General features: G+C 42.7%; 1 protein-coding gene and 1 pseudogene across 1 annotated transcript; both read left to right on the top strand.

Annotated features, from left to right (window-relative positions):
* The first annotated feature begins 28,334 nt into the window (after positions 1–28,334).
* On the top strand, positions 28,335–54,313 carry LOC144279309 (butyrophilin subfamily 3 member A2-like). The gene is made up of 9 exons (XM_077840783.1): positions 28,335–28,404; positions 41,839–42,189; positions 45,978–46,262; positions 47,842–47,940; positions 48,289–48,315; positions 49,787–49,813; positions 52,541–52,567; positions 53,107–53,133; positions 54,294–54,313. Exons 1-9 carry the CDS (start codon positions 28,335–28,337, stop codon positions 54,311–54,313), a joined length of 933 nt encoding a protein of 310 aa, XP_077696909.1.
* A 12,688-nt stretch (positions 54,314–67,001) lies between these two features.
* The window catches only part of LOC144279308 (butyrophilin subfamily 3 member A2-like), a 14,898-nt pseudogene continuing 9,810 nt past the window's right edge, over positions 67,002–72,089 (top strand).

The raw sequence follows: 72,089 nt of genomic DNA, 5'->3' as shown, positions 1-72,089 counted from the left end.
TGGCGGGGTGGGAGGTTGAGGCAAATTGCCTGGCTGCTGGTTACGCGCAGCCAGACACCAGGGCGGTTAGAAGAGCACAGGAGGGCGCGGTACGCATCAGAGAAGCTTTGAAAACCAGTTTCATGACTGGCCAGGCTACGGTGTGAAAGTTCTGTTTGTTTCTCCTTGATGAAACCCCCCGCCCCTTGGTTCACTCTACTTCCCTGTAAGCTAACCACCCGCCCCTCCTCCCTTCAATCACCGCTTGCAGAGGCAATAAAGTCATTGTTGCTTCACATTCATGCATTCTTTACTCATTCATCACACAAATAGGGGGATGACTACCAAGGTAGCCCAGGAGGGGTGGTGGAGGAGGGAAGGAAAATGCCACACAGCACTTTAAGCACAGCATTTTAAAAGTTTACAACTTTAAAATTTATTGAATGCCAGCCTTCTTTTTTTTGGGCAATCCTCTGTGGCGGAGTGGCTGGTTAGCCGGTGGCCCCCCCACCGTGTTCTTGAGCGTCTGGGTGCGGAGGCTATGGAACTTGGGGAGGAGGGTGGTTGGTTACACAGGGGCTGTAGTGTCAGTCTGTGCTCCAGCTGCCTTTGCTGCAGCTCAACCATACACTGGAGCATACTGGTTTGATCCTCCAGCAGCCTCAGCATTGAATCCTGCCTCCTCTCATCACGCTGCCGCCACATTTGAGCTTCAGCCCTGTCTTCAGCCCGCCACTTACTCTCTTCAGCCCGCCACCTCTCCTCCTGGTCATTTTGTGCTTTCCTGCACTCTGACATTATTTGCCTCCACGCATTCATCTGTGCTCTGTCAGTGTGGGAGGACAGCATGAGCTTGGAGAACATTTCATTGCGAGTGCGTTTTTTTTTCTTTCTAAGCTTCACTAGCCTCTGGGAAGGAGAAGATCCTGTGATCATTGAAACACATGCAGCTGGTGGAGAAAAAAAAAGGGACAGCGGTATTTAAAAAGACACATTTTATAAAACAGTGGCTACACTCTTTCAGGGTAAACCTTGCTGTTAACATTACATACATAGCACATGTGCTTTCATTACAAGGTCGCATTTTGCCTTCCCCCACCGCGTGGCTACCACCTCAACCTTCCCCCCTCCCTGTGGCTAACAGCGGGGAACATTTCTGTTTAGCCACAGGCAAACAGCCCAGCAGGAATGGGCTCCTCTGAGTGTCCCCTGAAGAAAAGCACTCTATTTCAACCAGGTGACCATGAATTATATCTCACTCTCCTGAGGATAACACAGAGAGATAAAGAACGGATGTTGTTTGAATACCAGCAAACATACACTGCAATGCTTTGTTGTACAATGATTCCTGAGTATGTGTTACTGGCCTGGAGTGGTAAAGTGTCCTACCATGAAGGATGCAATAAGGCTGCCCTCCCCAGAAACCTTTTGCAAAGGCTTTGGGAGTACATCTAGGAGAACCGCGAATGCCAGGGCAAAGTAATCCTTTCACATGCTTGCTTTTAAACCATGTATAGTATTTTAAAAGGTACACTCACCAGAGGTCCCTTCTCCGCCTGCTGGGTCCAGGAGGCAGCCTTGGGTGGGTTCGGGGGGTACTGGCTCCAGGTCCAGGATGAGAAACAGTTCCTGGCTGTCGGGAAAACCGGTTTCTCCGCTTGCTTGCTGTGAGCTATCTACAACCTCATCATCATCATCATCATCTTCTTTGTCCCCGAAACCTGCTTCCGTATTGCCTCCATCTCCACTGAAGGAGTCAAACAACACGGCTGGGGTAGTGGTGGCTGAACCCCCTAAAATGGCATGCAGCTCATCATCGAAGCGGCATGTTTGGGGCTCTGTCCCGGAGCAGCCGTTCGCCTCTCTGGTTTTCTGGTAGGCTTGCCTCAGCTCCTTCAGTTTCACTCGGCACTGCTTCGGGTCCCTGTTATGGCCTTCATGCCCTGGGAGATTTTGACAAAGGTTTTGGCATTTCGAAAACTGGAACGGAGTTCTGATAGCACGGATTCCTCTCCCCAATCAGCGATCAGATCCCGTACCTCCCGTTCGGTCCATGCTGGAGCTCTTTTGCGATTCTGGGACTCCATCATGGTCACCTCTGCTGATGAGCTCTGCACAGTCACTTGCAGCTTGCCACGCTGGCCAAACAGGAAATTGAAATTAAAAAGTTAGTGGGCTTTTCCTGTCTACCTGGCCAGTGCATCTGAGTTGAGAGTGCTGTCCAGAGCGGTCACAATGGAGCACTCTGGGATAGCTCCCGGAGGCCAATACCGTCGAATTGTGTCCACAGTACCCCAAATTTGAGCCGGCAAGGCCGATTTAAGCACTAATCCACTTGTCAGGGGTGGAGTAAGGAAATCGATTTTAAGAGCCCTTTAAGTCAAAATAAAGGGCTTCATCATGTGGACGGGTGCAGGTTTACATCAATTTAATGCTGCTAAATTCGACCTAAAGTCCTAGTGTAGACCAGGGCTAAGGTGCCACAAGTACTCCTTTTCTTTTTGCGAATACAGACTAACACGGCTGCTACTCTGAAACATGTCCTTTTAATGCATAGAATGTTTATAGATAATGTAAATACTTTTTGTATATAATTTCCTATGCTTTAATTAAAAGAAAACATAGAAACAAATGCTGCTATGTACAACTGTAACAAGCACCTATCCTGAATAGGATTTAAACCTTTCACCTCCAAAACTTAGCTAGCTGACTAACTACATTAGTAAATGAGGAGAGGTGGGTTAGGTCATATCTTCTAGTGGACCAACTTGCGTTGATGAGAGAGACAAGGTTTTGAGCTACATGGAGCTCTTCCTCAGATCAGACTCTTACACAGAGCTCTGTGTAAACTTGAAAGCTTGTCTCTCTCACCAACAGAAGCTGATGCAATAACAGATATTAACTCACCCACCTGGTCTCTCTAATATGCTGGGACTAACACAGCTGCAACAATGCAGCAAACATTAATATGTGGCAGAAAAGGGCTGTTCTGGGAGATGGGCTCAGCTGCTGGGGTCATGTGCAGGAGGGTAACTGAGGAAGCCTATGTTAGCTCTTTGTTCCTCCCACACAGCAGCAAGCAGACATTGTCAGTGCTGCATTATTGCTGCTGTTTTGGCTGGGGTGGGCGCAGGTTTTTAGGATATTTCTGTTCAGTTACAACATTGGCAGGCTGCCAACATTGTCCTGAGTAACTCAAGTGAAATGGTGATTTTCAAAAGTCAGCCAAACCTGAACAGAATTTCTTGAGACACATAAAAGTCATTTCTCTACCTCCAGGGCTCCCCCTACTGAATTTCTAAGGTCTGCTGTAAACAGTGGAGGTGTGAATGCTTCTAAAAAAAATGTTGCAAACGTATTTTATAAAATTAGGTAACCCAAACATCGGATTCCCTAATAGCTCCCCATAAAATTAGGAATAAAGAATTGTGAAACTGAGGTTATATATAGAAAGATTTACATTAAAGAGATGAACCCCACAACATCTTCAGGGGCCTGAAAGAATTATTATTTTTATTAGAATCATAGAATCATAGAATATCAGGGTTGGAAGGGACCTCAGGAGGTCATCTAGTCCGACCCCCTGCTCAAAGCAGGACCCGATCCCCAATTAAATCATCCCAGCCAGGGCTTTGTCAAGCCTGACCTTAAAAACCTCAAAGGAAGGAGATTCCACCACCTCCCTAGGTAACGCATTCCAGTGCTTCACCACCCTCCTAGTGAAAAAGTTTTTCCTAATATCCAACCTAAACCTCCCCCACTGCAACTTGAGACCATTACTCCTTGTTCTGTCATCAGCTACCACTGAGAAGGGTCTAGATCCATCCTCTTTGGAACCCCCTTTCAGATAGTTGAAAGCAGCTATCAAATCCCCCCTCATTCTTCTCTTCCGTAGTTCTCTTCTTCATCCCCAGTTCCCTCAGCCTCTCCTCATATGTCATGTGTTCCAGTCCCCTAATCATTTTTGTTGCCCTCCGCTGGACTCTTTCCAATTTTTCCACATCCTTCTTGTAGTGTGGGGCCCAAAACTGGACACAGTACTCCAGATGAGGCCTCACCAGTGTCGAATAGAGGGGGACGATCACGTCCCTCGATCTGCTGGCAATGCCACTACTTATACATCCCAAAATGCCATTGGCCTTCTTGGCAACAAGGGCACACTGTTGACTCATATCCAGCTTCTCATCCACTGTCACCCCTAGGTCCTTTTCTGCAGAACTGCTGCCTAGCCATTCGGTCCCTAGTCTGTAGCGGTGCATTGGATTCTTCCGTCCTAAGTGCAGGACTCTGTACTTGTCCTTGTTGAACCTCATCAGATTTCTTTTGGCCCAATCCTCCAATTTGTCTAGGTCCCTCTGTATCCTATCCCTACCCTCCAGCGTATCTACCTCTCCTCCCAGTTTTTTGTACGTGGTTTTGTGTACACGTATGACAAAACACTGACATGATGTAAAACAGGACTTCTTCATTTAGGGTGGAGAAGGAGGGCCATGTTTACCATAATGCTAACTGGCTGTTGTGGATATCTCCCTTGACCCACTGATAAACTTGACTGTCATTGGCCACATTAAGGACAAATTGTTTAATTGCATCCCAGCTAAAATTACTTATATTTTCTGACATGATGATTTCCCCTCTAGTCTTCTAGACTAACCCATTAAGAACTTTGCAGTGTGCCCCTTTTGTAAATATTTTTTTGCCTGGTTAGCTTTGAGCAGCTGCTTGTCTTGTGTCTAAAGGGAGCTGATAGTTATAACATTATTTTCTTTCAGATTGCAGCTAATTTCCTGTTTGTCTCTGTGTGCTTTGCCATGCTTCCAGGGTGATGAATCGCTTCCGTCGGGCTGCCCGCCTGGCTTTATTTGATTCCTGCTCTGGTCTCTTATGTTTTGACTCTATGGAATCTATGGAATCTGGTCTCTTATGTTTTGACTCTATGGAATTAGTGCACAGCAAGCTGGTGTGTGCTACAGTGTGTTAGCCTGCTGTGCATTAACTGGCTTTGTGGACCCCCACTAAATGCACTAAAATATCTCTAGTGCACTTAATCTACTGCTGCGTTGCTGCTTCCACAGCAGTGCTGGACTCACTCGTGTGAGTCACAAGGACTTGTGGGGCAAGTCCCAGGGTTCTTAGTGCTGCCCCAAACTGTGCCACTCTATGAATTTGTTCACAGTGTATTGTGGGGATGTGCATTGAGCCCACCAACTGAGAAAAGAAAATTGATTCCTGGATGCGGCCTCCGTTGCAACTGGTGGACAGGCAGGGTTCCTACTCTGGATGACCTGTTCCAGCTGTTGGCCTTGATAAAACAACATTTTGGCAACACCAGGCAGTTATAGGTTTGAGATACTACAAATGGCATTTTTCCAGTGGCTTGTTGCCCAGAGAAGGTGGCTGCATGCCCTGGTAAGGAAATGGTGCAGACTGAATACAGACATGGAACAGTGGAGATAGCTGATGCAGGGGTTAATAGCTGTGGATTCTGTTTGTGCTAACCAGTAGCTCTGGTACAGGGCCACAAGCTGAGAGCGGTGGGATCACATTTTCATGCATGATGCAGATCTTGGATGCTCAGCAGTGAGTCCAAGACTTCCGCATGAGGAAGGACACTTCCATTCAGCTGTGTGAGGAGCTCCCCCTACCCTCCAGCACTGGGACATGCAGGTCAAGGAGGTCATACCAGTGCAGAGGCGGGTTGCTGTTGCCATCTGGAAGCTGGCTGCCCCAAACTGCTACAGGTCTGTGGCTAATCAGTTTGGTGAAGATTGCTAATGTCCCCCAAATAATAGTTGGCTTTGAGCAAATGGGCTTCCTGAATTATACTAGGCTCATCAAACATTGTCTCCCCTGCCCATCTCCCCCCACCCCCACCTGCCCAAGGTGAACATGAATATGTAAACCAGAAAGGTCCCTGATGGCTCCATTTGTAGGGCTTGGCTGACCATAGAGACAGAGGTTCATGGCCACCAGTGTGGGATGCACTGGCAGAGTACATAATGCCTGGATACTCTAGAGATCCATTGTTTTCCAGATTGAACAAAATGGGGTTTTATTCCCAATCAAAGATATGGATGCTGTGATGTTGCACTTTATATGATTTTATGAAAATTTGCTAATGAGTGTGAATATAATGTAACTGGAATACGCTTCATGCAAAAGATCTCTTGTAAGGTATCATTACAAAGCTTATAATCTACTGAGTGTGGTCATTCAATTTTTATAAATATATCATTCTTGTATCTGAAACTAGAAATATGAAATATAACTCAAAGGTCCTATTGTAATTATGCAAAGTGTGGGCCATTAATGGTAGCTTGGAATCTTGATGGCTCCCATTAACCAGGACAATTGGTTGTAAATGGCTCTGTTTACTTGTAAGCCTTCCTGTATACATGTGTGCTGGCAAGTGGGTAATGAAGTCTTACAGTGACATGTGATCATGTCACCAGAACAGGAATCCATCTTTAACCTGCTGCTTTTCCATTTAGAAGGAGGAGTGGGAACCCAGAGAGGGACAAACGATTCCTGCCTTATGCACAAGATATATAAGGGGGTGGAACAGAACAAAGGATCTTAAACATAAAAAAGAAGCTTACAAGAAGTGGAAGGTTGGACATATGACCAGGAAAGAATATAAAAATATTGCTCGGGCATGTAGGAATGAAATCAGGAGGGCCAAATCGCACCTGGAGTTGCAGCTAGCGAGAGATGTCAAGAGTAACAAGAAGGGTTTTTCAGGTATGTTGGCAACAAGAAGAAAGCCAAGGAAAGTGTGGGCCCCTTAATGAATGAGGTAGGCAACCTAGTGACAGAGGATGTGGAAAAAGCTAATGTACTCAATGCTTTTTTTGCCTCTGTCTTCACTAACAAGGTCAGCTCCCAGACTGCTGTGCTGGGCATCACAACATGGGGAATAGATGGCCAACCCTCTGTGGAGAAAGAGGTGGTTAGGGACTATTTAGAAAAGCTGGACGTGCACAAGTCCATGGGGCCGGACGTGTTGCATCCGAGAGTGCTAAAGGAATTGGCGGCTGTGATTGCAGAGCCATTGGCCATTATCTTTGAAAACCCGTGGCGAACGGGGGAAGTCCCAGATGACTGGAAAAAGGCTAATGTAGTGCCAATCTTTAAAAAAAGGGAAGGAGGAGGATACTGGGAACTACAGTCCAGTCAGCCTCACCTCAGTCCCTGGAAAAATCATGGAGCAGGTCCTCAAAGAATCAATCCTGAAGCACTTACATGAGAGGAAAGTGATCAGGAACAGTCAGCATGGATTCACCAAGGGAAGGTCATGCATGACTAATCTAATCGCCTTCTATGATGAGATTACTGGTTCTGTGGATGAAGGGAAAGCAGTGGATGTATTGTTTCTTGACTTTAGCAAAGCTTTTGACACGGTCTCCCACAGTATTCTTGTCAGCAAGTTAAGGAAGTATGGGCTGGATGAATGGACTATAAGGTGGGTAGAAAGTTGGCTAGATTGTCAGGCTCAACGGGTAGTGATCAATGGCTCCATGTCTAGTTGGCAGCCGGTGTCAAGTGGAGTGCCCCCGGGGTCGGTCCTGGGGCCGGTTTTGTTCAATATCTTCATAAATGATCTGGAGGATGGTGTGGATTGCACTCTCAGCAAATTTGCGGATGATACTAAACTGGGAGGAGTGGTAGATACGCTGGAGGGGAGGGATAGGATACAGAGGAACCTAGACAAATTGGAGGATTGGGCCAAAAGAAATCTGATGAGGTTCAGTAAGGATAAGTGCAGGGTCCTGCACTTAGGACGGAAGAACCCAATGCACAGCTACAGACTAGGGACAGAATGGCTGGGCAGCAGTTCTGCGGAAAAGGACCTAGGGGTGACAGTGGACGAGAAGCTGGATATGAGTCAGCAGTCTGCCCTTGATGCCAAGAAGGCCAATGGCATTTTGGGATGTATAAGTAGGGGCATAGCGAGCAGATCGAGGGACGTGATTGTCCCCCTCTATTCGACATTGGTGAGGCCTCATCTGGAGTACTGTGTCCAGTTTTGGGCCCCACACTACAAGAAGGATGTGGATAAATTGGTCAGAGTCCAGTGAAGTGCAACAAAAATGATTAGGGGTCTGGAACACATGACTTATGAGGAGAGGCTGAGGGAACTGGGATTGTTTAGTCTGCAGAAGAGAAGAATGAGAGGGGATTTGATAGCTGCTTTCAACTACCTGAGGGGTGGTTCCAGAGAGGATGTTTCTAGACTATTCTCAGTGGTAGAAGAGGACAGGACAAGGAGTAATGGTCTCAAGTTGCAGTGGGGGAGGTTTAGGTTGGATATTAGGAAAAACTTTTTCACTAGGAGGGTGGTGAAACACTGGAATGCATTACCTAGGGAGGTGGTAGAATCTCCTTCCTTAGAAGTTTTTAAGGTCAGGCTTGACAAAGCCCTGGCTGGGATGATTTAATTGGGGATTGGTCCTACTTTGAGCAGGGGGTTGGACTAGATGACCTCCTGAGGTCCCTTTCAACCCTGATATTCTATGATTCTATGATTCTATGAAAGCAGGCTGCAGTCATGAGAAATCCCCTAGCTACCATCTGAGCTGGAACAAAGACTGTACTAGGGGAAAGGATTGGGTCCAGACTAGGAAGGCAGCCAGTCTGTGAAAGAAGCTTACTGAAAAATCTCTGAGGGTGAGATTTTATCTGTATTCAGATTTCTACTGTATTAGGCTTCGACTTGTATGTTTTATTTTATTTTGTTGGTAATTCACTTTGTTTTCTGTTATTACTTGGAACCACTTAAATCCTACTTTTTGGATTTAATAAAATCACTTTTTACTTATTAATTATCCCAGAGTATGTATTAATACCTGGGAGGGGTGGGCGGGAGAACAGCTGTGCATATCTCTCTATCAGTGTTATAGAGGGCAAAGAATTTATGAGTTTACGATGTATAAGCTTTATACAGGGTAAAACGGATTTATTTGGGGTTTTGACCCCATTGGGCGCTGGGTATCTGAGTGCTGGAGACGGGAGCATGTCTTAAGCTGTTTTCAGTTAAGCCTGCAGCTTTTGGGGGATGTGGTTCAGACCTGGTTCTGTGTTTGTAGCAGCCTAGCGTGTCTGGCACAACCAGGCAGGGCACTGAAGTCCCAAGCTGGTAGGGAAAATGGGCTCAAAGGTAGTCTCAGGACATCACGTGACAGCTTCCAAGGGGGTTTCTGTGATCCAACCCATCACAGATGCCAAAGGAGATGACTGAGTCATTGTTACTTAGGGTAACTCAGCCTATCCTCTACTACCCTGGCTCACAAAGCCTATCTTGACTAAATTCACAGCTTCTCTATCACTCTGATAGTATTTACATTCTACTAAGGTGAGAGATCTGGAAGCAAATGCAATAGGTCTTCCATTGCGATCTTCCAACACATTTGAAATCTCTGCTCCTATCTATATGGGGAAGCATTGTAAGCATCAAAGAGGCACTATAGTGTGTAAGGATCTTTTAGGAGGATACAGCTTCTTGGTCCCATCCCACATAGTGTGTGGGCCAGCACCTTTCCTGTCCAACATTTCATGTGGAGGATGTAACTCTGTGTTAGGCAAGAACCTGTGGTAATTGTGGCAGGCTGAAAATTTCCTGTAATATCCAGAATGAACTTTATCAAATTAACATCAACATTACTGAAGGAAATTTTATATCTCTGCAGTTCATTGCAGTAACAATACAAATATTTATACAGTATTCTGGGATTGTGTGGAACTTCAAAGGACGTTCTGGAACCGTGCATGTGAAGTGGATTTCCTAGGAAATCCCTTGAGGTGCTGGAAGTACATTTTCCCCACTGAGGCCAGCCGTTGAAGCAACCCCACTGGAGAGGTGTGCATATACTAGTTCAAACTGGATGTCCAGGGACCAACAGACAAAGAAAAGATTTTTGGATAAATAACCTGTTTAGACTGGGTACTTTTCCCCGGATCCTGCACATGGACAGGACCTCTAGCCCACTGACTGCCTCAATCCTTAAGAAAGGATTGAAAGTACTTGGCCTAGTGCAGCCACATAAGACTGAGGGGCTGAAGCTGTGATGAATTTGTGACCACGAAGGAATCCACTTGGGTTAGGGTTTGAAGGATAGATCCTGCCAGAATCCATGATGGAGTTGGGGTTGAACACTGATAAGCTTATTACCATGTGTGTAAGTTATTTTATTGTTTTTAATGTGTTTTCTCTGTAACGCTTTTTACCTTAATGATAAAGGACGCTTGCTGTCATAAATATAAAGGGAAGGGTAAACCCCTTTAAAATCCCTCCTGGCCAGAGGAAAAATCCTCTCACCTGTAAAGGGTTAAGAAGCTAAAGGTAACCTCGCTGGAACCTGACCAAAATGACCAATGAGGAGACAAGATACTTTCAAAAGCTGGGAGGAGGGAGAAAAACAAAGGGTCTGTGTCTGTCTGTGTGATGCTTTTGCCAGAGACAGAACAGGAATGGAGTCTTAAAACTTAGTAAGTAATCTAGCTAGGTATAGCTGTGCTGAATAGAATGAATATTCCTGTCTGTGTGTCTTTTTTGTAACTTAAGGTTTTGCCTAGAGGGATTTGCTATGTTTTGAATCTAATTACCCTGTAAGGTATCTATCATCCTGATTTTACAAAGGTGGTTCCTTTTTATTTCTATTAATAGTCTTCTTGTAAGAAAACTGAATGCTTTCTCATTGTTCTAAGATCCAAGGGTTTGGGTCTGTGGTCACCTATGCAAATTGGTGAGGATTTTTACCAAACCTGCATCCGAGAGTGCATCCGAGAGTGCTAAAGGAGTTGGCGGATGTGATTGCAGAGCCATTGGCCATTATCTTTGAAAACTCATGGCGATCGGGGGAGGCCCTCGATGACTGGAAAAAGGCTAATGTAGTGCCCATCTTTAAAAAAGGGAAGGAGGAGGATCCGGAGAACTAAAGGCCAGTCAGCCTCACCTCAGTCCCTGGAAAAATCATGAAGCAGGTCCTCAAGGAATCAATTCTGAAGCACTTGGAGGAGAGGAAAGTGATCAGGAACAGTCAGCAAGAATTCACCAAGGGCAAGTCATGCCGGACAAACCTAACTGCCTTCTATGATGAGATAACTGGCTCTGTGGATGGGGGGAAATTAGTGGACGTGTTATTCCTTGACTTTAGCAAAGCTTTCGATATGGTCTCCCACAGTATTCTTGCCAGCAAGTTAAAGAAGTATGGGCTGGATGAATGGACTATAAGGTGGACAGAAAGCCGGCTAAATAGTCGGGCTCAACAGGTAGTGATCAATGGCGCCATGTCTAGCTGGCAGCCGGTATCAAGCAGAGTGCCCCAAGGGTTGGTCCTGGGGCTGGTTTTGTTCAATATCTTCATTAATGATCTGGAGTATGGCGTGGATTGTACTCTCAGCAAGTTTGCAGATGACACTAAACAGGGAGGAGAGGTAGAGGGAGGGTAGGGATAGGATACAGAGGAACATAAACAAATTAGAGGATTGGGCCAAAAGAAATCTGATGAGGTTCAACAAGGACAAGTGCAGAGTCCTGCACTTTGGATGGAAGAATCCCATGCACTGCTACAGACTAGGGACTGAATGACTAGGCAGCAGTTCTGCAGAAAAGGACCTAGGGGTTACAGTGGAGAAGAAGCTGGATATGAGTCAACAGGGTGCCCTTGTTGCCAAGAAAGCTAACGGCATTTTGGGATGTATAAGTAGGGGCATTGCCAGCAGATCGAGGGATGTGATCGTTCCCCTCTATTCGACACTGGTGAGGCCTCATCTGGAGTACTGTGTCCAGTTTTGGGCCCCACAGTACAAGAAGGATGTGGAAAAATTGGAAAGAGTCCAGCAGAGGGCAAAAAAATGATTAGGGGGCTGGAGCACATGACTTATAAGGAGGGGCTGAGGGAACTGGGATTATTTAGTCTGCAGAAGAGAAGAGTGAGGGGGGGATTTGATAGCAGCCTTCAACTACCTGAAAGGGGGTTGGACCAGATGACTTCCTGAGGTCCCTTCCAACCCTGATAGTCTATGATTCTATGTATAGGGGCCCGGAAGCCTGAGATTGGTTGCCTTGGCTGCGCTGCTGAGGGGAAATACAGGTGCAGTTGTCCTGACCTGTGACAATTATAACTGACTATCGCTACAAAGGGCCACAACTGTGACACTTGTGCTTGAGGTGCCACAAAGACATCTTCAGTTGTGTACTGTGATTAATACGAACCACCTCAATCAATGGTGTGCCTGCAGTATGCAACTGAATCTATAAATATCATATTTCTCCCTGTTTGCTCTAAGCCCACAGTCAGACAGCCTCATGGGTACCTTGGGAAGTGTCCATAGTGTTCTTAATCACCAGCTCCCATGATCAACTATTGTCCAACTAACACTGGTGCCAGGAGTACCCTTTAATATCTAGTATCAGAAGGGTAGCCGTTTTAGTCTGGATCTGTGAAAGCAGCACAGAGTCCTGTGGCACCTTATAGACTAACGGACGTATTGGAGCATAAGTTTTCGTGGGTGAATACCCATGCATCCGACGAAGTGGGTATTCACCCACGAAAGCTTATTCTCCAATACGTCCGTTAGTCTATAAGGTGCCACAGGACTCTTTGCCGCTTTAATATCGAGTCATTTATTGTCTTCTAAACTAAAGAGTCATAGAGATGTTATAACATTCTCAGTGGGCACCATGTTGTCACCTGCACGCTAATGCATCCAAAATCCTGTGGGTAGGGCTCTTGTGTTGTAATTATTGTGCATTGTTCACGGACCTCCATATTACTGTGTGAGCCTCAGTTTTTTGTGGTTTCTACAGGTTTTCTCCTTAAACCAACAGTTAGTTGCACTGTGAGACGGTTTTCCAAATGAAAACACCCAGTCTGTGTGTTAGCACTGTCCATGTTGTGCTTCCACTTGACTGCCAGTTTGTTTATTGCACAGATCACATGATGTGGTTGCAGCTCCATGATGTCTTCAGTAGCAGTTTCCATTGATACAGCAGGTTCTAGCACATGTTGTAGGGTCCAATCAGCCTCAGTCAATAGTTTGTTTTGGATTCCATCATTTTGCTTATTACACAATTACATCATTTAAATTCTCCCGAAACTGGCCATATTCTGTTAATATCCTTGAATCGGCCACAGATTCAGGGATTGTTTCATTTTCTTTTTATTTCATTTATAAAATCAGAAATGCTCTGCAATTGCCAGTGGCTTTGGCGAGAGGTGATTTTGGAGAATTTCCACAATCTCAGCAAATGCTCTGTCTGCTGGTTCAACGGGAGCTGTCAGGCTACACAGCATGTTGTAGGCTTTAGACCTCATTACACTCAGTAAAATTGACACCTTTTGCTCAACACTGATACCATTAGCTATTATACTATGTTCCAGTCTCTCATCACAGCTCAATGGAGGGCTGACCCACTTATCAAACAAATCAATTTTCCCCAAACAGCGGGATTCTTATAAACTTTTTTTTTTTTTGGAATGATCAGTTTTCTCACGGTCCAAGTGGCTGCAGTTTCCTTTTAGAAAAAAGAAAAGGAGTACTTGTGGCACCTTAGAGACTAACCAATTTATTTTAGCATGAGCTTTCGTGAGCTACAGCTCACTTCATCAGATACATACCGTGGAAACTGCAGCAGACTTTATATATACACAGAGAATATGAAACAATACCTCCTCCCACCCCACTGTCCTGCTGGTAATAGCTTATCTAAAGTAATCGTCAGGTTAGGCCATTTCCAGCACAAATCCAGGTTTTCTCACCCTCCACCCCCCCACACAAATTCACTCTCCTGCTGGTGATAGCCCATCCAAAGTGACAACTCTTTACACAATGTGCATGATAATGAAGTTAGGCCATTTCCTGCACAAATCCAGGTTCTCTCACTCCCTCACCCCCCTCCAAAAACCCACCCCCATACACACACAGACTCACTCTCCTGCTGGTAATAGCTCGTCCAAACTGACCACTCTCCAAGTTTAAATCCAAGTTAAACCAGAACATCTGGGGGGGGGGGGGAGGAAAAAACAAGAGGAAATAGGCTACCTTGCATAATGACTTAGCCACTCCCAGTCTCTATTTAAGCCTAAATTAATAGTATCCAATTTGCAAATGAATTCCAATTCAGCAGTTTCTCGCTGGAGTCTGGATTTGAAGTTTTTTTGTTTTAAGATAGCGACCTTCATGTCTGTGATTGCGTGACCAGAGAGATTGAAGTGTTCTCCGACTGGTTTATGAATGTTATAATTCTTGACATCTGATTTGTGTCCATTTATTCTTTTACGTAGAGACTGTCCAGTTTGACCAATGTACATGGCAGAGGGGCATTGCTGGCACATGATGGCATAAATCACATTAGTGGATGTGCAGGTGAACGAGCCTCTGATAGTGTGGCTGATGTTATTAGGCCCTGTGATGGTGTCCCCTGAATAGATATGTGGGCACAATTGGCAACGGGCTTTGTTGCAAGGATAAGTTCCTGGGTTAGTGGTTCTGTTGTGTGGTATGTGGTTGTTGGTGAGTATTTGCTTCAGGTTGCGGGGCTGTCTGTAGGCAAGGACTGGCCTGTCTCCCAAGATTTGTGAGAGTGTTGGGTCATCCTTTAGGATAGGTTGTAGATCCTTAATAATGCGTTGGAGGGGTTTTAGTTGGGGGCTGAAGGTGACGGCTAGTGGCGTTCTGTTATTTTCTTTGTTAGGCCTGTCCTGCAGTAGGTAACTTCTGGGAACTCTTCTGGCTCTATCAATATGTTTCTTTACTTCCGCAGGTGGGTATTGTAGTTGTAAGAAAGCTTGACAGAGATCTTGTAGGTGTTTGTCTCTGTCTGAGGGGTTGGAGCAAATGCGGTTGTATCGCAGAGCTTGGCTGTAGACGATGGATCGTGTGGTGTGGTCAGGGTGAAAGCTGGAGGCATGCAGGTAGGAATAGCGGTCAGTAGGTTTCCGGTATAGGGTGGTGTTTATGTGACCATTGTTTATTAGCACTGTAGTGTCCAGGAAGTGGATCTCTTGTGTGGACTGGACCAGGCTGAGGTTGATGGTGGGATGGAAATTGTTGAAATCATGGTGGAATTCCTCAAGGGCTTCTTTTCCATGGGTCCAGATGATGAAGATGTCATCAATATAGCGCAAGTAGAGTAGGGGCTTTAGGGGACGAGAGCTGAGGAAGCGTTGTTCTAAATCAGCCATAAAAATGTTGGCATACTGTGGGGCCATGTGGGTACCCATAGCAGTGCCGCTGATCTGAAGGTATACTTTGTCCCCAAATGTGAAATAGTTATGGGTAAGGACAAAGTCACAAAGTTCAGCCACCAGGTTAGCCGTGACATTATCGGGGATAGTGTTCCTGACGGCTTGTAGTCCATCTTTGTGTGGAATGTTGGTGTAGAGGGCTTCTACATCCATAGTGGCCAGGATGGTGTTATGTTCTCATGCTAAAATAAATTGGTTAGTCTCTAAGGTGCCACAAGTACTCCTTTTCTTTTTGCGAATACAGACTAACACGGCTGTTACTCTGTAATCAGTTTCCTTTTAGTTTAGGACTCTGCTGTTATTCTCTGTTCCACTGTACTCTGGGATTGGGCTTTCCTCCTGGTTACCAATCATTATGTCATCTGCTTGTTACAAAGCCAAAACAATATGAAGAAAACACAGGCTCCAAATATTCCAAATAAACAAGTTATTCCAAAGAAATGAGTTTTCTAAATATACACAAGCTTGCATGGCCTTCATCCATACATATTGCTGCACTGACTGGTTTCCATCAGCTTCCAATTCAGAGACTAAGGTGAACACAAACAGAGAGCTCATAGATGATTTAAAAGGATATTACTCTATATACTACAGAACTGCAAAATAAAAATACTTAGAATTTTAAAAAGGCTTTTGGTCATCATTGGTCACAGTTTCCTGAAAGGAGGATCAAGCAGGTGCCCAATCTGAGATGGGACTGATGAGTGGTAAGTGGATGGTATGACCAGCTTACTATAGTCAGACTCCCCATGTAAGAGTTGAAGACTCATGAGATTCCACGCTGAGATAGGTAAGGTCAAGAGACCTCAGGGTGGGGTGCTCTCAGAGGGACTAGAAAGGGGTCAGCCATTCATCTGCCTTGTAACTATGGCAGTAAATCTTGTGTGGCTGTGTATAGAGATGGGAGTTATTTTATATTCCCTTACCTCACTGTGTGGTACACAGGCCAGTGACACGCCATTAATTTGTTATGTTATAAGTTTGGTGATGGTGTGCCTCTGAGATAAAGATGACTGTGTGAGACAGGATGGTTTTTTTCTCATTAATATCCACCCAGCATCTCCCACTGTGACAGTTATTGTCAGGTTTTCTGAGAAGCTCTTTATGCTGGGTAAAGGGCAGCTGAGCTCTTGAACATAATGAAATCTTGAAAACCTAATTTTGGTGCTGATTTCTCTTGAAGATCTGCAACATTAATATATTTTTCTTAACAGCCTAGTCAAATAATAATATTTTTCAGAAGTGACAAACGAGATCATTTGTGGTTGAAAGCAAGGAATTAAGATGGCAGCTCACAAAGTACAGAGTAAAAACTACAGTTCAAATTTTATTGGAGTGAAATTTGATGTTATAGGTTCATAGCCATAAATTGAATAATGGTGCTGTTTTAGAGATGATACTATGGATAATATAGACACAAAGTGTAATTCAAATTCATTGATGGGAAATTTGATTTCATAGATACAGTGGGATGAGTGAGTGGCAGTGCCACGTTAAGCTCATTCATCTTCTCTTATAGAACAAATTCTCATTGCTGTTTCTTTGTTTGAATTTTTAAAGAATGGATAAACAGCACCTGAGAATGAACAATTGTTAAATGTGAACATCACAGACATGTCAGTTACATTGAAAAAGGTCACCTGCCTATCTTTGTAATTAACGTAAACTCCAATTTTCTTGGCCTTTTTTTGCACCATGACCTGGGTCCATGGATCAGTTTTTGCCCAGTAATCTCCCCCATTCAGACCAAGAGCTCAGAATCCCTCTTTAAGGGACAGGGAAAGTTTTCCTTTTCTCTGTATGGATTTTCTGGCCACTCCCAGGTCCCAGTCAGTGCTGCTCACAACCTCCACCTCCCAGTAGTGCTTTCCAGAGGAGAATCCTTCTGAGCTCAACACACAGACAGTCGAATCAAACCTCTCTGGATTTGGTAGAACTTTCTGAGGTTGAGCTTCATGTTTCAAACTCTTCTGATCCCCAGAAATGGAGAGGTTGGGGTGGGCTGTGCCTGCATCAAGAGTGATGCCATTTGCAAAGAGATTTGGATTTAAGAAAACTGTGTCTCATGCAAGAATAAACTGAAACTTGGGAGATATGGCTTGTGGGCCAATTCCTGCTGTCCTTACTCAGACAAAACTCCCATTGATATCAGGTTTTGTTTTATTCTGACAATGTGGTTACACTGTAATATTTCAGAGATTGATATTTGATTGAACTGTACTGAGAAATGGGAGGGATCCTGAAATGTTTATCTTATTGCTACTCAAATATATAATGCCAGATTCTGATATAAGTTACACTGGTAGAAAGAACAGAACGAGTAAGGCCTGAGAGAAAATGGAGTAATGCTCTAGTTGTTATCTCCATGATAGCAATATGTTCTGTTTCTAGGGTTTTTTTTAATTATGAGGATGATTTCTGATTACCAGGAGAGTTATGTCTCCCAGAGTCAAGGATTGGAGTGACATGGCAGATCACCAGTCCAGATAATACCAGAGGGGAACATCACAATTAATATCTCAGGCCCAGGCCTACAAAGCGACTTAGGTATTGCTGACTGTTTCATTTTTCTGTGAGTGAAACTGGAAAGTTGTTTTTGACTTTTTGTAACTTGTCTCAAAAAGGTCACCATTGGTTCTGTTACCACAGGTAAAATCTTTTGCAATATCTGGTTAGCCTTAAAGAGCCAGGAGAAAAGAAAGTGTCCTTTCGCTTCCCCACTACTCCCAAAAGGAGTGACTGCAAAAGGGCTTTTAGCACAGTAGAACCTCAGAGTTACGAACACCTCGAGAATGGAGGTTGTTTGTAACTCTGAAATGTTCATAACTCTGAACAAAATGTTATGGTTCTTTCAAAAGTTTACAGCTGAACATTGACTTAATATAGCTTTGAAACTTTACTATGCAGAAGAAAAATGCTGCTTTTAACCATCTGAATTTAAATTAAACAGCACAGTAACCATTTCCTTCCCTTGTCAAATCTTTTTTAATCTTTCCCTTTATATTTTTTAACAGTTTACATGTAATACGGTACTGTGCTGTATTTGCTTTTTTATTCTATTTTATTTTATTTTATTTTATTTGTCTCTGCTGCTTCCTGATAGTGTACTTCCAGTTCCAAATGAGGCGTGTGGTTGACCGGTCACTTTGTGACACTGTTGTTCACAGCACTGAGGTTCCACAGTATATCAAAGATCTATATTCCTGCTTCTAACTTCCCATCCCATGGGTCTCTCCCAAGGAATGAATTATCTGGGCCAAAGATACTAAGTTTAGGAAGTTAGCCACTAATTAGTATCTTCTAAAACCATCTATTGACAAAAAGCAATTGAGAGAATAACCAGATAGACTGAATGGCTGGTTCAGGAAACTGACTTTCATTTTTGAAAAATTGGAGAGGTCCCAGTAAATTGACAAAAGGACTAAAGGCCAGTCAGCCTCACCTCAGTCCCTGGAAAAATCATGAAGCAGGTCCTCAAGGAATCAATCCTGAAGCACTTAGAGGAGAGGAAAGTGATCAGGAACAGTCAGCATGGATTCACCAAGGGCAAGTCATGCCTGACTAATCTAATTGCCTTCTATGACGAGATAACTGGCTCTGTGGATGAAGGGAAAGCAGTGGACGTGTTGTTCCTTGACTTTAGCAAAGCTTTTGACACGGTCTCCTGCAGTATTCTTGCCAGCAAGTTAAAGAAGTATGGGCTGGATGAATGGACTATAAGGTGGATAGAAAGCTGGCTAGATTGTCGGGCTCAACGGGTAGTGATCAATGGCTCCATGTCTAGTTGGCAGCCGGTATCAAGTGGAGTGCCCCAGGGGTCGGTCCTGGGGCCAGTTTTGTTCAATATCTTCATAAATGATCTGGAGGATGGTGTGGATTGCACCCTCAGCAAGTTTTCAGATGACACTAAACTGGGAGGAGTGGTAGATACGCTGGAGAGTAGGGATAGGATACAGAGGGACCTAGACAAATTGGAGGATTGGGCCAAAAGAAATCTGATGAGGTTCAACAAGGACAAGTGCAGAGTCCTGCACTTAGGACGGAAGAATCCAACGCACCGCTACAGACTAGGGACCGAATGGCTCAGCAGCAGTTCTGCAGAAAAGTGTTAGAGGGCTTATTCCTTCACCCACTTACTTCCCTGGTCCTTCTCGCATGAACAGAGAGCAACAATACCCGAAGTCCAAAGGTGCAAACAATTCGATGTTTATTGGGGTGAACTTCCAGCAAGCATGATTCCAGTTTCCTTCCTTAGTATCCTCCTTCCCAGCTCTGACACCACAGAGCCTTACACCTGTGTCCCTGTTCCCATTCCTACCCTTAGCTAAACATGATTCCAACTTCCTTACTCCCATTCCCTGTTCCCATTTCCCCCTTTAGCAAAACATGATTCCAATTTTCTTACCCCCATTCCCTGTTCCCATCTCACACACCCACATGCCCACCCACACCCACACCCACACCCAGTCACTTCCTCATTGACTACAGATTATATAGTAAAACTTGACTTCTGCTTAGCTATACCTTAACCAATCATTTTCCTGAAATTTAACTAACCAATCCTAACATATTGTAACATGATTATGTAACCAATTATATCCCACCACCTCAATTAGTTTACACCCAGCAAAATTAATTATACAGCAGACAGGAACAATCACAGAACCAGACAGAGATTATACAGACAAACAACAGCAAAGTGGGAACTATAATGACAAAACAATACAGAAGTGAGGATTTCACATCCCAGCTATTGATAAGTGAGTTCTTGCCAGACAGGATGCTATCAAACTAAGTTTCCTTTTACATTGTCTAGGCACTTCCCTTTCTCTGGAGGTGATAGGAACTATCCTGTCCTGATAGTGCCTAACAGCCCAATAGCACCTTATTTCAGTGTGACTAGTTTGGAATGTGAGGATGTGACCGTTCGCTTCCCAGCTTATGGCTGCCTCTGCTGCTTAGCCAAAGGCCTGAGCCTAAGCACAGGGCCACAAACTGTCACAGTAAGAGAAGGCCCTTACACTGGCAGACAGTGGTTTTGATTCTTTCTTTTATACCTCTATCACTAGCCAAGTGATAAGAATACACCTAAATTCTTAGAGTATAGGCCTTTACAGACAGGCCTGAATATCTATATCCTAACACTCCACCCCTTTTTTTTTTCTTTTTCTTTTGGGATCCTCCTGCCCAGGTATCCCTGGAAAAGCATAGGACATATGGCGACACATTTCCTGATAGGGCCAGGCATCAAGGTGGAAGGTGTCGATATTCCATTTGTCCCACTGCCCCTTGTGTAGTATTGTGCCCTGCACCTTCTCTCATACGGGCATACCACACTTATTCCAATTAGTGTTCCAGACTTCCCATTAGAGTGGGCCTGAGAAGGTTGGGTCCGGGTTGTCTAGTACACTGCAGGGTTTGGAGGGCTTATTACATTCCTAATAGGTTATCTCCCTATGCAACGTAACACAAGTATAGTTAACAATACAAAATCCACAGCAACACCGAGTCCTGACCACTGCAGTATGGTCCAACATCCGAGACACCCCCAAAATACTGCCTCTCCTCCTTCGATGGGGTCACGATCTTGTGTCCAGTTGCTGGCAGTTGCAACAAGCTGCTCCTGCAAGTTTTGTATGCTTTTGTCCATATCACAAGTCCATTGAATGTTCACAGAGAAATGGGATATTGTCCAAACCAGCTTGACCACTTGGTATGGAATCAGGCAGTAGGCACTGGCTTATTCACAGCAATAAGATTCACAGATCCATTTGTGCACCAAAGTCCATATAGCAGCATGTAGATGGGTGTAGTTTGGTTATGGGCCGGTGTAATTGTGCCCCCAGTAATATGTACATTCCCAGCAAAACACCTTATACACAGTACACCCAATTGTCCACCCCTTGCATAGGCCATTGATCCTGCTCCTCTATAGTCATAGGAGAGGGGCACATCCAAACATCTTCTATTGATTTACACTATTTTACACACCCCTCCATTAATTCCCAGTGAGCTCCTCCCCTTTTCATTATTTCCATAGGGCTTGTGGGGGCCACCTTAGTTGCCATTCCATTTCCAGGTACCACGGTAGCTATTACACAGGTCCTGGCCTCCTAGTTGAGAATTTGCATTCCCATACACATCTTCCCCCCCCAAGGCCAGCCTTTTGAAGCCACCCCCCACCCATATCATGAGGTTTTCTGTTCATTAAAACACAACAATGCTAGCAACAAGACAAACACCACAGACAAACAACACAAAACATAGATCCATGGTATTCTGGGTTATTTTTCCCGCTGGCGCCAGCTTGCTTGTAGAGTGTCTGAAAAACAAAAGAAACAATTTCCTTCCCCATGGTGGGGACAGATTATTGCTTAATAATAATACCACTTTCTTTTACAAATGTCCTTGCTACTTGCAGGAAAAACAGAAGAATTACCTCCAGACTGTCCTTATTTTGTTCTATAGTCAGGCTAGTGAATTACCTCACTCACTGGTCATTTATGAAATTCATGAGATGGTGTACCTCAGTTTCCCCTCTTGTACAACAGACCAAGTTTGCAATAGTTTCTCTGCTGTACCAAGCTTTAAGTTTATTCTCAGGTAATAGCTGAGACACAGCTTCAGATTTTAGCACTGTACACACACACACACACACACACACACACACACACACACCCCTTAAGGTTAACCTGTCCCCCTTATTTTCAGGCTTGACTTGTTGTTTTTTTTTTTCACCTCCCTTTCCTGAAGGGCCATAATCTGAGTCTTCTAGTAGCTTGTTTGCTGACCAGATGTATTCAGTTATTTGCAGCTCCTTTGTGCCCATCAGCTAGGTAATTTGCATTTGCACACAGAGGCTTACTAGCTTGCTTCTGGATCCAAAGCTGTTAGCAGCTCAGACACTGTCTTAAAAGGGAAGCATTTTACTTCCACCAGAGTTCTGATTACTTTCCACTTTCATCTCCTGCTCCAAAACACAACGATCTGAAAAAGAAAGCACAACCTATTGTGGCTCCTTTTGGAGCCCTATTAGGATTTTAATGAAGTACCATGTTTTATTTGCATTTCTTTTACTCCTTTTTCAATATACACTGCACATGTCCTGGGAAAATGCAAATTCCTTCCATATAGTTTAACCTCCATAACATCATATTAGCCAAATTAATTTTACACAAGGTATAACTGCCTCCCCCATGCCTACAGAGTTTTCATGCACACCCACCAAAGCAACAATCTAATCCCCCAGAGCCATCCCAAGGCTCAGTGTTCCCATCATCCCTCCCCTTTTCCTTTTCTTTTACCTGTGCACACACACACAAAATTCTGTTTTGCCTAACATCCCTTGCACTGTGATTACTCTTTTTTACACAACTGTACCCTGATTACACTTCCATCTTGTACAACTAGACACAACTAGGGGCAGCCAAGTTAAGTTCCAAAAGAAACCTCTTCCATCCTTTAGTGATTTTGATTACATTACCCAATAGTCAAATAATTTTGCTCAGATTCTCTCTCTGCCTGCTGCCTGCAGCAGTCCCCTATAGACCATTTCTGTGGGAAAAGGGCCCATTTTCCCTCAGAATAGCTATAAAGGCTTCTGGGGACAGAAGCATAGTGGTGGTAGTAGCCACTCGACCTGACCCCCTTGGATAATCTAATTACCAAGCTTCCATCCAATGTGACTGCCCAGAGTTGCACATACAGTTACATTTATATAACTGGGTTTTATCATTAAACAAAAACTTCCTTCTTGACATCTCACATAAGTATCCAAAGTACCCTCCATTAAAACTTCAGAAAAACAAAAGAGTGTGGAAAGGCAGGTTGCACTTTGAAACTTTTTTTTTTTTTTTTCTCCACTCCCCCAGGACCAAGTCTCAGATCCAGTCTCTAAAGGTGGTCTGTTAACTCTGCTTTTGACCTTAAACCCTTTTGTGCCAAATCATCTTTCACTACCCCTAACTAATTTACAACCCTTCAGCAGCCCTTGCTGAAGCAGCACCAAACTTGAAAGATTACTGGCAGCTTCCCATAATGCTGCCCTTACTTCAAACCTCTCAAGCAGACTGAAGTGCCTCTTTTCCCTGGGAGGCATTCAGTCCCCATGGGCAGGGACCTTCTTCCCCTACCCATATACCAAGGAGGGTGGGCTCCTCAGCCACCCCCCATACCTCTGGGTCCCCTAACACTTCCTCCATTTCCTTTTTAATCTTATCCCAGGTTGACCCCTGTACCTGGTATGGGCCCTGGTCCTCCCTTATCCATTCATCCAAAAAATCCTTTACCCTGGCTTGCCAGAACCCGCAACTACCATCACGAGAGTTCGCGATACCCCCTCCAAGCAGCTGCGCGGACTGTTGGGGAGGGGGACTTACAGGCTGCCACTCACCTATCCAATGCGATGCATCCGAGTCACTGGCACCAAGATGTTAGAGGGCTTATTCCTTCACCCACTTACTTCCCTGGTCCTTCTCGCATGAACAGAGAGCAACAATACCCGAAGTCCAAAGGTGCAAACAATTCGATGTTTATTGGGGTGAACTTCCAGCAAGCATGATTCCAGTTTCCTTCCTTAGTATCCTCCTTCCCAGCTCTGACACCACAGAGCCTTACACCTGTGTCCCTGTTCCCATTCCTACCCTTAGCTAAACATGATTCCAACTTCCTTACTCCCATTCCCTGTTCCCATTTCCCCCTTTAGCAAAACATGATTCCAATTTTCTTACCCCCATTCCCTGTTCCCATCTCACACACCCACATGCCCACCCACACCCACACCCACACCCAGTCACTTCCTCATTGACTACAGATTATATAGTAAAACTTGACTTCTGCTTAGCTATACCTTAACCAATCATTTTCCTGAAATTTAACTAACCAATCCTAACATATTGTAACATGATTATGTAACCAATTATATCCCACCACCTCAATTAGTTTACACCCAGCAAAATTAATTATACAGCAGACAGGAACAATCACAGAACCAGACAGAGATTATACAGACAAACAACAGCAAAGTGGGAACTATAATGACAAAACAATACAGAAGTGAGGATTTCACATCCCAGCTATTGATAAGTGAGTTCTTGCCAGACAGGATGCTATCAAACTAAGTTTCCTTTTACATTGTCTAGGCACTTCCCTTTCTCTGGAGGTGATAGGAACTATCCTGTCCTGATAGTGCCTAACAGCCCAATAGCACCTTATTTCAGTGTGACTAGTTTGGAATGTGAGGATGTGACCGTTCGCTTCCCAGCTTATGGCTGCCTCTGCTGCTCAGCCAAAGGCCTGAGCCTAAGCACAGGGCCACAAACTGTCACAGTAAGAGAAGGCCCTTACACTGGCAGACAGTGGTTTTGATTCTTTCTTTTATACCTCTATCACTAGCCAAGTGATAAGAATACACCTAAATTCTTAGAGTATAGGCCTTTACAGACAGGCCTGAATATCTATATCCTAACAAAAAGGACCTAGGGGTTACAGTGGACAAGAAGTTAGATATGAGTCAACAGTGTGCCCTTGTTGCCAAGAAGGCCAATGGCATTTTGGGCTGTATAAGTAGGGGCATTGCCAGCAGATCGAGGGATGTGATCGTTCCCCTCTATTCGACACTGGTGAGGCCTCATCTGGAGTACTGTGTCCAGTTTTGGGCCCCACACTACAAGAAGGATGTGGAAAAATTGGAAAGAGTCCAGCGGAGGGCAACAAAAGTGATTAGGGGACTGGAACACATGACTTTTGAGGATAGGCTGAGGGAACTGGGGATATTTAGTCTTCAGAAGAGAAGAATGAGGGGGGATTTTACATCTGCTTTCAACTACCTGAAAGGGGGTTCCAAAGAGGATGGATCTAGACTCTTCTCAGTGGTAGCAGATGACAGAACAAGGAGTAATGGTCTCAAGTTGCAGTGGGGGAGATTTAGGTTGGATATTAGGAAAAAGTTTTTCACTAGGAGGGTGGTGAAACACTGGAATGCGTTACCGAGGGAGGTGGTGGAATCTCCTTCCCTAGAAGTTTTTAAGGTCAGGTTTGACAAAGCCCTGGCTGGGATGATTTAGTCGGGGATCAGTCCTGCTTTGAGCAGGGGGTTGGACTAGATGACCTCCTGAGGTCCCTTCCAACACTGATATTCTATGATTCTATGATTTTAATACTGTATTTAGGCTCAGAAAGTTTAGATTTTTTTTCTGTAAATGTTGGTGAACATAGATTTCAGCAGACACACAGAAACCAATGAAAAATAATTTCTTTCATAATAATAAAAATGTACAGATAGGCCAGGTAAGAAAAATGCTATTAGACTTTGACAATTCATTGGACTTTGATTTAAGGATACTTACTTTGTATTTTTTGACATGTTGTCAAGGTTCCTCCCCCACTTTGAACTCTAGGGTACAGATGTGGGGACCTGCATGAAAACCTCCTAAGCTTACTTTTACCAGGTTAGGTTAAAACTTCCCCAAGGTACAAATTAATTTTACCCTTTGTCCTTGGAATTTCCACTGCCACCACCAAACTTTAACTGGGTTTACTGGGAAATGTAGTTTGGACACATCTTTCCCCCCAAAATCCTCCCAACCCTTGCACCCCACTTCCTGGGGAAGGTTTGGTAAAAATCCTCACCAATTTGCATAGGTGACCACAGACCCAAACCTTTGAATCTTAGAACAATGAAAAAGCATTCAGTTTTCTTACAAGAAGACTTTTAATAGAAGTAAAGGAATCAGCTCTGTAAAATCAGGATGGTAGATACCTTACAGGGGAATTAGATTCAAAACATAGAGAATCCCTCTAGGCAAAACCTTAAGTTACAAAAAGGACACACAGACAGGGATAGTCATTCTATTCAGCACAGTTCTTTTCTCAGCCATTTCAAGAAATCCTAATCTAACACATACCTAGCTAGATTACTTACTAAAAGTTCTAAGACTCCATTCCTGTTCTGTCCCTGGCAAAAGCAGCATACAGACAGACACAGACCCTTTGTTTCTCTCCCTCCTCCCAGCTTTTGAAAGAATCTTGTCTCCTCATTGGTCATTTTGGTCAGGTGCCAGCGAGGTTACCTTTAGCTTCTTAACCCTTTACAGGTGAGAGGATTTTTCCTCTGGCCAGGAGGGATTTTAAAGGGGTTTACCCTTCCCTTTATATTTATGACACATGTGATGTGGACAATTTGTGTTTTAATGGTTATAAAGCATTAATATTTTGAATCTCAGTGTCTACTGTCATTAAATAATTATTGTCTACCCCCTACTATTGTCTGACCCCCCCCCCCATTATCTCCCACAACTCTGAAAATTTAAATTGGAAAAATAAAAAATGCTTAAAAATCATTGAAATCATAAATAAATAAAATTCAAATTGTGTCAAGCCTAACCATACTTACTTTTAATAATAGGAACATATGCTAGAAATGAGGTGTTAAATATAATGGCGCTTTTGAACCTTAATTATAAATCATTCCTGCTGTTGATGCTATAAAGTAAACAAAACTGTAGTCCTAGCTATCTTTCTAAGGATTTTTTACTGGCAGACATCACTTGAGTATCTGAGTGGCCCTTGCATATAAAATCAGTAACAATAGCGAACTCCTTAGTGGATTTCATTGAGACTCTGGTACTTTTCCCTTTCTGTGATAAAGACTATCTAGCAAGGAGGAGATGGAATAAGGAATTTGTATATATTGATGCTACCTGGTCATCCAGGTTTAATGAGAAATAAAACAAGACGCCAATGTTATGTACCACTTTGATGAATGGGGGCTGCACCCAGGAAGGTGGAAACTAAGTCCAAGCTATTTCTTCCTCTTTCCGAGCAGTATTGCTTCAGGCTTCTCCAGCTGTTCTTCTTCCCAGAATTGATCTCTCATAGATGTTCTGACTTCTTAGCAGTGGCAGTGGTTGCATCAGTTGAGAAATGAGATGTATAGCTGAGAGCCATCAGCGTACCATTGGCAGCTAAGACCATGGTGTCCGACTTTCTCTCCCATTGGTCTCATGTAGACATTGGAGAGAAGAGGAGATAGTTTGGATCATGAGGGACCCTGTAGGTGAGGGCCTTCCGATAAGAGGAGCAGTTCCCCTTTCCCACTCTCTGATGTTCTGCTGGAGAGGAACGACTTGAGCCATTGTAGTGTTTGGCCATTTATCCCTGCTATGTCATGTAGGCAGGTTAGCATTATGCTTTGGTCTGCTGTGTCAAAAAACTGCAGAGATGCCCTGCAGTTTGAGCAGGGAGATTTTGCCTGTGACATAAGAAGGTCAGTCTTTTTGAGCCACCAGAGCTGTCTGTGCTGCACCCCAGTCTGAACTGTAATAGTGAGGCATCCGGAGTGTTGGCTGATATCACGTGTTGTTGGAGCTTGATGTTTAATTCTCTCTCATTATTGAGGAGACAGGACTATGTTTGCAGAGGTTGAATAGTGACTTCTTGAAGACTGAGCAAACTATTGTGGGTTTTTTTTTTTAACAAGTTAGGGGAGAATTGCATTCCTATTTCCTATTTGGTTATATTAGTCAGGACCAGGTACATTATATTAACTACAGTAGGTTGTTCTTTCCAAGTTAATCAAACAAGACACCTGATACTATTATGACAACAGGAAATATTTAGAATGTAATGCACCTCAGTCTCAGCCAACTCTCAACCTGGTTTCCAAAACTGAAGGAGAAATTTTATTTCCATCATCAAATGAGTGTTCAAAAACACCCAGAATTGAGGTAGTCTGGCACCCTGATTGGTGTAATTTCAAGGGCAAACAACTATTGACCCAATTTCACACCTGAGATTATATAATGTGGCTGGTCTATAGAAGATTACAACCTATTCCTTCTGCTACCTATTACAGTTAATCCTCTAGCTAAATTTCTAGAGGTCTGTGCTGAAATTCTGAAGACCCAGGGTTCAAAGGCTGATGATGTAGACGTGAGGGGATTACAGTTGCTCAGAACATATTTTACTTTTTAAAAAAAAGTTTGAAAAATATACTAAAAACTCTGTTAAAATATTCTTGTTACATCTCAATAGTTAAGCACTCAAAAAGTAGGAAAAGCCAGAATTCAAGTTGCCTGTGTATTTTGAATATGTTGGTTGTAACAATCAATGTTATTTTATGTTGAAATTCTTAGTGAACCATTTCCCTCTACATCAGATGAAAATGATGATGATGGAAGTAAGAACTAGTATAAAATACAACAATGGCATCCATTCTGAAACAGAAAAATTATTTATGAATTCTTGAAAATTCCATTTACTGTACTGTGTATTATCATTAGATATATATTTCCATTTTAAAAATGAAATAAAAAAGTGAAATCTTGCTTGAAAATAGTTAATATTATTTGTTATTATAATATATTTGTGTTATCATAGCACCTTGTCATTGGTTGATTTGATTTTATATGATGACTAAAGAAACACCACAGAGAATCTTTTGTTGTTTTGGGAGTTTATGAAACTCCCATCTTTATTCTCTAGTTCACTCCATATCTGAGCTGTTAGATGGATATTTTTAAAAGAACCCTCAGGGAGTTAACATGGACATCAAATTCCCTGTGGCTCATTGAAAAAATGGCTGCAGTGGTTAAACAGTCTTATGGAACGCAGACAATTTCAAGCAGGAAACCATTTCACCTGTCCAAGAATTACACCCATAAACTGTGAATTTGATAAATAATAGGGCTGTCAAACTATTAAAAATTAATTGTGATTAATTGTGCGATTAATTGCACTAACAATAGAATACCATTTATTTAAACATTTTTGTATGTTTCCTACATTTTCAAATACATTGATTTCAATTACAACACAGAATACAAAGTATACACTGCTCACTTCATATTTATTTTGGTTACGAATATTTGCATTGTAAAAAAACAAAAAAAAATAGTATTTTTCAATTCACTTCATACAAGTACTGTAGTGCAATCTCTTTGTCATGAAAGTTGAACTTACAAATGTAGAAGTATGTACAAAAAAAACCAGCATTCAAAAATAAAACAATGTAAAACTTTAGAGCCTACAAGTCCATTCAGTCGTACTTCTTGTTCAGCCAATCGCTCAGACAAACAAGTTTGTTTACGCTTACAGGAGAAAATGCTGCCCACTTCCTGCTCACAATGACACCTGAAAGTGAAAACAGGTGTTCACATGGCACTGCTGTAGCTGGTGTTGCAAGATATTTACATGCCAGATGCGCTACAGATTCATATGTCCCTTGATGCTTCAACCACCATTCCAGAAGACATGCATGCATGCTGATGACAGTTCTGCTCAATAACAATCCAAAGCAGTGCGGATTGACAAATGTTCATTTTCATCGTCTTAGTCAGATCCCACCAGCAGAAGGTTGATTTTCTTCTTTTGGTGGTTCAGGTTCTGTAGTTTCCACATTGAAGTCTTGCTCTTTTAAGACTTCTGAAAGCATGTTCCACACCTCGTCCCTCTCAAACTTTGGAAGGAACTTCAGATTCTTAAACCTTGGTCAAGTGCTGTAGCTATCTTTAGAAATCTTACATTGGTACCTTCTCTGCGTTTTGTCAAATCTGCAGCAAAAGTGTTCTTAAAATGAGCAACAGGTTGAATCGTCATCTGAGACTACTGTAACATGAAATATATGGCAGAATGCGGGTAAAACAGAGCCGGAAACATACAATTCTCCCCCAAAGAGATCAGTCAAAAATTTAATGAATGCATTTTTTTCAGTGAGCATCATCAGCATGGAAGCATGTCCTCTGGAATGGTGGCCAAAGCATGAAGGGGCATATGAATGTTTAGCATATCTGGCATGTAAATACCTTGCAATGCCAGCTACAAAAGTCCCATGTGAATGCCTGTTATCACTTTCTGGTGACATTGTAAATAAGAAGTGGGCAGCATTATCTCCTGTAAATTTAAACAAACTTGTTTGTCTTAGTGATTGGCTGAACAAGAAGTAGGACTGAGTGGACTTGTAGGCTCTACAGTTTTGCATTGTTTTGTTTTTGAGTGCACCTATGTAACAAACAAAAATCTACATTTGTAAGTTGCACTTTCATGATAAAGAGTTTGCACTACTGTACTTGTATGAGGAATTGAAAAATACAATTCCTTTTGTTTATCATTTTTACAGTACAAATATTTGTATTAAAATAATAATAGAAAGTGAGCAATGTACACTTTGTATTCTGTGTTGTAATTGAAATCAATATATTTGAAAAAGTAGAAAAACTTCCAAAAATATTTAATACATTACAATTGGTATTCTATTGTTTAACAGTGTGATTAAAACTGTGATTAATTGTGATTAATTTTTTTGATTTAATCGCATGAGTTAAGTGTGATTAACTGACAGCGCTAATAAATAATAGTCAAGAAATGTGATATTAAAGGAGATTGCACAGAACCCTGATACAGTAAATACAAAAATGTAGCTATGTAGTTTCCATTAGGTTCTAAAAAACAAAAAAAGAGAAGAAGAAAAAAATAGGAGAGAACCCATTGTTTTTCATTGTTTTTCATTAGAATTGCTTGGATAATGGTAATTTTTTTTCTGGTGGAATTTTCCAGTGGGAAAAAATCCTTTCAAAATTTCTCTGTTGATTTTTTAAAAATTTCCTATGAGAGTTTCCAAAATGTTCATTTTTATCATGAATTTTATTTTTCATGGTTCTCTCACCCCTTTTCCCCCCTTCCCCTTTTGTATAGGCTCATCGGCTTTCAGGAAAGAACAGACCATTAAGATAGCCTAGTCTGACCTACATAAGAGCAGCCAGAGAATTTCATCAAGTGATTCCTCCATAAAGCCCATAACTTCTGGGTGAACTAGAGCACATCATTCAGAAAGACATACAATCTTGATTTAAAAACCTCAAGTGATGGAGAACACATCACATCCCAAGCTAAGCTGTTGCAATCATTAGTTACCTTCACTGTACTTTGTTTTATTTCTATTCTGAATTTGTCTAACTTCAGTTTCCAGTTATTGACTCTTGTTATAATTTTGCATTGTTATAATGAAAGTCCTGCTCTTATTTAATATGTTCATTAATGACCTTGGCACAAAAAGTGGACGAGAGCTAATGAAATTTGCTGATGCTACAAAGTTCGGAGGCACCATGAGTACAGAGGAGGATCAGACCATTGTACAAGAAGAAATGGGTGACCTTGAGAACTGGAGTAATAGAAATGGGATGAAATTTAATTGTACAAAGTGCAAGATCATGCACTTAGGGACTAACAACAAGAATTTCTGCCATAAGCTGAAAGAAAAGGAGTACTTGTGGCACCTTAGAAACTAACCAATTTATTTGAGCATAAGCTTTCGTGAGCTACAGCTCACGTCATCGGATGCATTCAGTGGAAAATAGAGTGGGGAGATTTATATACACACAGAACATGAAAAAATGGATGTTATCATACACACTGTAAGGAGAGTGATCACTTACGATGAGCTATTACCAGCAGGAGAGTGGGGGAGAGAAAACCTTTTGTAGTGATAATCAAGGTGGGCCATTTCCAGCAGTTAACAAGAACGTCTGAGGAACAGTGGGGGTGGGAGGTGGGGAAAATAAACATGGGGAAATAGTTTTACTTTGTGTAATGACCCATCCACTCCCAGTCTCTATTCAAGCCTAAGTTAATTGTATCCAGTTTGCAAATTAATTCCAATTCAGCAGTCTCTCGTTGGAGTCTGTTTTTGAAGTCTTTTTGTTGTAATATTGTGACTTTTAGGTTTGTAATCGAGTGACCAGAGAGATTGAAGTGTTCTCTGACTGGTTTATGAATGTTATAATTCTTGACATCTGATTTGTGTCCATTTATTCTTTTACGTAGAGACTGTCCAGTTTGACCAATGTACATCTCAGAGGGGCATTGCTGGCACATGATGGCATATATCACATTGGTAGATGTGCAGGTGAACGAGCCTCTGATTGTGTGGCTGATGTGATTAGGCCCTATGATGGTGTCCCCTGAATAGATATGTGGACACAGTTGGCAACGGGCTTTGTTGCAGGGATAGGTTCCTGGGTTAGTGGTTCTGTTGTGTGGTGTGTGGTTGCTGGTGAGTATTTGCTTCAGGTTGGTGGGCTGTCTGTAGGCAAGGACTGGTCTGTCTCCCAAGATCTGAGAGAGTGATGGGTCGTCCTTTAGGATAGGTTGTAGATCCTTGATGATGCGTTGGAGAGGTTTTAGTTGGGGGCTGAAGGTGATGGCTAGTGGTGTCCAGCTTTCCAAGGGTTAGCTATAGGCAAAGGAATTTTAAGGACCTCTTTAATGTGCCAAGGGGGTCCTGCACCAAACGGCCTTCTTGAAAACTGCCTTAGCATATTGTATACATTTTGAGCAATAAAAAATTATCCCATAAATGCTAAGAAGAATATAATACAGAAATTTATCATGTGTTAATTTCCCATTAAAATTACGTCAGCTCAAATTACCATAATATTCTGATATCAATCCAGTCCTTAAACCTTATAGAAAGATCAATTAAGCCTGTGAGTTAACCTTTCTTCTCTAATTAATTTTCACACCCAACACTGTGGGCTCCAAATACCTCTTTTCTACCTAGAACAGTCTGGGTATGTGGGGGAATCAATCAAGGTCCCAATAATATGGAATATAAAATTTGGTGAAAATATTTTAAATCAATTAATACTTACTTAATGGCATCTTGTTTTTTTTCTGAAAGAGAAAAAATCAATACCCATTGTCAAATTCATGACTAGAAAGTGTATCTTAGCAACAATAAGATATGATAATGTATTACAGGAAGAGTGGCCATACTACACCTTAATGTGCTTCTTTTTTTTATTATTTGGAGGTTAGAGGCATGCATAAATCTCAAACATGCTTGACTGTTAGATGAATATATTACGTATTGAAAATACGTTAAAAATGTTAAGGTACCAAAGCCAAACACTCAAAAGTTAGGAAATGTATGAATTAAGGTTGCCCATACAACCTTAACACACACACACTCCTTATGAATTGTGATATCATCTTTTGTTACATGATCTCATACTATTTTTTGCCCACAGAACCCCTGCCTCATTCAGTGCACAGGATGGACCACGCTCTGGCTATGAATCAGGCTTGTGTAGTAAAGAAGGCTGTTGTCTATACGGCCCTACTTCATTTGTTGCAGAAGTTAGAGAACATATAGTGAATGAGGGAGGAGATTTCCAGGAAATAAAGGAAGGTCATAGAGTCACAGAAGATTAGGTTTGGAAGAGACCTCAGGAGGTCATCTAGTCCAACCCCCTGCTCAAAGAATGACCAACACCAACTAAATCATCTCATGGTGTCTTCATCTTTAGCTCATCTTTAGGTCTCATGCTTAGGGCAGCTGATTGCTGCCCGGGAGAACTGAATTCTATCTCTGTCTCTGCCACGGAGTTCCTATTTGAGCTGGGTAAACTTTTCACCATGAACTAACCAACTGGTCTGGTTTTCTGCTCAGCAGGTTGCTTCTATTTTCAGGGCTGCTACCAAGGCTCCTTCAGGGATTTGAGTCCCCTCAGGTTCACCTGCCCCTACAGATTGGAATCATTTAGCCCATCCACAAACTGCTGCAGCATCCTCTCCTCGAACATTTCCCCAGAAGCCATAAATAAGCCACTCACACCAACTGCTGCAACCCCCCAGGAACACTTCGGAGCTTCTCTGCTGTGTCCCTCCATCATAACCAGACTTGGATGTGGACATGTCCGTCTGCTTCTCCACCCCAAACCGGACAGCAAGGGACTCCTGTGGGGCCTGGTAATTGTCACATTCCTCCATTCCTAAAGACCTAAGAACTGGTAGGTCTTCTCCAGTCAGGCCTGTGGCCAAATAGATTCTTTTCTCCTTCTCTGACCAGCAGTTTAGCTTACTTGTGAGTTTAAAGTGCATCAGCTATGCTTCCCAGCTCATTTTGCTATCAGATTTGTGTGCTTTCTGCTCCTGGTGTTCCCCATCATCTTATCTGAAGAAGGCAGTATCCCTGTCCCTGTTTTTCCCTGGCCCTGTCAGTTGGTCGGAGAGCTCTGGAACTTCTCCATCCATCTGTGTCTCATCTTCTTTGATTTACAGCCCGCCTGTGGCCCAGCCTGCTCCATCTTGGCTCCTCCTGATCATACCTGTTGCAGTGGCTTGGTATGGCCTGCTTCTGTTTGCCAGCATAGGTTCGTTTCATCACCATCCCACAGTTTTAATACCAATATGACATCATGGGAAACCAAAGAAACGAGGCGAGAAAATGTCTAAAATCCAATAAATGTTAATGCAGCCACAGCTTAGCACAGTAGGCTGATACAGGCTGCTCCGTCCACTAGACGAATGCTTTCTTTCAATTCCCATTCTCCCAGCCTCTGTCTCAAACCCCCCACACACCAACAGTACAGCCAGGGAGGGAGGGGGAAGCCAAATACACTATAAAGTAATTATGAACTAGAAGTGGCACAATAGTAACATCCAGAAATAAGGTTGTCTATAATTTTCTATTAGAAACACCTGTTTGCAGTTGCTTAGAACTGTGCCATTTCTTTTCCCCTTTCAGGATGGAATTTTCCATGACTGGTGACTGATATGTCACATTTTTATTTAAAGTTTGATTAGTTCAGCCATTTTCAAAGCACAAAGTTAGTGAGAAAAAATGTATGTTTGTTTTTCCCAGTACGCCACTAATTTTTTAAAAAAAGAAAAGGAGTCCTTGTGGCACCTTAGAGACTAACCAATTTATTTGAGCATGAGCTTTCGTGAGCTACAGCTCACTTCATCAGATGCATACCGTGGAAACTGCAGCAGACTTTATATATACACAGAGAATATGAAACAATACCTCCTCCCACCCCACTGTCCTGCTGGTAATAGCTTATCTAAAGTGAGCATCAGGTTAGGCCATTTCCAGCACAAATCCAGGTTTTCTCACCCTCCACCCCCCCACACAAATTCACTCTCCTGCTGGTGATAGCCCATCCAAAGTGACAACTCTTTACACAATGTGCATGATAATGAAGTTAGGCCATTTCCTACACAAATCCAGGTTCTCTCACTCCCTCACCCCCCTCCAAAAACCACCCCCATACACACACAGACTCACTCTCCTGCTGGTAATAGCTCATCCAAACTGACCACTCTCCAAGTTTAAAACCAAGTTAAACCAGAACATCTGGGGGGGGGTAGGAAAAAACAAGAGGAAATAGGCTACCTTGCATAATGACTTAGCCACTCCCAGTCTCTATTTAAGCCTAAATTAATAGTATCCAATTTGCAAATGAATTCCAATTCAGCAGTTTCTCGCTGGAGTCTGGATTTGAAGTTTCTTTGTTTTAAGATAGCGACCTTCATGTCTGTGATTGCGTGACCAGAGAGATTGAAGTGTTCTCCGACTGGTTTATGAATGTTATAATTCTTGACATCTGATTTGTGTCCATTTATTCTTTTACGTAGAGACTGTCCAGTTTGACCAATGTACATGGCAGAGGGGCATTGCTGGCACATGATGGCATAAATCACATTGGTGGATGTGCAGGTGAACGAGCCTCTGATAGTGTGGCTGATGTTATTAGGCCCTGTGATGGTGTCCCCTGAATAGATATGTGGGCACAATTGGCAACGGGCTTTGTTGCAAGGATAAGTTCCTGGGTTAGTGGTTCTGTTGTGTGGTATGTGGTTGTTGGTGAGTATTTTTAATTTAATTTAATTTTATTTAATTTTAATTTAATTCTAATTTTTAACAGCTCTAGGCCTCAGGATACTGGATTAGGAACTTGAAACTAGATGTGAGTGGAAAATGGATTTTTAAGTTTGCTGGCAAGACTGAAAACCTAAAAAAACATTTTGGATCAAAAATGAAGAGTTTTTTAAATAAAAAAATAATCTTGGGTTGAACGTAACAATTAGTTCAACCCAAAATGAAATGTTTCATTTTGCTTCGGAGCATTTTTAATTAAATAAAATTAAAGGAAATTTCTAAACAAAAAGTCATTTTGAATAGTATAATCAAAACGTTAAAACAAATTAGTTCCCTTTTTCCCCATTTTTTTCCTGAAACATTTCAGCAAAATCTACACAAATTCATTAAATGTTTCAGTGCCACTGAATATGTATTTTTTGCCTACAATACAAAATAAATTTTTACCTGGATCTATCTGAAATCCTGTAGGCAGATAGCCCTCAGGTCACAGTAGTATCTTTTGCAGCCTGTGTGAAAATGTGTCCAGATCTGGCTGAATTATCAGTTGCAAAAAATCTCCATTTCACATGTGCTTGACGTATCTGAAAATTCACTTTTGACCCATTGTGCTGCATTTGCTCCCAGACCCTCCTGAGCCTCCTTTGTCATTCTAAAATGACTGCAAAAGTCTCGGGCATGACGGCTCCTCCTGCCACTGTTGCGAGTTTGCTCTATCAACTACTTTGTGGCAGGAGGAGAAAGGACACTGGCCTTGGTGTTAGGAGGGCGTGATTTCTAGTCCAACCTCTTCCACTGACTGACCCAATAATTCTCTGCACTTCACAATCCTTGTTATTTAGGAAGCAATGTATGTAAACAAATATCAGTCCCCCAACACCACCAACACATACAACATTTTATAGCAGTGGTAACTGAGGATCAGAAAGGTGACACAAAGTTATTTCTGACAGAGCTCAGACTAGAACCCACAATACTGAGACCCAGCATTTTTATTGTCCAGCACATGGGTGCACATAATGGAATTTAATAAGAAAATAACATTATGAGATTAAGGTTGCAATGTCCAGCACTAAAAATGCCAGAATTAAGGTTGTCTTTGCAACCTTAAAAAGAAAAGGAGTACTTGTGGCACCTTAGAGACTAACCAATTTATTTGAGCATGAGCTTTCATGAGCTACAGCTCACTTCATCGGATGCATACCGTGGAAACTGCAGCAGACATTATATACACACAGAGATCATGAAACAATACCTCCTCCCACCCCACTGTCCTGCTGGTAATAGCTTATCTAAAGTGATCATCAAGTTGGGCCATTTCCAGCACAAATCCAGGTTTTCTCACCCTCCGCCCCCTCCCCCCGCCACAAACTCACTCTCCTGCTGGTAATAGCCCATCCAAAGTGACAACTCTCTTCACAATGTGTATGATAATCAAGGTGGGCCATTTCCTGCACAAATCCAGGTTCTCTCACTCCCTCACCCCCCTCCAAAAACCTTAGTTTGCTACTTTGTGTGCATGTATTATGATAGACTTTAATTACATAATCAATGTTATGTTCACAGCATACAAGCAGTGAAATTAGATTTAAAAAAAAACCCATAAAATACTTTTCCTGGAAGATTGCAATGTAACACTACTTTATTTCTTAGAATCTTGAACTTTAACATGCAAGAACCAAAACCAGGGAGAGACAAAGCAGCCTGCTCCCTTAGGCAGCGATGCAAAACTTACACCAGCTTGCTCTAGGTTTGTTCTTTGCAGACTGACCGCTGAAGACGCAATTGGACACTTCCCTATAGAGCCCCCTAGCCTGCAAGCAGGACCAGGAATAACTCCTGACAATTTGAAGTGATAGCCTATCCTTTTAACAGTTTTCAATACACCATAATCGCATAGGCTTTAATACACCATAATCAGATTGGAGGATTCAGTTGGGGATTGGTCCTGCTTTGAGCAAGGGTTGGACTAGATGACCTCCTGAGGTCCCTTCCAACCCTGATATTCTATGATTCTATGGATAGTGTTTTCCCCCTAACCTAATTCTCAGAAATGATTGTATCATTTTTACTTAAACTTTCTAAAAATAGTTTAACCTGAAGCGGAAACCAAGTAGGAAAATTTCAGCGCAAACCGTTAAAGTTTGGAAAACATACAAGCCACTGGGGGGGGGGGAGGAGCGGGGGAAAGCAGGGCTTTGTAAAGGAAAGTTAGACAATGTTAATTAAAGTGCCATTGCCAGCTCTTCCTGTACTTAAGACTAAGTAGGTACATTGCAAAATTTGCTCCATTACACATATTCTCATGTGATAAGGAGATTGAGTACATTAGCTTTTTCCACATCCTCTCTCACTAGGTTGCCTCCCTCATTCAGTAAGGGGTCCACACTTCCCTTGACTTTCTTCTTGTTGCTAACATACCTGAAGAAACCCTTCTTGTTACTCTTAACATCTCTTGCTAGCTGCAACTCCAGGTGTGATTTGGCCTTCCTGATTTCACTCCTGCATGCCCGAGCAATATTTTTGTACTCCTCCCTGGTCATTTGTCCAATCTTCCACTTCTTGTAAGCTTCTTTTTTGTATTTAAGATTAGCAAAGACTTCACTGTTGAGCCAAGCTGGTCGCCTGCCATATTTACTATTCTTTCTACACATCGGGATGGTTTGTCCCTGTAACCTCAATAAGGATTCTTTAAAATACAGCCAGCTCTCCTGGACTTCTTTCCCCCTCATGTTATTCTCCCAGAGGATCCTGCCCATCAGTTCCCTGAGGGAGTCAAAGTCTGCTTTTCTCAAGTCCAGGGTCTGTATTCTGCTGCTCTCCTTTCTTCCTTGTGTTAGGATCCTGAACTCGACCATTTCATGGTCACTGCCTCCCAGGTTCCCAACCACTTTTGCTTCCCCTACTAATTCTTTCCGGTTTGTAAGCAGCAGTTCAAGAAGAGCTCTGCCCCTAGTTGGTTCCTCCGCACTTGCACCAGGAAATTGTCCCCTACATTTTCCAAAAACTTCCTGGATTGCCTGTGCACTGCTGTGTTGCTCTCCCAGCAGATATCAGGATGATTGAAGTCTCCCATGAGAACCAGGGCCTGCCATCTAGTAACTTCTGCGAGTTGCTGGAAGAAAGCCTCGTCCACCTCATCCCCCTGGTCTGGTGGTCTATAGTAGACTCCCACCAAAACATCACCCTTGTTGCTCACACTTCTAAACTTAATCCACAGACTCTCAGGTTTTTCTGCAGTTTCATACTTGAGCTCTGAGCAGTAATACTGATCTCTTGCATAAGTGCAACTCCCCCATTTTTTTGTCCTTCCTGTCCTTCCTGAACAGCTTATATCCATCCATGACAGTACTCCAGTCATGTGAGTTATCCCACCAAGTCTCTGTTATTCCAATCACATCATAATGCCTTGACTTTGCCAGGACTTCCAGTTCTCCCTGCTTGTTTCCCACGCTTCGTCCATTTGTGTATAGGCACTTGAGGTAACCCGCTGATCGCCCCTCTTTCTCAGTATGAGGCAGGAGCCCTCCCCTCTCACACAATCCTGCTTGTGCTTCCTCCTGGTATCCCACTTCCCCACTTACCTCAGGGCTTTGGTCTCCTTCCCCCAGTGAGCCTCGTTTAAAGCCCTCCTCACTAGGTTAGCCAGCCTGCTTGCGAAGATGCTCTTCCCTCTCTTCGTTAGGAGGAGCCCGTCTCTGCCTAGCACTCCTTCTTGGAACACCATTCCATGGTCAAAGAATCCAAAGCCTTCTCTCTGACACCACCTGCGTAGCCATTCATTGACTTCCATGATTTGACGGTCTCTACCCAGGCCTTTTCCTTCCACGGGGAGGATGGACAAGAACACCACTTGCGCCTCAAACTCCTTTATCTTTCTTCCCAGAGCCACGTAGTCCACAGACATGCGGAGACCTGACTCAAAAGAAAGCCAAACAATCACATTATGTACTATTCTAATACAGCTTATCCATACAGACAAATGTATTCCCTTTCGGAGAGCAATTCACTTCTCTGCACCACTTACGTCATACTCAATCCCTCACATAGAGTTAATATAGGATTTACTTTGTTCTTTGGCCTATGATAATTTACTAGGCAGGTTCTCATATAAATTTCCAGGGCTGTTCTTCGGGTTCCTTACATGATCACTAAAATTCACAGAGCAGATCATATGGGCCCACATCACTGAAGCCCCCAGTTATAGAAGAGCCATGCAAAACATATAAGGACAAAATCCAGTGGGCACACCTTTCGATATGCAAAGTGAGATACTTACTGATGTTAGGTAGTACCTATTTCCAGTGATAGCTCCACTTGAAGTCAGTGCTACAAGTCACAGGGTTAGTCATTGTGAAAAAGGACTGCAGAATATGGCATCTGTGACTAAAATACCAAATGTGTGATAGTATTTCAGACTGTTCAGATATAAATGTTTAATGGTGAGAGTAACTAATCAATTTTCCAAGGGCCATGGTGAATTCTCTATCACTGATAATTTCTAAATTAAGATTGGAGGTTTTTTCTAAAAGATCTGATCTAGGAATTATTTTAGGGAACTTCTTTGGTCTGTGTGATACAGGTCAGGCTGGATGACCACAATGGTCCCTTCTGGCCTCAGAATTTATGGATCTATGTATGTGCATAAGTGTGCCCATGCATTGTTGTGCAATTACCATCCCAGCTGGTGGTTCTTCCCATGTAGGAGGCTTTGTTGCTTTGGCTATTCATTACCAGTTCCATTTTTTCCTGTGTAAAAGTGCAGCTAGAGTGGGCTGAAATATTTCAGCCAAATAGTTTATTCAATGAAAATTGCAGTTTCACTTGACCCAAAACTATTTACCAATTTGACTAATAGTTTTGGTGATCGACAAAACAGCAGGAGAATGTGGTGGTGGTACTGCCGTAGCCCTTTTCTTCTTATAACATAGCTCCTTTCTTCTTACAACATTTATCCTCCTGGTTAGGGCTCTCCCCAGGGATATGAAGGATCCAGGTTTGAATGACCTCTCTGGAACAAAGCCCAAAGTGACTTTACTGAGTCACCAAAAATTCAAAAAACTTTAGATTCACTTTGACCCAAATCAAATTCTTTCTTCAATTTTTCCAAATTGCTACTAAACCAGAAAATTTGTTATTTTCCCAGCTCTGTGAAACATCGAGAGCTGTAGAAGCTTTTATGAAATCAAGCAAGCTTTTCCTCTCTGCCTGCAGTGATCACTGTAAACAGTAATTCCATTTACCAGATAATATATGGTGGAAAAAACATTGGTAGCTTGTGAATTTCTGTCCCTGTTCAATACTGTTAAATGAGAGATCAAAGTCCCTTTGCCCCCCTTGGGAGGGTGGGGGAATCTCTATTGCATTCAGTGTGATATGTGAAGAGCAGGCCCTTCCTCAAACGGTGGGAAATTAACTGGAGCCATTTTTGCACCTTCTGATTTAAATTTCATATCTGTCTCCTAAGTGGAAGTGGAAACTGATCATCCTGGACCAGATTCTGACATGGGTTGTGTGCCTCTGCAGGAGAGTAAGGGGAAGTGACAACCCACTTATACCTCTGTGCAGGCCACCCAGACCTTGGGACCTGACATAGTGGCATAAGCAGGAGCTATGCTCCTGCAGCCAACTCCCAGAGCAGCTGGATCATGAGTGACGGGGCCTTAGCTCCTCCCCCTATACATCCATCAGCACAGCTGAATCAGCACAGGTATTTTAATTTGCTGCTAGTATAACATATCGGCAAGTGGCTACCCCCTCTGCTCCAGACCAACCAGGAAGCAAGTGTGGAATTGTGCTTCCTTTCTGTGATGTTCCGAGGGAAACAGCTACACACAGCTTCATCCACAGGGCTTGAGGCAGATCCACACTCTGGCCTCACATAGTTTCCTATAGAATCTACAAACGAGGGCATCTGCAATGGATACAACCTCTGTTTCCGTCCACACACAGGTCAGTTTAAAATCATCCCTCCTCAGAATCCTGTCATTGCTATCATTGGAGAAGCGGTTGTCCTGCCTTGCCAGCTGACAGGTCAGAATAACCCTAAGACAATTACTGTCCAGTGGATACTTTCTAGACACTCGGCAAAACAAGATGTGAGCTCCTATGATGGAGTAACAAAAGAGGAGAGACAGGATGAGAGATACCGGGGCAGAACGCAGTTCTTCCAAACTGAATTTCAAGCAGGAAACGTATCTCTAAACCTGAAGGATGTCATTGTCTCCGACAAAGGGAAATACACCTGCAGTGTCTCTTTGGAGTCCTGGTACGATGAGGTCGTGGTTGAATTGGATGTGACAGGTGAGTGGAATGGCTCTCTGTCTTCAGTCTAAGGTAATATAGTATCTAACCAGGTGGGCAAACAAAGAGTGAAAGGACGTGGGGGAGGGAGCTTCAGGGGTTCCAGGTCCAATGTCCTTCCTTTACCCCGTCTTCTCACCTAGAGAACAGTGTTCAGGGGAATCTGTCAGCTACTGCTCGCAGGCCAGGGTTTGATCCCTTGTTCCTCCCTCCCCTTTACAAAAGGGGGAAGATTTGGCTGGAACAAGGACCAGTCTCTCAGGCAGCCCCTAAGAGGATCATCTCTAAGGGCTCAGCCTCACAGAGACTGTTGCCCCTTTATGTGGTTTACTTTCCACCCCTCTTCCCGGGGTGTATTGATTTGACCTCGATCAGGGTGGTTTTGGGGCAGTGTGTCCTGTAGCTGTATCCTCCTTGGCTGGATTCCCTCTGCTGCCAGTAGTCCCTGGCTGGAGCAACCTTCTTCCTGTTCACTGCCCCTTCCTGTGGTAAGCTTGCACTTTTAAGCTCCTTCCCCTCCATAGAACATTAGGGTTGGAAGAGACATCAGGAGGTCATCTAGTCCAACCTCCTGCTCAAAGCAGGACCAACCCCAACTAAATCATCTGGGCCAGGGCTTTGTCAAGCCGGGCCTTAAAAACCTCTAAAGATGGAGATTCCACCAACTCCCGAGGTAACCCATTCCACTGCTTCACCAACCTGCTAGTGAAATAGTTTTTCCTAATATCCAACCTAGACCTCCCCAACTGCAACTTGAGACCATTGCTCCTTGTTCTGTCATCTGCCACCACTGAGAATAGCCAAGCTCCATCCTCTTTGGAACCCACCTTCAGGTAGTTGAAGGCTGCTATCAACTCCTCCCTCACTCTTCTCTTCTGCAGACTAAATAAGCCCAGTTCCCTCAGCTTCTCCTCATAAGTCATGTGCCTGAGCCCCCTAATCATTTTCGTTGGCCTTTGCTGGACTCTCTCCAATTCATCCACATCCTTTCTGAAGTGGGGGGCCCCAAACGGGATGCAATACTCCAGACAGAAAAGGAATACTTGTGGCACCTTAGAGACTAACCAATTTATTTGAGCATAAGCTTTCATGAGCTACAGCTCACTTCATTGGATGCACGAAAGCTTATGCTCAAATAAATTTGTTAGTCTCTAAGGTGCCACAAGTACTCCTTTTCTTTTTGCGAATACAGACTAACACGGCTGCTACTCTGAATACTGCAGATGTGACCTCACCAGTGCCAAATAGAGGGGAATAATCACTTTCCTCGATCTGCTGGCAATGCTCCTACTAATGCAGCCCAATATGCTGTTAGCCTTCTTGACAATAAGGGCACACTGTTGACTCATATCCAGCTTCTTGTCCACTGTAATTCCCAGGTCCTTTTCTGCAGAACTGCTGCTTAGCCAGTTGGTCCCCAGCCTGTAGCAGTGCATGGGATTCTTCCATCCTAAGTGCAGGACTCTGCACTTGTCCTTGTTGAACCTCATCAGATTTCTTTTGGACCAATCCTGCCATTTGTCTAGGTCACTCTGGACCCTATCCCTACCCTCCAGCATATCTATGTACTTCTCCCTGAAGCTTAGTGTCATCCACAAACTTGCTGAGGGTGCAATCCATCTCATCATCCAGATCATTAATAAAGATTTTGAACAAAACTGGCCCCAGGACAGACCCCTGGGGCACTCCACTTGATACCGGCTGCCAACTAGACATCAAGCCATTGATCACTACCCGTTGAGTCCAACTATCTAACCAGCTTTCTATCCACCTTATAGTCCATTCATCCAGTCCATACTATGGGAGATCATATCAAAAGCTTTGATAAAGTCAAGATATATCACGTCCACCACTTTTCCCATATCCCCAGAGCCAGTTATCTCACCATAGAAGGCAATCAGGTTGGTCAGGTATGACAGGTCCCGCCAACTCCTTCAGATACATTAGATCTGGTCTCATGGGGTTGTGCATGTCCAGCTTTTCTAAATAGTCCTTAACTTGTTCTTTCACCACTGAGGGCTGCTCACTTCCGCCTCATACTGTGCTGCTCAGTGCAGTAGTCTGGGAGCTGACCTGTGAAGACTGAGGCAAAACAAGCATTAAGTACTTCAGCTTTTTCCACATCCTCTGTCACTAGGTTGCCTCCCCCATTCATTAAGGCTCCCACACTTTCCCTGACCTTCTTCTTCTTGCTAACATAGTGGTAGTAACCCTTCTAGTTACGCTTCACATCCCTTGGTAGCTGCAACTCCAATTGTACTTTGGCTTTCCTGATTACACCCTCCAGCAATATTTTTTATACTCCTCCCTAGTCATCTGTCCAAGTTTCCACTTCTTGTAAGCTTCCTTTTTGTGTTTAAGCTCACTGAAGATTTCTCTGTTAAGCCAAGTTAGTCACCTGACATATTTGTTATTCTTTCTGCACATCAGGATGGTTTGATCCTGCACCCTCAGGAAGGCTTCTTTGAAATACAGTCAGCTCTTCTGGACTCCTTTTCCCATATTAGCCTGCCAGAGGACCCTGCCCATCAGATCCCTGAGGGAGTCAAAGTTTGCTTTTCTGAAGTCCAGGGTCCGTGTTCTGCTGCTCTCCTTTTTTCCTATTGTCGGGTCCTGAACTAGACCATCTCATGGTCACTGCTGCCCAGGTTTCCACCGACTTCTACTTGCCCTACTTCTGAGGTGAGCAAATCCACCAATAAGTGCAGGACCCACCAAGGTAGAGGAGGAACTTTGTCACAACTGTCATCGGGCTTTTCTCCAGTTTCATATTGTAGCTCTGAGCAGTCATACTGCTCCCTTATATACAATGCAACTCCTCCACTTTTTCTCCCCTGCCTGTCCTTGAACAGTTTATACCCATCCATGACAGTGCTCCAGTCATGTGAGTTACCACACCAAGTCCAGGCTGAGCAAACCTTGCAGGTATTTCTCGTCAGCATGGAACAGGCCAAGAGGAGCTCTTTAGTTTCCCTCATACCAGGGTAAGATGGTATCCCTTCACAGGACTTAATGTAATTCTGTTGAACTCAATTAAATTCTATGGAGGATGAGTTTTATACAGGGAGGGCAGGTGTTTATGTTAGAAGATTTCCCTACAGCACTAAGCCCCTATGTAAAATGTTACCTGACACATCTAGGTCATACCATGGTGCAGTCCACTTAACTCCCAAATATTGTGTTCATGGCATACAAACACAGAAGTTAGACAAAAGCCATAAAATGCTCTTTCAGGGAGGTTGCAATATAACATCACCTAATTTCTTAGAATCGAAAACCCTAACACAAAATAACCAAAAAACAGAGAGAGAGACAAAGCAGGCTGCTTATACCAGAGAGGCCCAATTTGCCCCACATTGATCTAGGCTTCCTCTTTGCAGACTGACTGCTGCTAAACCCAGATTCACACTTCTCTACAGAGCGCAGCAAAAGGGACCAGAAAAAACCCTGAAATTTAAAGTGACAGCTTACCATTTGAACTGAGTTTTCACCACATCTGCACACCAAGATATCTGAATTAATAGGAGTATGTCCATAGAGGCTTTTTGACAGATTCTGAACTGCTATGGGCAAAGAGAAACAGCTCCAATGTATAGGTTTCTTAAGATACAATGTCACTATTTTAACTTAACATGGGAAGAGTTCTTGCCCTGTAATTTCATATGAAAGGAGTCACAAATTCTGTCAGAATTCTCAGGCAGCATGTGTACAAGGCAGTGTGAAATCCCCCAAACTCTGCACTGTTTGGGGAGGAGAAGGTAATAACAACTTTTGTTCTTTCTTTGTAGCTAGAGGTGGTGAGTCTTCCATTTTCCTGGAGGACTATGCAGACCAGGGGATCGGCCTCACCTGCAGGTCAGAGGGATGGTTCCCTGAGCCCCAGGTGCTCTGGTTAGACAGTAAAGGACAAAAACGAACAGAAAAGCCGACCACCATCAACACAAAGACACCTACTGGAATCTACAATATTGAAAGTGCCATTAACATAGAACCAGGCTCGGACAATGAAGTTTCCTGCAAAATAATCAACAATATATTAAAGACAGCAAGCGAGTCCAGAGTCCTAATTTCAGGTGAGTGCACTTTGAGATCAATGACTGTAAGGATCAATAACGAGGCTGCTTGGTTAATGAGATGGGTCCCATTTTTGTCTCCCCCTTTGTTGTAAGAAATAGATGCCCAGAGTTTGTCTGGTCAAGCAGATGGAGCACTGGGTTAGGATTTAGGAGGCCTGAGTGCTCTTCCTGTATATGCTGCTGACCTGATGAGTGACACTGTGCCTCAGTTTGCCCAAAACTGTGGATAATAATACTGACCTCCTTAGTAAAATGTTTTGAGATCTACTGTTGAAATGCCCACTGTAAGAGCTAGGATTTATCTTCTTTTAAATACTTGCCTGTCAGTTTCCAGAAAAAAAAAACGTTTTGATTAGGCTGAGATAAAAAGTTTAAAAATCATAATTTGCACAAGTACATTATTAAGTGTTTTCTTTCTACATAATGATACAATGTTCTAATAGATTTCATTGCACATGAATATGTAACAAAGTTGCATGGCATTTTCAGTATTACTAAAAGATACGGAAAACTTTCATTCAACGTACTGGTGCATCATTGAAAAAGAGGATAAAGTTAAGGTGGTGTGTATGACCTTCATTTTGGCCTCTCCTGATTCTTGTGTGCTTAATTTTTCAACATTAACGTTACTTTAAGTTTTCATTATTATTTAATGGTTATTGGGCAGATTCCATCGCCCTTACTCACCTTTGAAGTACCTTTGAAGTACTCACCCAGGTGAGTTGTCCTGTTTATATCTGTTGAATACAGGGATTCTGTATTGCATTCAAACCTTGCCACTGACTTGCTTTATGGCCTCAGAGAAGTTGCTTAACTTCTCTCACTTTCCCCATCTCAATAGGGAGGTAATGGTATTTATCCCACTTACTGCACATGGCTGTTAACAGGGTTAATTAATGTTAGTGCATGCAGAAAAATGGTTTATATCATTAAACTGAGAAACTCCACCAAGGATACTACTTTTAGGTTCTCTACCTCCCTTCCTCAGTAGAGGATCTTTCTTCCTTTCTTTTTATTTTATACTATTTCTGGTGGGAGTGCTCTGGCAAAGAGATGCATCTTGCATTTCCCCCAGTAAGCAGCAGGGGTTGTGCCCATGAGGTAGCTTGGGTATGACTTTCACCATTTCATGGACTGATGAGTTATAATTTATATATGTGCAGATTAAAACCTCTTCTTAAATATGCATACAATTTCTGCATTACTACAAGTGTTGAAAGGGTATTTGAGGTAAATCCTGTGAAACTTACTCATGTGAGACACATGCCAGTGTCTGAGGTGTTTCTACCTGCATGGGTAAGGTGAGCTGGGTGTGGCTGAAGGTGTGTGCTTTTCCAGAACACATTGGAGTAGCCCATAGCTCTGTTCTCCATGATATCTTTGAAGATGTGTAGAATCTTTTGATCTAAATTCATCTAGACTTTGTTCTGCCAGAAAGAAACAGAAGTCTTTAAATTCAAGTGCAATCTGATTTCACCAGGTCTGCAGACAGACTCCATTTAGTTAGCCTTATAATTTTCATGATGTTTCTTAAGAATTATTGGAATGTAACTGACATTTTCACATATTTTTTCAGATGTTTTCTTCCCAGCCACCTCCCCTTGGATGGCTGCTTTCCTGGTCATTTTATTTCTTAGCATAGCCCTTATTGCTGCTGTAGGGTATAAACTGAAAAGTATTTCTTTGTATGTTTTTTTCAATAAATATGTGAAAATGTTTAAATAGATGATATGGAATTTATACTAAAACCAAACAAAAACTGAAATGAGTTTTCTAGGGGCAGATTGAGAAAATGAAATATAAGGGTCTGTAAATTATAATTCCTTACCAGATAAGTACCTTGTTCTGACAAGACAATTTTTAAATTCCTCACTTATAAATATATGCAAGGCCTGAATAGACAACCAATGGATGGTTAGGGATTACAGATTTAGCATTCATGCCAGTGATTGTTTCCATCAAAACTATTGTAGGATGCTATGAAAAATGTCTCATTTTCAAAAGACATTTTCATTTTTTTCAGATAATAATGACACAACATCTCATTCAGGTAAGTAATTAGGCAGGTGAATACAAAATTAATATTAACATTTTTATATCTTGATTTTGACACAGTCCCAGGGAGCCTGTGGAATCCCCATCACTAGAGAGTTTTTAGAACAGGTTCAACAAACGCTTGTCAGAGATAATCTAGGTTTACTTAGTCCTGCCTCAGCACAGAGGGTGGGACTGGATGATTTCTCAAGGTCCCTTTCAACCCCTACATTTCTGTTCTGACCTGAGAAGCTGTTTATAAATTACAGGAGATGGGTGGGTTTATTCTATCTTAATTGTGGTCAACAGCTGTGTGTTTTTTCAATGATTTCATAGGAGACAGGGTCTATATTCAGGCATTGAGCAACAGCAACTATTGCCATTGGTAGCTCATCAGGAAAGTTTGTTTCCTTCTGTTATAAACAGATCTTGTCATTAAAATAGATCACATTCAGGCTAACCTTGTGCCATTCATTCCTATATGGGCATCCCTTGACATCGTTCCAGAATCAGTAACAGTTGTAGAAAGGGCTGGCTTATGTACATGAAGAAATCACTTATATCCTCCAATATAGACTGGGTAAAGTATAAAGTTCGAGGCCTTTTATAACATAGGCACTGGAAACAGGAGTGATTGCCTCCTGCTGGTTATCTCTCTGGGAATTATGTTTGGCCATAGTGGATTTTCTCTTGGTCCACAAGATTCATTCAGGACTAGGGCAAGACCTGGACTTTTTTAACAAGCTGGGTGAGAATCTAGCTCCTCTGATCACTCATTTCCCTTGTGCGTGTTCATGGGGTCGCCTAGAAATTTCAGCATCCCATAATATTTCTCTGGTAAAAAAATCTTCTTACTCAATTAAAGTTTCACTTCAGTCTTCTTCAGCAGATTGTAGGACTCATGATCGGTCCCATTTATTTCACTTCACCTATACTTAATTGTTTTGGACTCCTTCCTTTATTTTTCAGCTCTTCCAAAACTTCAGTCTGATGCCCCTCTTTTCCTACCCCCAATCATTGTACCAGTTGGTATCTGATCCTGTTCACTGGCGGTTTTGTCTGGCTCACTCAGAAGCTGTCCTGCCAGGTCAGGTGATGTGGGTTGGGTAGATGTGCTGAGGCAAGGGGCCTCTACAAGCATCCTGACAATTTCACAGATGATGGGCCATCCTCTGCTTTCTGTGGGCAGGTTTCAGAGTAGCAGCCGTGTTAGTCTGTATTCGCAAAAAGAAAAGGAGTACTTGTGGCACGTTAGAGACTAACCAATTTATTTGAGCATAAGCTTTCGTAGTCTCTAAGGGAATGCATCCAATGAAGTGAGCTGTAGCCTTTTCTTTTTGCGAATCCTTTTTCTGTCTCCTAAAGCAGGATTTTCCTACATGGAGAGAATCTAGTCCAGTATTTTAAAGCTGTTTTTTGGTTGAAATAAGACTTTGGAAAACTTATAAGAGTAATTAACATTGCAATGTGATTCCATGTATTTACAGTAAATCAGAAGAAAACAATGGAAGAAGGTAAATATATTTTGATGTGATATAACATAATGTGTTAGGAGTATTTCCATGAGTCGGATTCATGAAAACAGTATTACATAGCATGCTGAAATTTCCCAAGACATTAACCACAGAGGTATCAGTCCTTACCTAGGTAAAGAAATCACTGAGGACAGGGACCTTTGTTAATATAAGAATCTCTGAATCTATCTGTCACTAAGTGATTACACCAGGGCTATTCACCACTAAAGACCCACTTACGCCCTCAAAATAAGGCTTAAGTGAGATTTAGCCTATGTACACACTACAGTTTACATCAGTAAGTTATCACAGAATCATTGAATCATAGAAGATTAGGGTTGGAAGAGACCTCAGGAGGTCATCTAGTCCAACCCCCTGCCCAAAGCAGGACCAACCCCAACTAAATCAACAAGTCCAACCCCCTGCTCAAAGCAGGACCAACCCTAACTAAATCAACAAGTTATGTCACTCAGGGGTTTGAATAAGCACCACCCCCACCCCAGTAACGTAAGTTACACCGACCTAAGTGCCAGTGTGGACAGCACTATGTCAGTGGGAGAGCTTCTCCTGCTGACAAAGTTACAGCCACTTGTTGTAGGAGGATGAATTAAATCAACTGGAGAGCTCTCTCTCCTGTCATCTTAGAATGGCTACACCTGAGAACTTACAGTGGCACAGCTGCACCGATCCAGCTGCACCTCTGTAAGCTATCTAGTGTAGCCATAGCCTGATAGAGCCAACACTAATCTTGTGCACGAGTTACGTCTCTCTTAAATCTTAGTCTGAGGTCTTAAATAGGAATTAAGATATTTACTCTGCATCCCTGGGAATTTTGCTATGAGTGAGCTTTGCTATCAAGCATGCCAAGTTTTCTCCATAGGGAAAGTAGCACACATAATAATTAGAAAGCCAGTAAGCGTGGGTAATTATGACTAAACCTAGACCTGCTCATGCCCTATCTTTCAGAAGGTAAGAAAATTTAAAATAAAATTTCATATTGGGGGCGGGGGGAAAGAAAGGAAAGAAAAGAAGAAATTACAGTAAAGTCATTTCCTATTCTCATGAGCTTCCCTATTTCAGTCCCCCAGGTACTCTCAAAAGAAACTTCAAACTACAGGAACATTAATTAGATCACTGATACATTTAAGTGAAACAAGCCTAGGCTGAAATCCAACATAATACTTAAGCATTTACTCAATTTTAAACACACAAGTAGTCTCACTGAACTCTAAACTCAGGTGCTAATCTCCTATCAAATCAAAACGAACATCAGCTTCTGTATGTCACCACAAACAATCAAAGTAAAATTGATCAAAAGTGGATATGAACTACTACAAAAAACTTCAAAAGTGAATCTTAATCCACTACAAAAAATAAGAAAGAAATGAACCAACAAAGTAAATCACTCAAAGTACAATTTACATAATTACTGACAGGTTTCAGAGTGGTAGCCGTGTTAGTCTGTATCAGCAAAAAAAACGAGGAGTTATTCAATCGTTATAAAAACGAGGAGTACTTGTGGCACCTTAGAGACTAACACATTTATTTGGGCATAAGCTTTCACGGGCTAAACCCACTTCATCCAATATCACTACAAAAGGTTTTTTTTCTCCTGCTGATACTAGCCCACCTTAATTAATTGGTCTCATTACAGTTGGTATAGCAACATCCATTTTTTTCATGTTCTCTGTGTATATATATCTTCCTACTGTATTTTCCACTGCATTCATCCGATGAAGTGAGTTTTAGCCCACGAAAGCTTATGCCCAAATAAATTTGTTAGTCTCTAAGGTGCCACAAGTACTCCTAGTTTTTATAACGATTGAATAACTGTATATGATAGATTAAACAAGACTAATCTTTAGGCTGTCGTATAACACCAGAAAACCGTCATATGTAAGTACAATGTGAGCATGAAAATTTATTATGTAATTTACTTCAAAAAAGTACTAATAGATTTTGATTCATGAATGATGAGGATCTGTTTGATACTGGTTGGTTACATAGTTTCATTGAGATATAGATAGGTAGATAGGGCATTCATCATAGACTCTTCCTGTTCCTGGAAGCTGTCCAGATTGACTTAAAATAAATATATTATGTTGGCCGAGATAAAACTTTTGTCCAAGGCAGTACTCCTCTGTCAATGAAATATATTCTAATGTCTAAGGCTGTATGTGAGTGACATATCAAATCACGGGAATACCGCATTTTTCAACAAGGGCCAAAGGTTGGCCTGGTCAAAATTTTGCGGGGGTTTCACTATTTTTTTTCAGAAAGTGTTTATGTTCTGTGGAAACCCTACAGTATTCATACAAACACTGAGCATTTCTAAAATAAAAACTTTTGTTTTTTGCCTGAATACGTTAAAATTTTAACTTTTTGACAATCAAAATTTTCCATGGGGAATGAAAAATATTTTCTGACAAGGGCTACAAACAAGGCCCATTTTCAATTACTCCTAAAAAATGTAGTGAACTACACAAATATTCAAATAAATTAAAAAACATTGTGGTATGCTTATGGATTGAATCAATGATTTTACACTGGGTTTGCACCAGTGTAACTGAGAGCAGAATTTGACCCATACAATATGAATGATTGTATTTTAAAATAAATTATAGATATAGGTGTAAAGTGTAATGCATATTTCATAAATGCCATAAAATATACTAAACAACATTTGCCTTCTATCTTACAATGATATTTAAAAATAATTTCTTTCAGAAAAAGAATGTCTGCTCAGCATACTAGGTGAGAATACAAATGCTCTTATGATTTGTCATTTCTATTGTGTGTGTGTTCATGTGCGTGTATAGAAGGAAGGCCACCATCCCCAAGTATTTTTGTCTGGTTGACAGGCCCAATCAAGTTCTTATATGAGTTTAGATTTTCAAGATTAAATTTGGAAAATTGAATGCAGTTCATTTCCAAATGGAATGCTCTTTCTTGGATGTGTGTGGAGTCATTTTGTTTTTGTTTTTGTTTTTAATTTTATGGGTTATTTATTATTTTAGAAATTGTTTTCATAGCCATTTTGCAAAGACTTGAAGCTGGTTTAACAATGGAATAACATGAAATAAAGTGTCACAGCCCATCTCACAGCTTTTCACCCAGGACCCCAGGAATTATTTTGGGGCAGTTTTCTGGCCTGTTATAAAGGAGGTCAGGCTAGATTATCACAATGGCCCTTTCTTCCCTTGGAATCAAGGAACTCTCTCAATTAAAGCCAATCAATCACTACCCCGGTAATATGCATTTGTTCTTGTTTTTCCATTCATTTACTCTTTTAGAGTCAGACAAAAGGACAGGTAAAACAGGTAAGTCTCATTTTATTAAAATGCTCAGTGTAGACAGACAGAGCTTTGCCATACATGAAAAAAGCTGCTGTATAAAAATGAACAGCAGTATATTTTTTATTTGAATGACTATTATATGTATTTTATTTTCAATCACTGTCTGAAATTATTAATAAATGTGGCTGAACATTAGAAAAGGTGATCATATATAGCTGCCTACTTACCGACATCATAAACATTGCTCCCATACTAGGGACTGGATAGAGATCTCCACTGTTGTCCCTATGCCTTTGACCCTCTCGTATGCTCTCTCCCTGTGGGACATCATTTGGACATACATCTTCCACTAGCTCTTCTAAAACAAAGACTCATAGATTATCTTCTTCACCTCTTATCTTTTCCCTCCATTCAGTCACACGTCTCTGACTCTCTTTCAGATGCCACAACCAAGCTGTCTTGCCACTAGCAACTGAAAAATGAATTTATTTTCCTCCAAATCCCTGCTCCCTCCCTTCTCTATTACCTTCTCTATGGAATGCAGCTTTGTTATCATTTCCCTCTCCTCTCTCTCCATTTTCCCATAGGTTGATGGAGTGGGCAGGATTTGAATATTTTGTGTTCTTCCACAATGACATTGGCTCATTCTACTCCATTTCCATCACGAAAAGCCTTTTCCAGCTTTCAGCTTGACCACCGCAACATCCATCTTCACAACCTGCTAGACCCTCACCACATCCCCTCCCACTTTCCATTGACCCACATTCTGCTTGACAAGTCACCTAATTTCTCCCCTCATCTAAGTCCACCTTTCTCTCCATATTCTTTCACTGGCTTTCCCTTGCAATCTACAACGAAGTTGAGATTGTTGTCCTAACTTTCTTCTTCTGTCTGACCTCTCCAATACAGTTTCTCTCCTCTCCTCCAGCACCTTCTTTGTTCTACCTGCAACTGCAACTTTCATGTCCATTTTTCATCCATGACTCCTTCCCACGTGTCCCCTGTGCTTCAAACACCTCACAGACCAATGATCCAAAGTGCCTCCCCTCCATCTAGTTGCAAGTCGCTTATTAAAACACATTTCACTTCTATGCCTATAAACCAAGCTCCAGAAAGTAGAGCTGCTTGAAAAAATTGAAACAATTTTCACAAACATTTTTTTTTCAATTCTCCCCTTTTTCCAGGTATTTCTTCACAGTTCTGAAACAAACAAACAAAAACTGATCTGCTCCATTGAAGGGTTCATGTTTAGCTATTCCACCTGGAAGCAGGCAGGGCGCACCCTGACTGTTTTGTAGAAGCAATGCACACATTGCTCTATCCAAGGACAAGGGCTAGATATGAACCATGAGAACTTGATTGTTGGGACAGCGACTGTGGGAAGCTTTCTTAGCCTGGGCTCAAGGCCTGAGAACCAGGATTGTAGTAGATAAAGGATGGTAAATAAATATATTAATTAACGTCATACATTCCTTTGTGTATCTTTTTGCAGTAGCAGTGTGTAATGCTTAGGGGGGAGAAATATAATAAAAGGAGAAGGTGGAAGGTGGGGGGCAGAACAGCCCATCTCAGCTGACCAGCCTGCTTTCTTGCATAAAGCTGTGTTCTGTCTCATCATTGAACTGCCACAACTGGCGCCCAACGTGGGGCCCTCAGCACTCACCTCGCCCGGCAAGGGTTTCAGACGTGTCACTCATCCGCTTCATGGATCCCGGTGAGTATTTTTCATTGTGGTAAGTATGGGAAGCTCCCTCTCTGCTTTGCAAGTGCAACACCGCAATGAGCTGCAGTATTTGCTGCGTAAGGCTCAGCATGACTGCCCGGCTCGAGCACTTACTCTCCTGCTACAGGAGGTGCGTGCCCAGTGCCCATGGTATCCTGAAGCCGGAAGCCTTAAGCTAGCGGACTGGGAGCGATTGGGCCAGACATTGCACGAAGAGCCTCGGGCGCCCGTGCAGGCTTTACATGCCTGGCACCTCTGTCGCGACGCGATACTGCGTGTCACCTCGGATAGGCCCTCTTTCATGAGGCTGGTGATCTCGCCATGCCCGTCGGCTCCTGTAGCCATCCCCGTTGCAGCTCTCCCCCCTTCTACCGATGCAACCCAGCGTGTCGCTTCGGAAAGACCCTCTCCCGTACCCACAGCCCCCCCTCTCCCTGCTTTGCCCCCAGTGTCTTCATTACCACCGCCTCCCTTGCCTTCCCCACCGGAGCCGGTGTGTGATCACCCTCCGTCCGTGGGGCCCCATGCTCCGGGGCCCCCCGGAGGGTCATCTGTATCTGCTCAGAAGCTTTCGCTGGTGCAACAAATGGTTCACGCAGTGAAAGCTCGATCAGATCTTACAGCGGAGGAGCTGGCTGATCTGGTCTCAGTTTGCCCGGTGACCTGGCAGAATGATGACCAGGGCAACCCCGTGGGCACCTGGACCACTTTGCCATACTCGGTGGTTAGAGAGGTAAAGAAAGCAATTCGTGAGTTTGGCCTGACTAGCACCTTTGTGCGTGGTCTCATTGAAGGGAAAGGTACTGGGTACTCCCTAATCCCTGAGGATTGGAAAACGCTGCTGCGCATGATGTTATCACCCAGTCAGTATGTTATTTGGATTAGTGAGTATCGGCAGATGGCAGAACGCCAAGCTCAGGTACATAGAGAGCAAGGTATCATTTATGAGCATTTGGCAGGGGAGGGCCCGTTTGCTACTATTGAGATGCAGTCTCAACTCCCTCAGGCCGTCTTCCCCATTATTTCCACCTGTGCCCAGCATGCTTTCAGGAAGGTCCCGGATTCAGGCAAGCCTACCAAAAGCTTTGTCAGTATCCGTCAGGGTGCCTCAGAGTCCTTTTTGGATTTTACCAACAGATTGCATGAAGCTATCCTCCGACAGGTGGATAACACTGAGGCAGCTCACGAGCTCCTGTTAAAATTGGCAGTTGAAAATGCAAACGAGGATTGCCGCTGTGCTCTCCAGGCAGCACAAGCCTCTGGTATTTTAGAGCTCTCAGACATGCTGCTGGCGTGCCAGAACATCGGCACACAAACCCACAAGGCTGGAGTTCTGGCTGCCGCCCTGAGAAAAACCGGGAAGGAGGGGAAGTGTTGTTACCGCTGTGGTAAGGAGGGTCATTTTCAGCGGGAGTGCCGCTCATCTAAGGCACCAGCCTGACCCTCAAAGAAGTGCCCCAAGTGTGGGAAAGGTTATCACTGGGCTAATCAGTGTTGTAGTGGGTCGGGAAACCGCGCGAGGGGTCCCCCCCGAACCCAGGGCCAAACGGGGGTGTTTCCCACTCAGACAACCGCTCCTCTGCCTTAAAATCCGTAGACTCTATGAGGGCGGCAACTGCTGGAAGTGCAGGGCTTGATTTGATCATGCAGGAGGACACTGACTTTCGGCTGCCAGGGGAGGTCTGTGCCATACCTACACAGGTGACGGGACCTCTCCCTGCCGGCTTTGTAGGTCTTGTTCTCCCTCGCTCACATGCTGGGAAACAGGGCTTTTTTGTCATTCCAGGGGTCATTGATGCTGATTACACTGGCATTATTAAGGTTCAGGTGTGGACTCATCTTCCACAGTCGCTCCCGCGTGGACGGTCAATTGCACAATTGATTTTAGTCCCCTATCAGGTGCCAGCTGCCGACGATCGAACTCGGGGCGGAGGCGGCTTTGGATCGACGTTGTCTCACTCGCCGTCTCACAGCGCGTCTTCTCCACTTGTTGCTCTGACAGTGTCAGTCCGCCCCTCGAAACCTCAGTTAACACTTCTCTTAAATGATGTTCCTTTTACAGGGCTGGTGGACACTGGAGCTGACATTACGGTGATTCGTGATCTGGAGTGGCCGGTTAGTTGGCCTACGGTTCCTTCTAAAGAATTGTGGGGGATCGGGGGTAGTAAACCCGGGCGCCACAGTTTGTCTTGGGTCACAGTCTCTAAACCGGGAGGCCGTACCCTTGCTACTATCCGCCCTTTTGTACTCCCTGTCCACCTCAATATTTGGGGCCGTGATTTACTTACAAAGTTAGACACCACCCTCGATATTAACATCTGATGGCCCAAAACCCTCCCTCACCCACCGTGCCCTCCGCCTTACCCTTGGTATGGCAATCCTTACAGCCCGTATGGATTGACCAGTGGCCCCTCCCTCTAGAAAAGCTAAAAGCACTTCATTCGCTCGTGCAGCAGCATTTGCAAGCACAGCGATTGGAGAGCTCCACTAGTCCCTGGAACACCCCGGTGTTCGTTATTAAGAAAAAATCGGGTGCTTGGCGGCTGTTACATGATTTAAGGGAAATAAATAAACACATCCAACCTATGGGCCCTTTGCAATTTGGCTTACCAAATCCAAATTTAATTCCTCAAACCGATCAACTTTGTGTGTTAGATTTAAAAGATTGTTTTTTCACCATCCCCCTTTGCCCACAAGATCGCGAAAAATTTGCATTTACGGTGCCACAATATAATAATCAGCAACCCTCTCAAAGGTATCAGTGGAAGGTCTTGCCTCAGGGAATGCAAAATAGTCCAACCTTGTGTCAGCTTTTTGTGGATCGGGCCCTTGCCCCTTTCCGTGCCCGGTACCCTTCGCTAAAGGTCTACCATTACATGGATGACATTTTGCTAAGTGGTCCCCGGGTCACGGCACAACAGCTTGAATCTTTATCTCAGATTCTCGGCCAAAATGGCCTGTTAGTGGCACCAGAAAAAATCCAACGCTCTTATCCCTACCACTACCTCGGATATAAGGTTTTACAAACCTATGCTGTTCCGGTTCGTCCGGAATTAATTCTACCTCAACCCCTAACCCTTGTTAAATTACAACAGATTTTAGGTCATTTAAATTGGATTCGGCCCTACTTTCGTCTCCCCACTTCAATGCTGCAGCCGTTGTTTAAGCTCCTGCGTGGAGCCCAGGCACCGGGTGCAGTTATTGCCATCACTGAAAAGCATACTGCCTGCATTCAACAAATCAATGCAGCATTGAGTCGGCAGTTTGTGGACAGACTCCCAGAGGTCCGTCCCTTACGATTGGTTCTTCTTGACACCCCTCATACGCCAACTGCGGCTCTGTTTGTACCCCGTACAGACACAGCCGTCTCTATTATAGAATGGCTATACCTTTCATCCACCCCTCCTCGAAATATTTATCCGTATTTAGATGCCCTATCTGATCTTGTTCGTAAAGCCCGCCACCATGCAGTGCAACTCACTGGCACTGATTTAGTTGCCTTTGTGCTCCCCTTGTCCCGTACTGAATTTGACTCTTTGTGCCACACCTCCTTGGCCTGGCAGGTTGCTCTTTGTGATTATGTGGGAGAGATTTCTTACAATCCTCCAAAAGATCCTCGGTTGGTCACTACCCACAAGGTGCCCCTAGTTGTTCATCGTCTTAGCCGCGCTCAACCCACTGTTTCCGCTGTCACTCTTTTTACTGATGGCTCTCCCCACTGAGGTGTAGTCACTTATCAGTTGGGTGACCCCCCTCGTTGGCATTCTCGTTTTACACTGCCTCAGCGTTCTGCACAGCGTTCAGAATTGGCTGCTGTTATTTTGGCCTTTCAACTTTTTGCTGATTGTCCCTTTAATTTAATTGTGGATACCCATTATGTTTATCAGGTAATTGATCATTTACTCCTTGCCCTCATTACCCCTCAGGTTGATGCAGACCTCCTTCGCCTGTTTTTGTCTTTGCAGCATCTTATTGCCACTCGTCATTTCCCTTACTTTGTTGCTCATATTCGCAGTCATACCCCTCTGCCTGGGCCACTCACTGAGGGCAATGCACGCGCCGATCGCGCGTTGCGTGGTCAGGTAAATTCCCTTTTTTCTGACCCCATTGAAAGCCATGCCTTTTTTCATCAGTCTGCCTCTGTTTTGGCCCGGCAGTTTCACATTCCTGCTGATCATGCACGTTCCATTGTTCGTTCCTGCCCCCACTGTGCTGCTGCTGCTCCTACTTTTTTTTATGCCGTTAACCCCAGAGGTACCGCAGCAAATCAGCTGTGGCAAATGGATGTTACTCATGAGCCACAATTCTGCCCCTATTCGTTTTTACATGTTTCCGTTGATACTTATTCGGGCTTCCTTTGGGCAACCCCACAACGTGGAGAAGCCACTAACAAAGTTATTCACCATTTGCTGGCCTGCTTTTCTGTTATGGGTCGCCCCTGCCAAATTAAAACAGATAATGCCCCAGCCTACTGCTCTGCAGCCCTCTCCACCTTTTGTGCCCGCTGGGACGTCTGTCTTAAACACGGAATCCCTTATAATTCCACGGGCCAAGCCATTGTTGAACGTGCCAATCGCACACTCAAAACCTTGCTAGATAAACAATTAAAACAAGGGGAGCTGCGTCTCCGAACCTTAGGAGACATTCAACAACAAATGCATATCCTCTTGTTTACTTTAAATAATTTAACACTGAATGCAGATCAGCAGACCCCTGCGGATCGGCATTTTCACAAATCTGAGGTACTGGAAAGACCGCGTGTCTTTTACCGTCAGCTGCCCGATACACAGTGGCTGGGCCCAGCACCTCTAATCACTTGAGGTCGGGGATATGCTGCTGTGTCTCTCCCTGCAGGACCGTTGTGGGTTCCAGCTCGGTGTGTGCGACCGGCACTTAAACAACATGGCATGGCACCAGGGGCTGTCAAATCCCATACCAGAGTTTCAGCTGACTTTGGAGGAGACCGCGTTGCCCCCCGAGTCGACAACGACGGGACGGAAACGGAGGAGGCGTAGTGTCCCAAACCGGCCGTGACATGGGGAGCAGTAAAAGCATTGGTTGCCGCGGCCCAATGAAGACTGGCAGCAGATCAACAGCCAGAGACTCCTGAGACTTTGTTTGTGGCGATTCTCGCCCAAATCACTGCTAATTCTGTGATGATTGTGTGTCTTTTGTGTCTGCTATTTCCTGTAGGGGTTGGCTCGGAAGCGCATCCCCCGTTATGAGCCCGAATGACATATAACATATGGGAAAGATTGGCTTCAATAGCAAATGTTACCCACTTTTGTCTATCTAATTCTGTAGCAGCCGGAGATTTGTTAGGTACATGACTTATTCCAGTATGTCATCACCCTGAGGAGATGGAGAATAAGACACTGTTCTCTGCTTATGCGAATCTTTCTTCCCAGTACTCTAGCATGGCTAATTGGGGCCCGGCCAACTATACTCTGCCTCGCAAGGCTATATCCCTCCACACACCGTACCCGGCCGGGGCTGACAATGTCACCTGTGCGCGTGTAGTTAACTGCACTAGTACAAAGGTGCCCTTGGGCTGTTGAAAAATTTCTCAACCCCTTTTAAATTGTTCCCATGCTGTTAATGTTTCATACAATTATGGCCATATCATCCTACCATCAGGATGGTTTTTTACTTGCGGTTCACACACCTTTAATTATATTCCTGCAAATTTAAGTGATGGCACCCTTTGCTGTCTTAGTAGAATGACACTTATATTGCCTTTTGCTGGTCAAAAACATAGTAAAAGAAGTGTACCCCTTTCAGATGATTGTATTGCAGATGTTGAGCTTTTTAGTCGTGCTGAGTATACTGCCTTAGCAGCCTCTATTGTTGGGGTCCCCGCGCTTGCTATGTATTCAGCCAGAACTTTAAATAACCTGGCATGCTTTGCAGCAAAGGCAATTAATACAACATCCCAGGCTATTGCCTTACTTAAAACAGAACAACACGAATTAAGGGATGCAATTTTGGATAACAGAGCAGCCATTGATTTTCTGCTCCTGAAACACCATCTAGGCTGCTCCACATTTCAGCACATGTGTTGCTTTAATTTAACTGATAATAGTCGCTCCATAGAAACTAGACTGGCTGAATTGGCCTGTCTTACAACACAAATACGCCAAGATCTGGGGTTTGAGGGTTTTTGGAATTGGCTTACAGGTTGGCTGCCCTCTCTAGAATGGCTGCGACAGCTTTTTGGTTATGCTGTGTTTGTAATCATTGGGCTTATTTTTTGCTGCTGCTGTGTACAATGTATTCCTTCCTTGTTAAGACTTTGTAAAATTTCGCCCTGGAAAGCTCCCCAAGTTATGTCCTTGTCTGTCTGGGAGTTAAATAGCATGACAAAACAAATTGACGGCTACCATGAGATGGCCAAATATCATTAAATAAAAAACGGGGGGATGAAGGGTTCATGTTTAGCTATTCCACCTGGAAGTAGGCAGGGCGCACCCTGACTGTTTTGTAGAAGCAATGCACACATTGCTCTATCCAAGGACAAGGGCTAGATATGAACCATGAGAACTTGATTGTTGGGACAGCGACTGTGGGAAGCTTTCTTAGCCTGGGCTCAAGGCCTGAGAACCAGGATTGTAGTAGATAAAGGATGGTAAATAAGTATATTAATCAACGTCATACATTCCTTTGTGTATCTTTTTGCGGTAGCAGTGTGTAATGCTTTGGGGGGAGAAATATAATAAAAGGAGAAGGTGGAAGGCGGGGGGCAGAACAGCCCATCTCAGCTGACCAACCTGCTTGCTTGCATAAAGCTGTGTTCTGTCTCATCATTGAACTGCCACACTCCATCATATGAGATAAAATAAATATTAAGCAAACATACCAGCATTTAAAGAATAATTGTGGAACTAACTAAGAGGAAGCTGCTAAACATCTATGTCAATCACTTTTTTTGCACAGCATCCTTCATCTCTACAGGAAATTGTCAGTGTATATTGCCTGCTCTTAGTGGCAGGAGCCTCATTGCGTTCAATGTCTTAAAGCACGTAGCATGCTGTTGGCATGCTACAAATAATAAAAATAATGACAGAGATAACTCAAAGACTCTTCAAGTGTTTGCACTCTATTGTTTGAAATAAATGGGTCCCAGACTGAGTCGTAAAAAGTGATGGCTATTAAATATGGAGTGAGAATTTAGCAGGTTCCATGCCATGAATGTGTAATAGCAGAATTCTCTATGAATAGTTTTTACAATGTTCTCCATGGATCATTATCTCTTTGCTCGCTCTCTCAGTTCTTATTCTCTCTCTCTCTTTCTCTCTGCTGTTCAGTGCACTCATTTAAATTACTATTTTGCAGCAATTCAAGACATACAAGAAAATATGGGTAAGGAAACTTCTCTATTTTGTTACTTGGCTTAGAGTAAAAGAGGTGAGTGTTCTGGTGAGTCTGTCTATGGCATCTTGAAGGTGAAGATCAATAAATGTGGTCAAATACCAGCCAGTGAGACTCTGCTTCTACTTCAGGAATGTAAGATCTGCCATTCTGGGTCATAGCAAAGGTCCATCTAGCCCACTATCCTGTCTCCTACAGTGGCCAGTACCAGAGCTTCAGGGGGAGTGTACAGAGCAACCAATTCTGAGGAGATCCATCCAAACCTTCCCCTCCTGGCTTCTGGCTATCAGAGATTTAGGGCCACCTACAGCATGAGGCTGAACCCCCGATCATCTTGGCTAATAGCTGTTGATAGACCTATCCTCCATAAATATATCTAGTCCTTTTTTGAACCCATTTTACAATTAGCCATCAAAACATACCAGGTTAACAGGGTGTCAAGGTTCCTTCCCCACTTTGAACTCTAGGGTACAGATGTGCGGACCTGCATGAAAACCTCCTAAACTTACTTTTACCAGCTTAGGTTAAAACTTTCCCAAGGTACAAACTATTTTACCCTTTACCCTTGGACTTCCACTGCCAGCACCAAACGTTAATCTGGGTTACTGGGAAAACGTTGCTTGGAAACGTCTTTTCCCCAAAAAAATCCTCCCAACACTTGCACCCCACTTCCTGGGGAAGGTTTGGTAAAAATCCTCACCAATTTGCATAGGTGACCACAGACCAAGCCCTTGGATCTTAGAACAATGAAAAAAGCATTCAGTTCTTGAAAAGAAACATTTCAATAGAAGAAACAGTAAAAAGAACAGGACCACCTCTGTAAGATCAGGATGGTAAATACCTTACAGGGTAATTAGATTCAAAACATAGAGAATCCCTCTAGACAAAACCTTAGGTTACAAAAATACACACAGACAGGAATATTCATTCTATTCACCACAACTTATTTTCTCAGCCATTTAAAGAAATCATAACCTAATGCATATCTAGCTAGATTACTTTCTAAGTTCTAAGACTCCATTCCTGTTCTGTCCCCGGCAAAAGCATCACACAAACAGACACAGACCCTTTGATGTTCTCCCTCTTCCCAACTTTTGAAAGTATCTTGTCTCCTCATTGGTCATTTTGGTCAGGTGCCAGTGAGGTTATCCTAGCTTCTTAACCCTTTACAGGTGAAAGGATTTTTCCTCTGGCCAGGAGGGATTTTAAAGGGGTTTTACCCTTCCGTTTATATTTATGACACAGGGTGTTGGGTGAAAACAGTACTTCCTCTTTGTTGTAGTTAACCTGCCTATTAATTTCACGGGGTGAGCCCTGCTTTTTGTATTTTGAAAACAAAGCCTGTGGCCCATTATGCCCACTCTTTTGGGATTGAGAAACATTCTCCTTTGATCATGAGTCTATCTTGCTTAATACATTGTAACAAAACTGTGGGCTCAAATTAATTAATTACTTTATTATTAATTATTATTATTATTATTACCATAACACCTAGCCATACTGCATTGTGCTAGGAGCTGTACAACATGTATTGCATGATTTACAGTAGCATCTAGGATAACAGTCATAGCACTTCCAGGTGGCGTATATTATTTGTTAGTTGAGTTACAGTAGCACCTAGTGTCCACAGGAATAACCCAATACCCCATAGTGTTAGGTGCTGCACATTACTTATTAGGTGTATTATGGTATTGCCTTTGAACCCCAGTCATAGAGCAGGACCCCATTGGGCTAGGTGCTGCACAAACACAGAACAAAAAGACAGCCCTTGCCTCAAGGGGATTACAATCCAAGTAGTACTACAGATGTTACTATTCTACACATCATGGCCACTTGGACCTTCGTGACAAGAGCACAGATGGAACCCAGATCTATCCTATTTCTATAACACAGGCCCCTGTTGCTCCAGCTAAACAAATATCTTCAATAGCTGTAAAATGTATAGGGCTTGTGAAATGCAGTTGAATAGTTCTGATTCCATCCAGCAGAAGGCACTGGTGATACACACACTTGCAAAATCATTAAAATATTCTGTCTCTGTCTTCCTTAGGATTATAGCCTAGGTGCTAAGGGTAATGCGATTTTATACTTACACAGATTCAGATATATAATGATTGTATGTGCACTAACCATAGTGCTGAGATTACTAACATTAGTGCTTGTGAGGTTTAATTTTTTTTTAAAAGAAATTGTCTTTGTTTTAATTCTGCGGCAGTCATTGGAACTGCAACGGGAATGAATTTGGCTCATTTAGTTTTTGCAACAGTGCTAGGAGGGAGACAACAATCATATAAGCTAACACATTCTGCACTGTACTTCAGTATCACACAAAAATTGTGAGGCAGACTCAACACTGCTAGACAATAGCACTGGCAAATGATGATATTTCAGATAAGAACTGAAAACATTGATTTCTGGTGCCTGTTTGTATGATACAGGTACAATAATGTATGTAAGATTTATGGGGCTAGAACCAGAAAAACCGACCCTGGTAGTCACCTTCGGCTAGAGGCACTTTGAATGGCTGAGTTAATGTGGGACTGCACTGCAGACAATTGAATATAAAGATGTTGGGGAAGCATTTATATAATGGAATGAACTGATATTGCTCTCTGCTTTGTGTCTTTGATAGTCACAGCACAGAGACTGTAATATAGCATTGCCGATAACATTTGTGCCTAGGATTTTCAAGGGAGCTTAAGGAAAAAGTTGCCCACCTCTCAGAAATCTCAGCCTCAGTGGCCATGTTATTCCCACTCTTCCTGTAAACAAGCGCTGAAACTAAGAGCGCAGTTCTTACTTAGGTAAGTAGTTCCATGAACTGTAATGGGACTGTTAGTGTAGTTAAAGAACTACGAGCACAAATAAGAATTGCATGACTGAGCCCCATTGTCTGAGCATTATTTGTTCAGAGTTCTCAGAATTTTAAAAACAGTATCAGAAAAGAACAAGTTAGGGTCACTGACTGGAGTATCCTTTCATTTCAGATCGACTCTCAGGAGAGCTGGGTAAGTTGAGTTGTTTTAAATTATCCACTTATTCTTTAAATTAAAATTATAATTATCACTCAAGTATTAACTAGATTAAAACAGCATGGAGATGAGTGTGCTATAAACACAGTAGGCAGACAGAAGATATTTTAAACTCCATTGTATTTCACTATGCCATAGATTGTCAAGGCAGTAATTGCTTTTTCCCTGTGTAGATTTCAGAAGAGCTCAGAGCTATGCAGGTAAGCCGCAGTGCATACAGTAAACCTGTTACCTATAAATTCTGAGATATTTTCTTTCACAGATTAACATTTGAATTGAAAATCATCCCTTGTGCATTAACTGGACATATTTACAGATGATATAAACATATGTTATATCTCCCAATCCATCTGTATCTTACATTCTATTGTATTTACCTGGTTTCCACAGCAATAATTATTTGTTAAGCACTAACTACAAGCTCAGTGCTGTAGAAACACAGGGAAGGTCTGGTCCCTGTCAAGAACAGTTTACAGCTGAAGACCCCAGTCCAGCACAGTGTTTAAACACAAGCATAACTCTAAACATATGAATAGCCCTGTTCTCAGTTGTGGGCTATGTGTGCATTCTCCCTGTGTGCTATGCCGTCTCTGCGCAGATAGCTGACACAGCGGATCTCGATCGAAATGCTCAATAAGACCACAGACATGGTTCAGTAGTGAAGACACTCGGCCAGGTTTATTGTCAATGAAGCATGGTAATAGTAGCTGGCAGACTCTACGGGGATATTAAGACATGTATGCCTGTTACAATGGACTCAGTTCAGTGAGCAGCAGGACTCTCCGCTCCCCCCTAGTGCAGACAGACAACCCCCTCTGTGACCCCTCCTTTATACACTGATACAAAAACGTAACCTGTCGCTCCTCTGAAATGGTTAGTTACCACCCTTTACCTCGTACCTGTTGGTTCACTCAAAACATCTCTATCCATCACACTGTCATCCTGACCTTATCTTTAGGAGGGGTCAGTGTGTCCCGGTACTATCTTTGGGGAGTTTATTTACACTGAAACCTTGTATCTGGGTGTTATGGTACTTCCCATCTGGAATGTGTTTACCTGAATACTTTGTGTTTAGGAGTGCTTGCGTTTTTGCAATGCCAGTGTTTTTCCTTGCCAAGTACATGTTGCTGGATATGAGTCAACAGTGTGCCCTTGTTGCCAAGAAGGCCAACGGCATTTTGGGATGTATAAGTAGGGGCATTGCCAGCAGATCGAGGGACATGATCGTTCCCCTCTATTCGACATTGGTGAGGCCTCATCTGGAGTACTGTGTCCAGTTTTGGGCCCCACACTACAAGAAGGATGTGGAAAAATTGGAGAGAGTCCAGCGGACGGCAACAAAAATGATTAGGGGACTGGAACACATGAGTTATGAGGAGAGGCTGAGGGAACTGGGATTCTTTAATCTACTGAAGAGAAAAATGAGGGGGATTTGGTAGCTGCTTTCAACTACCTGAAAGGTGGTTCCAAAGAGGATGGATCTAGACTATTCTCAGTGGTAGTGGATGACAGAACAAGGAGTAATGGTCTCAAGTTGCAGTGGGGGAGGTTTAGGTTGGATATTAGGAAAAACTTTTTCACTAAGAGGGTGGTGAAACACTGGAATGCGTTACCTAGGGAGGTGGTAGTATCTCCTTCCTTAGAGGTTTTTAAGGTCAGGCTTGACAAAGCCCTGGCTGGGATGATTTAACTGGGAATTGGTCCTGCTTCGAGCAGGGGGTTGGACTAGATGACCTTCTGTGGTCCCTTCCAACCCTGATATTCTATGATTCTATGATTCTATTCAGATACTGACATTTCTACAGACACCCTACTTGATAAGAGGTAAACAAAGTTATTTGTTGAATTTATTTTAATGAAGTAATTAATCATTGCCAGGGTGAGGGAAAAAATCACATGCATCAACAATCTAAGGTTCCTTATTTTTAATAGTGTCTAACATTTTCATTTGTCAGTGCAATGCAGTTTACTTCTTTGTTCACCCCAATGTGAAGAGAAATGGCTTAACTCTAATGCCATATGCAATACCAACAAAGAATATTCACTGAACGTCATTCATGGGATGCTTCAAATCCCCCATAACACTATGAAACTCCTAAGTCTATTCAGAGGCAAATAATTTTATATGCCATCAGACAAGCACCAGGCTGCCCAATAAAAATGTAAAAAGAAAAGGAGTACTTGTGGCACCTGAGGCTGCTTCTACATCATAAAGTTCATTCACTGATTAATGATCTGAAACAGAGAAAATGTCTATCTGTATCTATCTACAGGTGAATATAAAATCACTCACCCTGAATCGCCTGTATTGGATTCCTCAGAGAAGACATTACCCTCCCTTGCCAGGTGATAGCCACGAGTATCCCTGGGGACATCACTCTCCGCTGAAGACTTGTTTGACCCCAGGAAAATATAGATGTGAGTTCTTATAACAGAGGAAACAAAGAAGAAAAACAGGATCAGAGATACCAGGGTTGAATGGAGTTCTTTCAACATGAAATGAACACAGGGAACATGTCTCTAAAGCTGAAGAATGTCCAGGCTTCTGATACAGGGAATTACATGTGCTGAGTGGTTTCTGAGAACTGGTATGATGAGGTGGTGATTGAACTGGATATGACAGGTAAGTGAAGGTAATATTGAATCATTTATTACCAGATATTTTGTTATTGAAAGAAAGAGAGAAGGAGCTCAATTAAGCCTTTCTGCACCTCTTTTTTAGTCTCCAGAATTACACCACAAATGAGAAGAGCTGTGAGAATGATTTGTGGTTTCAGAGAAAAGACACAAAAATATTGAAGCCCTAGAAAGCCGGCCTCACGGTGAGAGACTAAAGAAGCTCAATCCTTTTAGTTTAACAAAAAGGTGTTTAAGAGGTGGTTTGATCACAGTTTATAATTACTTTCATGGGGAAGAGATTTCAGATATTAGAAGGCTTTTTCATCACACAGACAAAGCAAAACAAGATCCAGTGCCTTAAATTTAAGGTCAGCAAAGTTCAAATTGGAAATATAGTTCAATTTCTTTTAAATAAGGGTAATTAACCTTTGGAACAGACTACAAAGGTATTTGGTCAATTCTCCATCCCTTTTACATCAAGATTGGATATCTTTCCAAAAGATACCACCACAAGCCAGTGGTCAAAACCCAAAAACAATCAGGTTAAATCTATGTCCTGCATTGTAAAAGAATGGTCCATTCTAGCTTTAAAAACTATAGACTTGGCCTCAAATGCTTATTAGCAAGATGGTAGAATGAACTAACTCACTTAGCAACTTGGCTCTCTTAACCTCTTAGCCACAAGTGAATAAGAGAGAGTTTGTCCACACAGGATTTCACTCCTCTTATAGATTCTTAAATTATATCAAGGAAAATAAGATACTACTGACTGCAGTGAACATTGAGGCACAACATCTTTGTATGAACTTAATGATGATGAAAGTGCTTCAGATTTACATGAGGGGACAAACCCGTACCAAAGCTCAGTGGGAAAGAGAGGCTGGGAATTTCCCTCTAATGACAAGATCAGCTCCCAGATTGTGATGGACCTTAAAAGCGGCTTTTGTACACAAGGTGCCATCTGTGGGGGAATTCCCCTGACTCTGCTCTGTTTGCGCAAGGCATGACAAGTTTTTTTTAAAAAAAAACAACTCTTTTTTGTAGCTAGGGGTGGTGAGTCTTCCATTTTCCTGGATGATTATGCGGGTCAGGGGATCGTCCTCACCTGCAGGTCAGAGGGATGGTTCCCTGAGCCCCAAGTGCTCTGGCTAGACAGTAAAGGACAAAACCGAACAGAAAAGCCAACCACCATCAGCACAAAGACACCTGCTGGAACCTTCACTATTGAAAGTTCCATTAACATAGAACCAGGATCAGACAATGAAATTTCCTGCAAAATAATCAACAGCATGCTAAAGACAGAGAGCGAGTCCAGAGTCCTGATTTCAGGTGAGTGCAGATTTGGGGTAAGTGATTGTAAGGAGGAATAAAGAGGCTGCTTGGTTAATGAGATGGGTCCTGTTTTTCTCTCTCCTTTGTGGTAAGAAATAAATACCCATGTTGTCCGACCTAGCAGATGGAGTACTAGGTGAGGATTTAGGAAGCCAGAGTTCTATTCCTCAATGTGCTGTTAACCTGTTCAGTGACGCTGGACATATTCATTCCCTGTTCTGTGCCTCAGTTTTCCCACAAATGGGGATAATGATACTGACCTCCTTTGTAAAATATTTTGAGATCTACCATTGAAATGCCTGCTATATGAACTAGTAGTTATCTTCTTTTAAATATTTGCCTGTCAGTTTCCAGCAAAACCGATTTTGATAAAGCTGTGTTAAAACTTTTTAAAAAATCATAATTTGCACAGGTAGATTATTAAGAATTTTCTTTCTGCACAATGATCCCAGGTTCTAATGGCTTTCATTGCACATGAATATGTAACAAAGTTGCATGGCATTTTCAATCTTACTAAAGATATGGAAAATTCTGTCTCATTCAATGCACTAATGCATCCTGGGAAAAGGGCAGAGTTAAGGTGCTATATATAACTTTCATTTTGGCCTTTCCTGATTCTTGTGTGCTTAATTTTCCAACATTAACATTCCTTTAACTTTTCCTTGTTATTTAGTGGTTATTGGGCAGATTTTACAGCCCTTACTCATGCTTTATAGTCCTCACCCAGGTGAGTTGTCCTGTTTATATCTGTTGAGCACAGGGATTCTGTATTGAGTTCAAGCCCTGCTACTGACTTCCATTATCACCTCCGAGAATTTACTCAACTTCTCTCATTTTCCATACCTCAAGGGGGGGGGTAATAATACTTATCCCACCAACTTCATATGGTTGTTGAAAGGGTTAATTAATGTCAGTACATACATATAATTAACGCATATAAATTAACCTGAGTAACTCCATTTGGTTGGCCTTATAATTTTCAAGATGTTTCTTAAGAATTAGGGGAACGTTACTGACATTTTCACATATTTTTCAGATGTTTTCTTCCTGACTGCCTCCCCTTGGATGGCTGCTTTCCTGGTCATTTTATTTATTAGCATAGCCCTTCTTGTTGCTGTACCTTATAAATTGGCCCACCTTGATTATCATACATATTGTAAGGAGAGTGGTCAGTTTGGATGAGCTATTACCAGCAGGAGGGTGAGTTTGTGTGTGGTGGGGGGGTGAGAAAACCTGGATTTGTGCTGGAAATGGCCCACCTTGATTTTCATACACATTGTAGGGATAGTGGTCACTTTGGATAAGCTATTACCAGCAGAAGAGTGAGTTTGTGTGTGTGGTTTTTTCGAAAAAAAAAAGCGGCGGGGGGAGGTGAGAAAACCTGGATTTGTGCTGGAAATGGCCCAACTTGATTATCATACACATTGTAAAGAGAGTGGTCACTTTGGATGGGCTATTACCAGCAGGAGAGTGAGTTGGGGGGGGCAGAGGGTGAGAAAACCTGGATTTATGCTGGAAATGGCCCAACTTGATTATCATACACATTGTAAGGAGAGTGATCACTTTAGATAAGCTATTATCAGCAGGAGAGTGGGGTGGAAGGAGGTATTGTTTCATGGTCTCTGTGTATATAATGTCTTCTGCAGTTTCCACAGTATGCATCCGATGAAGTGAGCTGTAGCTCACGAAAGCTTATGCTCAAATAAATTGGTTAGTCTCTAAGGTGCCACAAGTACTCCTTTTCTTTTTATGTATTTCTGTGTATGTTATTTTAACAAATATGTGAAAATGTTAAAACATGATATGGAACTCTTTAATTATAATAAAAAGAAACGAAAACTGAAATTAGAACAGGTTGGACAAAACCCTGTTGTGGATGGTCTAGGTTTACGTAGTACGTAGTAATATGGCCACATTCAGAAAATGAAATATAAGGGTCTGTAAATTATATTTGCTTACCAGACAGGTCCCTTGTTCTGACAAGAGAATTTGTAAGTTCCTCACATTTAAATGTATTCAAGGCCAAAACAGACACCAATGAATGATTCAGGATTACAGATTTAGCATTCATGCCAGCAACTGTTTCCATCAAAATTATTCTAAGATGAAAGTGTCTCATTTTCAAAAAGCATTTTACTTTTTTTCAGATAATAATGACACAACATCTCGATTGAGTAAGTGACTGAGCAAGTGAAAGGAAATTTATATGAACATATTCTATATCTTGATTTTGACACAGTCCCAGGAAGCCTGTGAAATCCCCATCGCTGGAGGTTTTTTTAGAACAGGTTGGACAAACCCCTGTCAGGGATGGTCTAGGATTACTTGATCCTGCCCTGTGCAGGTGCTGGGACTTGATGACCTCTCAAAGTCCCTTTCAGCCGTACATTTCTATGATTCTATCATTTTAGAAGAAAAGTTTATCATAGCAGTTGCTTTGCTGATTTGAGAAGCTGCTTAAAAATTACAGGAGATGGGTGAGTTTGTTCTGTGCTTATGTTATGTTATGGCTGTGTGCTTTTAAGTTTGCAGTAGGCATCCAGGTGATATAAAGGGAATTAGGATTTATTTTGGGGTATTGACCAACAGTGACTATTGCTATTGCTGGCTCATCAGAAAAGTTTGTTTCCTTCTGTCATAAACAGATCTTGTCATCAAAATACATAATATGCAGGCTAGCATTCTGCCCCACATTACTCTATGGGCATCCCTTGACATTTGTTCCAGAATTGTTAACAGTTTTAAAATGGGGTTGCTCGTGTACCTGGAGAAATCACTTACATTTCCCAATATGCACTGGGTAAAGGATAAAATGCAAGGCCTTTTATAACACAGGCACTGAAAACAGGAGTAATTGCCTCCTGCTGGTTGTCTGCTTGGGAATTATGTTTGGTCATAATGGATTT

This window comes from Eretmochelys imbricata, chromosome 23 (assembly GCF_965152235.1).
Source record: "Eretmochelys imbricata isolate rEreImb1 chromosome 23, rEreImb1.hap1, whole genome shotgun sequence".
In the NCBI taxonomy this organism is placed as follows: Eukaryota; Metazoa; Chordata; order Testudines; family Cheloniidae; genus Eretmochelys; species Eretmochelys imbricata.
Note: the sequence above shows the minus strand (reverse complement) of the source record. Positions and strands in the feature narration are given on the sequence as shown.

Excerpts from the sequence above, each read along its gene's own strand:
- LOC144279309 (XM_077840783.1), top strand. The coding sequence starts at position 28,335 with ATGTTATTTTATGTTGAAATTCTTAGTGAACCATTTCCCTCTACATCA. Across the intron at positions 46,263-47,841 it reads GTCCAGAGTCCTAATTTCAG|ATGTTTTCTTCCCAGCCACC; the intron begins GTGAGTGCACTT and ends ATATTTTTTCAG. Across the intron at positions 48,316-49,786 it reads TGACACAACATCTCATTCAG|TAAATCAGAAGAAAACAATG; the intron begins GTAAGTAATTAG and ends ATGTATTTACAG.